The following is a 72089-nucleotide window of genomic DNA, read 5'->3' on the forward strand; positions in this document are numbered from 1 at the left end:
CTTGTCTCCATATTTGCTTAGTTCTTTTTCTGGAGTTTTGTCCTCTCCTTTTATTTGGGACATGATTCTTTGTCTCTTCATTTTGGCTACCTCCCTGCGTTTATTTCTATGCATTAGGTAGAACTGCTAGTCTCCCGTCTTAATAGAGTGGCCCTATGTAATAGGTTTTCTACGTTTCCTGTGGGGCCCAGTGGTGCAGTTTCCCTAATCACATGAGCCAGATGCTTCATGTATATCCCTTGTGTGGGATGTATGTGCCGTCCTGTCGTAGTTGAGAGATTGCTGTTGGCATGGCAATGGGAAGATTGACCCTCAGACTGACTGGCGGTGAGAACTGGCTGCAGTGGAGAAACTGTTGTGTAGGGACTGACTCTGCAGAGCAGGATTTGCTTTAATGGAGCTCTAGTACCTGCCACGTCTGCCTTCTGAACGTACTGATTGTGGAGATGGTTGAGTGGTACTAGTGTGGTCGGAAGCTGGCCACCAGGTATATTGGTTTTGGGGAGGTAGAGGCCCAGGTCAGAAACTGCCTGTGTCCTGCTATGAACTACAAAGTGATCTCTAGAGGACTGCCACTTGTGCTGGGTTTGCAGATGCTGGGAGAGAACTGAGACTCGCTACCTTTAGTGCCAGGCCTGGGGCTGCTTACGAAAGGTACAGGGCACACCAAGGCCAGATGCTGCTTGTTTGGGGTTTGTGAACCTTTGAGTGGTTTTAGGAAAGTTCCCAGTAAGAGCCAAGACAGGCTATTTGTATGGAAAAGCCACTGGAATGTGCTTGAGTGGGCCCAAAAGTTAGGTGGCCGTGGTGGACAGTATTAGCCAGGTTGATGGAGACTCAGGTATGGCACCTGCCTGCTGGCTCTGTGAAAGGGGCACTGAGCAAAGGAGCAATGGCCTCTGCCAGCACTTCCTGCCCTGATGCCAGACTCCACAGTTTCTTCCTGTATGTTCTTTTGTGCTGCTGTCTGTGTTGGAGCTCAGAACGAGTGAATCCCAATGAGTGTGTGTGTGTGTGGGGGGGCTTTTAAGAATGTCTGGGGCTCCAGCATCCCTCTGTCCCACTCAGCCACAATTCCTACTGGCTTTCACAGCCAGGAGTTATGGGGACCTCTCTTCCCAGCATGGGAACCTGGGCTGGGGGGAGGAGGGGAGGCGCATGGTATGGGGTTGGGACCCGTTGCCACTCAGCAGGGACCTATGCAGCTGAGATATTCTGTTTCCTGTGGGGCCCAGGGGTGCAGTTTTCCTAGTGACCTGAGCCAGGTGCTCCAGGTATGTTTCTTGTGTGGGATGTATGTGCCCAATTTTTACTGGCCACATGTGGGTGTGAGACCAGCCCATCATGCGTCTCTGGCCCTCCTACCAGCCTAGAAATGGCTTATGTATATCCTTAGTTATACATAATCTGTCCATCTAGATGTCAGATGGTTTTCAATGTTGGTTGTTCTATACTTTAGTTGTAATTTTGATATCGCCGTGGGGTGGGAGAAGGTGAGTATAGTTTTCTTCTTGACCAGAATCCCAGACTGTTTAAAATGACAATTTCAAGTGATTTAGTGTTCATAAAAATTTTAATAAAATACCAATTTCATCTCCTTATGTACCTCTTTGCAAATGTAAGACAAAGCAGAGTGTTATAATCTTTTAATAATTTGTGGACAAATTATTGGTGTATTTCAGAGGTGGAATTCTTTTAAATTATAAAGGATTTTGAGTGCTTGAAATCCTATGAAAAGAAAGAAAAACCAAGTTTAAGTATACAGTATTAATTTCTATTTAAAGAAATATACAAATCTTATGAGTATCTGAATCTTACAGGTTCAAACCAGCACGTATTGAATTAAACCTACTTTATGGGAAATTAAATAATTAAATACTAGGAGACGCTGTCTTTGAAACTGTTCCTAAGGCAATAGGAGTGGGAATAAGAGCAGGGTAACTCTTATTTCTGAAGGGTGTGCTACAGCATCAGGTGGGTAAAGATCAGGGGTACTGCAAAGCATTACCCAATGCACAGGGCAACTTCTTTCCCCCCCCCTCCCCCCAAAAAAAAAAAAAAAACAAAACAAAAAAACAGAATTATGTGAAATTATAAGAATTCATTATATATGAATTATAACACCCGGCTGGTGTGGCTCAGGGGTTGAGCCTCAACCTATGAACCAGGAGGTCAAGGTTCATTTCCTCATCAGGGCACATGTCTGGGTTGCAGGCTCGATCCCCAGTGTGGGATATTCAGAAGGCAGCCAATCAATGATTCTCTCTCATCACTGATGTTTCTATTTCTCCCTCTCCCTTCCTCTCTGAAATCAATAAAAATAAATAAATAATTAAAAAAAAAAACTTTGATGGGAAAAACTCTATAGAGCAGTGTATGGGTGTTCAACATTAGTGTCCAGCAGGATCACCCAAGTGTTTAAAATACTGATCCCATGCCCCAGCCCAAGCTCCAGTGAGAGGAAATTGAAGAGAATCCCTGCCATAGAGTGCTAAGGAGTGCAGAGAACCAGTGCGCTATTTCTCAAGAAAGGGCTTAAGCTCCTAAAAGCATTGGAAACCTTCCACCCCCCACACCCACACACACACTGTGTTCTTGAAAAATAACATAGAGTTGAATATACATCCAGAGAGCTACGAAATCTGAGCAATGGATTTACTGCTTTACGTGGTGTTTTTTAACGCAAAAGTGCACCAGGGTCCAAATGTCTAAATCGTGTTCCCTTAGCCATCTCCCTTAATTGCATCTTTTCAGGGATTTCCAAGATTTCAGCAATAGCAGAGGATGTTCTACATTCTTAAAATCTCTCAGTGCTTTTATTAACTAAAAGAGTGTCCTGGGACCACAGATGTTCGGAAGGAAGTGAGCTGCTGGGCCAAGCTGACAAAGTCGAGGTGCCTGGTTCCCAGCTCTGCCACTATGATCCTCTGAGGACTTGTGTCTTCATTTCCTCATCTATCAAATGAAGTGGATAATAGCAGCCCCAAGGCTGACTAGTAATAGAAAACACCACAAGAAAAAATAACGGTTTGGTAAAGCCACCTCGCTCTGCAAATGCCCGGCAACTGGATCATGCCACCGCAGACAGGGATGGAAGCTCCCATTTACTCAGCTTCTTCGAAAGGCCAGTGGTAGACACTAGTACAAAATATATTAAAAGTGAAAATGCACCCAGCGTGGCCCAGTGGTTGAGCCTCAACCTATGAACCAAGAGGTCGTGGTTCAATTCCCAGTCAGGGCACCTGCCTGGGTTGCGAGCTTGATACCCAATGTGGGATGGGGGTGGAGGGTTTGCAGGAGGCAGATGATCAATGATTCTCTCTCATGACTGATGTTTCTATATCTGTGTCCCTCTCCATTCCTTTATGAAATCAATAAAAATATATGGAAGGAAGGAAGGAAGGAAGGAAGGAAGGAAGGAAGGAAGGAAGGAAGGAAGGAAGGGAAGAAAGGAAGAAAGGTAAGAACCCATCACTTCCATACAGTTACTTCCTTCCCTTGCCTTATTGCCTAAACACATCCATTCTATAAATATGCTTTAACAATACTCACATTTTGACCCACTGGAGTGGCTTTGGATGCAGAGTTACTCTTCCTGTTTGTGGAATATAAAAGACATTTAGTGCATGATCACTTCCAAGTCTGGAACACATACCCTCATTCGGTCAATGTTACCTCCATACATTTTCTCAACAGGAAGGCAAACATTTGTAGCCAGGTACAAGAAAAAGCCAGAAATCCCAACTAAAGTCCTTTATTTATAGGCAGCATCCACAGAGAAAGCCATGCAACACAATATTAGTGTGTGTGTGTGTGTGTGTGTGTGTGTGTGTGTGTGAGAGAGAGAGAGAGAGAGAAGAGAGAGAGAGAGAGAGAGAGAGAGAGAGAGAGAGAGAGAGAGAGAGAGAGAGAGAAGCCCTAAGGATTTTTGTGGAAAATGCAAAACAGAGACTTGCAAACATTTAACATTTTGAAAGCTTGAGATTACAATCTCAAATTTCATTTTTCCCATGGAAAGGAAGTTTTATGCAGTGACTATGGTTATGGGGTGACTTGTGTGTGTGTCATCATCCCCCAACTTCCCCCTCCCCCCTCCCCCCATTTAATTTGCGGCTGAAATTTTATCTGTCACCACAAGTCCCTAGGACAATGTTGGGCACAGAATCCGTATTTAATTAAATGTAAACATGATGGTTGAATAAAATTTTACTTGGAAAATTTCTATTTAGCAAATTACTGCAAATCTATTTTGTTTATAGTAGTACTATGGAAATGCCTATGCAGTCAAATTAACAAATGTATTTCGTCTCTAGGTAGTCAAACATTATTGACAAGTAGGCATGTGGTGGGATATATTTCTTGATGAACTTGAGTCACAGTCACTTCCCATAGAACTAACAGCCTTCACCGATTAACTCCCCACATTTGGCTTTGAGCAGATGATTAACAGAAAATTAGTTGGTATGAAAGGAAAGCATGCATTTTAAGAAAGTATACTTACTGGAAGGTTTCCTCTACAAAAGAATAAGTATATATCGTTAGTACAAGAGTTAGAATGGCACGGTATAGATCCATATAAACATTAAGTTTAAGCTTCATTTCTTTTTCTGTCTTGATTCTCATTTGCTGACATTGGTACCTTCTAAATCAAGAGTTGGCAGACTTTTTCTGTAAAGGGCCACATGCAAATATTTTTGACTTTGTGGGCCAAGAGGTGAAATTGAGGATATCACATAGGTCATTATAGAGCAAGAAAAAAACAAACTTCCATAAACTTTTATTGGTTAAACTTTTAAATATAATAATAAATTCTTGTGTTAACAGAATAATGAAAATTCTCCTTTGGGGGAGCTAACATTCATCTTAATTAAGGTTCAAGGTTAGTGTTCCCTATTTTCAAATAGATTGCCAGTGTTCATCTGTAAAAACCATTCTTAGCTCATGGTCCAAAAAAAACCAAAGAAACATGTGGCAGGCCAAAACCGGTTTGGCTCAGTGGATAGAACATCAGCCTGCAGATTGAAAGGTCCCAGGTTTGATTCCGGTCAAGGGCATGTACCTTGGTTGTGGGCACATCCCCAGTGGGGGGTGTGCAGGAGGCAGCTGATCAATGTTTCTCTCTTATCAATGTTTCTGACTCTCTATCCCTCTCCCTTCCTCTCTTTAAAAAAATCAATAAAATGTATTAAAAAAACAAAACAAAAAAATCACAACAAGTTTGTCCACACTGTGTAGTTTGCCCAAGCCTGTCTGAAATGCAAGTTCAAGAAAATGGTTCTCTTAGATTTTCTGCCAGATGAAAATGGAGTAACACTCTTAGCTAATGAACTGCCAACACCCAAATCAATTCTTTTATTCATTATTTTAAGAAAAAAATGTTTACCAAATTTTCAAAAGATAAATATTCTTTGCAAGTAGAAATAAAGATGACAAGAATTTTGAGCAATCTTTTATCTGTTCTTTCACTGGTGGCCAGCAGGGGGACTCAGCCGATTCCATTCATAAAGTTATACAGGACAGGACTAGTTTGTAGTACCATGCAAAAGAACAAGTATTATTCATTCACAGAACAGTTCTTAACTATAAAGAATTTCCTTGAAACCATGTTCATGGAAACATTTTATTACAATATCTACTTAAAGGTATTATTATCTAAACCCCTTTTAAATTTAAGTTTTATTTTTGTATAGAATACTTTTTACACCTAAACTCCAAAATTAATGTTCACTGTGAGACAGTGGGTCTAAACTAGTTTGTGCTTAAATTTATGTATTATTCCATTAAAAATTCTACTTTGTACACTATTCCCAATGGACTTGGTGGTGGTGGTGGGGAGGGGGGTTCCTACAGCTTTTGAGCTCTCAGGTAATTTTAAAGATTAAGGAAAAAGGAAATGCATTAAGAGAATAAAACAGATTAGTTTTAAATCTCACACATTTACATCAAACCTATTACCAAATTTGGATTTAGCATCACCAGAGGTCTAAACATGAAGAACGAAAAACCTTGTTCAGAAGCAACCGTAGTGTCATAGGTTTCTAGTTTTTTTTCTGTGTGTGTTTTTATTTTTATTTATTTTATTATTATTATTATTATTGTTTTAATTTCTTTATTGGCGATGGTATCACATAATTGTCCTCATCCCCATAAGGTTTCTAGATTTTGCTGAATAATTCTTTTCTAAATACAGTTGTGCTAAATTTGACATTCCACATTCCACTGTTATCCATTGATAAAAACAGTTGACAGATTTCAATGAAATAGCTCATCATAAAACTAGAAATCAATTTACCACTTGAGATACACAGATCCTAACTGAAAAGGATCTTCCGTGCATGTGCATGTATGGTAAACACCATCCACGTTGACTATCTCTTGGTATCGCTGCACCAGGCCAGCCAGGGAGCCTCCGGCGTATCCAGTGGTGCCTCCCGGGACGCTGGGCTGAGGCAGCTCTGCCTTTGCTCCCTATATTTGCCAAGGTGCTTCATGACCCACCTGCAGGTCATCTTCGATATCCTCTACTACAGAAAAAGCAAGGAAAAATAGTCTCCAGAAAGATGTTCTCACTTCTTAAGAGAAACGGTGTCGCATAAGAACGCTCTCTATCCACAGGAATTTGTCTAGCAAAGGATGAGATCACTTACTTGAAAAGTAGCCTTTCCTCTGAGCATAGCACACACCAAGGCCACAAATGGAAATCACTAAGGCCACTACCACCACGGCCGCGATGATGCCACTCACGTTGAGATCATCTGGAACGCAAAATGAACCAGGAATGAATTCATGTCCAATAGGACAGATGCAGTCCTTCTGTTTGCAGCTGTACCATAGATATGGGTAGTTTCATGCTTTTGAAGTCCGAACAAATAACTCATTTTCAGGACATGGTTCAAAAGATAATTTGCTGATTACCTATACTTTCTATATTTCAAAAAGAACTTCTTTAGAACGGTTCACAGGTTCTGCTTTTGGTTATGTTATTAATGATAATTTAAAAAGAAAACTGAACATGAGATTTCAGGAATTCTTGAGTATTTTGAATTATATAAATTCCAAACCAAGGGCGTGAAATGCCTAGAAACAATGGATGAGCATTAAATAAACTAATTTTAACTTTTAAATTAACTTATGCCAGAAAGAGTAGATATGTGGAAATCATATCTAACTTAAAGCGGTACTACTAACAAAACACAAACTATTAAAATACTATCTGTTATGTATTTTACCTATTATGTATCTGCTAGAAAAATGTAACTAGAATGCAAAAACCATAATATCACAGATATTAATTCTTAAGAGGTGGGTAAATTATGCATTAAAATTAAACATGACCATTTAAAGAAAAAATAAATAGTAATAATGTAGGTGGTACAGATTACAATAAAAACCATGAGGATAGTATATGAATGAATTAAGTTAGGAAAACACTACATCGTGTTAATTTTTATAACAGACTAGAGGCTCAGTGCACGAAATTCATGCACTTGGGGGCTGGGGGTCCCTCAGCCTGGCCTGCACCCTCTCGAAGTCCAGGAGCCCTCAGGGGATGTCCAACTGACAGCTTAGGCCTGATCCCCATGAGCCTAAGATTATATTTTCCTTAAAAAATAGTGATGCATTTAACTGTACTCAGACAATACACATTACTGCACACATATCTGCACACTCCTCAGCACATTGGAAAAATAAATTTCTGACCCCAAAATGCTGAGGATAAGCTCCTGAACTGAGAGAAACCTCCGTCTTCTGCTTCAGGTTGCAGCCCTCCTGAGTGACCTTTAACCCCTTGGGGTACCATCTCAGTGCTCTATTACACTCCATTTTCAAAACACACATTTTTCACACAGAAAAAATTAAACCAAATTATTAAAAATAAAATGAAAAAATAATATGCTTGTTCTGAAACTCTTAAAATCTGAAAAGATTATTGAGCCCTAATTTTATTGGATTTTAAGGAGCTTCATTTTATGTAACATAATATACAACCTAGATCCATAATTATCTTTTTTGAGAACCTACTTTGCAGTAAGTCTAACAGTATTTCCCAAGATCAACCAAATTAACAATAATAACCTGATAACAAGTCAACAGACAACACTTATATGGTGTTCACAATATGCCAGTGCCACTCTTAACACTTTCAAATATCATTTCCATCTTCATATCAACCCTGTGAGGATAGCATATTATTACTTCCATTTAGGGGAGACTGAGGCACAGAGGTCAAATAATTCACCTCAGAGTATATAGCTAGTACATGGCAGAGCCAGAATTGGATGCAAAGACAAAGATGCTACTTTTAATCTATCTCCCAAACAAGCCAAGAATACTTAGCATTTTATGTGGATTAAAAACAGCATCTTTGCTCCTTACATCAAGCTAGCTTTTTATTTTATTTTTAAAATATATTTTATTGATTTTTACAGAGAGGAAGGGAGAGGTAGAGAGCTAGAAACATCGATGAGAGAGAATCATCGATCAGCCGCCTCTTGCACACCCCCTCCCGGGGGTTTTCCCCCAACCAAGGTATGTGCCCTTGACCAGAATCGAACCTGGGACCTTTCAGTCCCCAAGCCGACGCTCTATCCATTGAGCCAAACCGGTTTCGGCTCAAGCTAGCTTTTTAAAAAAATATATATTTTATTGGTTGTTGCTTTTTTTTTTTTTTTAAATCAAACTCCTTTTTAAAAATATATATATATATATTTTTTTATTGATTTTGTACAGAGAGGAAGGGAAAGAGATAGAGAGTTAGAAACATCGATGAGAGAGAGTCATCGATCAGCTGCCTCTTGCACACCCCCAACTGGGGATATGCCCGCAACCAAGGTACATGCCCTTGACCGGAATCGAACCCGGGACCCTTCAGTCCCCAAGCCAACGCTCTATCCATTGAGCCAAACCGGTCTCGGCTGGTTGTTGCTTTTTTTATATAGAGAGGAAGGGAGAGGGCTAGAGAGTTAGAAACATCGATCAGCTGCCTCCTGCACACTCCCTACTGGGTATGTGGCTGCAACCAAGATACATGCCCTTGACTGGAATTGAACCCGAGACCCTTGAGTTTGCAGGCCTACGCTCTATCCACTGAGCCAAACCTGTTAGGGCATATCATGCTAGTTTTAAACATTCCCTCCAGATTATCCTCCCAACCACTTAGCACTTTTCTACCCCTTGCTCCTTCTACCCCCACTCCTTACACCTCCTAGCTGCAAACCATCTGTTCCCCCAAGTGGTTCATGCTTACCTACTTGCATTTTTTTCCCACGGCACCTGCGAGATCCAACGGAATTACGGGCTTCGCAGTAATACTCTCCGCTGTCCAGTTTTGAAACGGTGTTAAATTGCTGGAATTTTGTGGAAGGAAGAAAAATAAATGTGTTTTTTTAAGCAATAAGCCTGTGAGTAGGCTCCAGGTCCCTTGAACTTTCGCGGTGGTAAGTTGGTTTTTCTTTTTCAATGACTTTAAGACTGTATTTTTACTATGAATTCAAAAATCTTCCACAGCTTCAAGGCAAAGATAGCTAGGCCTCCTGTTTAATTGGACAGAGAAAGGTTTATGGAGAAGTATCTTTTTGTGTGTGATACTGGGAAAGTAGGACAGTTATGAAAGCAATGGGCATGTTTTAAAGTTCATAGTACATTGTATTCTAGAAATATTCTAGGTACTTCATTTTTAAAAAAAATATATTTTATTGATTTTTACAGAGAAACATCCATCAGCTGCCTCCTGCACACCTCCCACTGGGGATGTGCCCGCAACCAAGGTACATACCCTTGACCGGAATCGAACCTGAGACCCTTGAGTCCGCAGGCCGACGCTCTATCCACTGAGCCAAACCGGTTTTGGCTCTAGGTACTTCTAATTCTCCTAGTTAAATATTATTTGCAAGGGAAGGCCTTCTTGGCCTGTAAGGGCTGGTACACTCTTTGAAGCCACATTGAATTCAATACAGGGGCACATGCTAACCCTTCTAAAGAGCCAGTGCTACCACCGGGAGGCAATATGGAGCTTAGGAAAATCATAATCGATGTGGTTCATAGGATTACAAATTCTATCAGGTGTAGAATATTTGAAAAATTCTAAAAACATGAAGTCCAACCCTTGCTCCTTCCACTCCCTGCTAAAGTAACTGAGAGGTAAGACTCTGATTTAGGTTTCATACTTGCTATTAGTAGTTTTATCCCCTTGGGAAATTTTACCTAGGGAAGGGGGAAGGAAGGGGGGAGATAGGAAGATTTCAAGTACGGGCCAAGGACCGACAGATAAGAAGGAAAACGGAGGGAAGGCAGGAGGCTGGAAGGAGAGTGGGAGGAAGGAAAGAAGGAAGGGAGGGAAGGAGGGAGGGGGGGGGAGGAAGGAAGGAATGGAGGAGGGAGGAAAGGAGGGAGAGAGGGAAGGAACAAGGATAAAGGGAGGGAGGGGGAGAGGAAAGAGAAAGGAAGGAAGGAAGGAAGGAAGGGGGGGGGGGAGGAAAGAAAGGAGTTGGGAGTGAATGCAGAGTTGCCTGGACTCAGTACAGAGGGGAAGAGGGTGCTCAGAATCATTCCTTCACACCTCCTGTCACCTCAGTATGGCAGGAGCCACTCTTAGCCATGAGAGCCAAGAACCTCTAAGGAGCATCCCCTCATGGTCTTTGCTCTTCATGCCACGTATGTCCCTAAAACTAGCCAAGATCTTATTAACTCCCTTTCCTCTCACTTTTCTTTACTCACTCCCCACCCACTTTCCCTCTCTGTAGATTTCAGCGAAGTGGGGTTAAAGCTTTTCCTCGTTTATTTTAACTCTACGGAAACATCTCTCACTCCCCCTAAAAGTCAGAGTACTTCAACAATATTCACCATGAGCTCCAGGCCCAGCGTGTGTACCAACCATCCGTTAGACTAAAACAATGATCTCCCAACACATTATAACTGGTGATTAAAAGGAAGTCACGCCAAAACCGATTTGGCTCAGTGGACAGAGCATCAGCCTGCGGACTGAAAGGTCCCAGGTTCAATTCCGGTCAAGGGCATGTACCTTGGTTGCGGATACATCCCCAGTAGAGGGTGTGCAAGAGGCAGCTGATCAATGATTCTCTCTCATCGATGTTTCTAACTCTCTATCCCTCTCTTTTCCACTCTGTGAAAGATCAATATATATATAAAGGAAGTCACCATCACCCGTACAGTGGTGTTTTGGTTGCTGCCCATTTCTCAAAAACCAAGCTGGTTCTGCCCTTGACATCACAAGATATTTCAAGGGTAACGGAGGAAAGTGAATGTTATCCTTTCAGACTTGCCTCGGGGCTTTTAGCACCTGCTCTGGGGAAAAATAAATTGGAAAAGCAAATATAGCAAAGTGTGATGATAGCAAGTGCTCGGCCCAGATTCCCTGGGCCTGCTGACTCACCTGCTGCCGCCCAGAGGGCCAGGGCGAGGCCTTCCTCAGGGAGTAGCCACACCCATGGAGATGCCCATTACTTAGCCAGTTTATCCATGTGCGTTTTTGTTTACCAGAGGAACTAGTTTGTAAATGTTATAATGCACTTGTGGGTTGAAGGCAGAAAAGGAAACATTATGCCCTCCTTTTAAAATTCATCAAAATGAGCCGGGACCGGTTTGGCTCAGTGGATAGAGCGTCGGCCTGCGGACTGAAAGGTCCCGGGTTCGATTCCGGGCAAGGGCATGTACCTTGGTTGCGGGCACATCCCCGGTGGAGGGTGTGCAACAGGCAGCTGATCGATGAGTCTCTCTCATCGATGTTTCTAACTCTCTATCACTCTCTCTTTTTCTCTGTGAAAAATCAATAAAATATATTTTTAAAAAATAAAATAAAATAAAATAAAATTCATCGAAATGATTATTGCCGGGTCTTTAAGACTTTTTGATAATGCTTGTGGTAGTAATTCTGCAGGAAGGGAAAGTAGATATTTTAAAACTGACATGTTACATTTTTGGAATGAAAAAGAAAGCTTCAAGCTCAATGATCTTGACTTTGACTTCCATCTCTACCTTACAAGAGAGAAAGAGGCAAATGTATACTTTAATTTTTAAATGTCATGAACTTTAAAAGTTTATTTCATAGATTGCCATCGGTGTTCCTAGAAAGGTGATATTTTCAGTGAGAAAATCTAAAGTCATAGGTTCTTCAATCACCGAGTCAATGGTTGATGATCTGGTAATGGGAGAGTTTCATGACACAGACATCCGATCAGAGGTTGGCAATACTATTCTTACATGACTGGCACTGGGGTAAGGTGCCCCCTCCCAATGCCAGAGTTTCTGTGCATCTCCCTGACATTGTAAACGCTACCTTTCCAGGCCAGGAAGGCAGCCAGCATGAACCACCTGACCCGTCATCACGGTTCAACCTGCTCTGTCCCGGGTCACTGTGTGCTCAGCTCTCCGGTCGTCTATTGTCTTCCCACCTCCGGTCCCAGCCCTTTCCCTCCCTTCTCTGGGCATGGACTCCCATCTTCCCATCCGCCCTCTCCTCTCTCCACTTAACCAGCAATGACATCAGCCCTCTATTCTACATCATTTTACGTTCCAATTATTTCTTTCCCCTCCAAACGCAGAACAGTTATGGGGCCAAGGCCTGCAATGCCCTCACCAGAGTTCCAGATTTCGTGTTCATTGTGTAGGAGCTGTTGGTCACGTGGGCGTCGAGTCTGGGGTTCCCCAGCAGGCGGGTGCCATCCTTAAACCACGTGTATGTAGGCGCTGGATTCCCTTCTTTGTCTTGACATCGCAGCTCCACCACGGTACCGCTCAGGACAGAACTGGGGATGGTACATGTGGGAACTCCTGGAGCCACTGGAGGATGGGAGTCGAATGGTATTGGTTATTTACAAGGCAGATCTGGGAGATGCGGGTAAGGTTCAAAAGCCGCTGTTTCTGTCAGGGGCTGACCTAATCAGTCACTCTTTTAAACGGGGTTTTCTCTGGCTCAGCACAAAAGGGAAAAAGAAAGATTCAAAGCACAAGAACAATTAGCCATTCTTCTGTGAAGGTTTCCGCCTTGTAAAACCCTGGGCAGAAAGCCTGTCGGTCACGCTGGACTTCTGATCTGCAGAACCGTGAGCTAATTAGTGGGTGGGGTTTCATGCTGCTAAATTTGGGATCACTTGTTATGTAACAATAGAAGGCCAATACTCCATCTGATTCTCCTACAAGGTTTTCTGAATTTCTTCTATACTAGTATGTCACTAGTATTGTAGGAAGATCCCGGATTATATAGAAAAAAGAAGTGGTTTTATTTTATTGATTTCAGAGAGGAAGGAAGAGGGAGAGAGAGATGGAAACATCAATGATGAGTGAGAATCATTGATTGGCTGCCTCCTGCATGCCCCATACTGGGGATCAAGTCTGTAACCTAGCCATGTGGCCTGACTGGGAATTGAACCATGACCTCCTGGTTCATAGGTCGACGATCAACCACTGAACTACACTGGCTGGGCGAAAAGAAGTGATTCTATTCCTCTTGTTTGGTATTTTATACTAACATCTATGAAGGAGCAAATATCATGTTCCTCTATCAACAGTAATCACAAGCTGTTAATATCCATCAGTGATTTTCACAGTAATTAACCATAAGGCCTTTGGGGTTAGCTCCAAATCCTGACCCTACCAGCTGTGTGGGCTCGGGAAAACCATTTAACTTCTATTTCCTCATCTATGAAGCTCAGGCTGTCAGTGATGATAAAGTAAAATTACATATTAGAAAAGGCCTGATGCATAGTAGCTGCACAATAAATGCTAATTTCTTTTCTTTACCAAATAATATCTAATACTTCTCCTGGACTACCCTTTAGTTTTACTGCCTTTTTTTTTTTTTTTTTTTTTTTTTTTTTTTTTAATCATCTCGTGGAATACTCTCCTATGTGGTAGGAGAAATACTGCATATGCTGAAAGGTATTGCAGGAAAATGCTCCTATGGACAGTGGAGGGCCATTCAGATCTACATCCCTCTTGAATGAAGAGAAGTTTTGTGATCACGCATTAGTAACGGTCACAGTTCACTAGCCAATGAGGTGAAGTGAGAAATGGTCGCGACACTGCAGGGAAGATGGTGCTGGTGGTCTCTGTGACTCTGCTGCCTGGGCCCTGAGCGGCCCCATTGTCCCCAGGGCAGGGTGATGGGGAGGAGGGCAGGGCGCAGTCATCACACAAGGTACAAGTACGTCACCTAGTACTTCTAGCGTGACCGTGTTCTCTTCCAGCCTCTGGCCTTCGTTAGTTGGGGTGCTCACTTCACAACGATATTTCCCGGCATCATTTCTTGTAACATTTTTGATCCTGATACTGAAATCCATCATCTGAGCTCGATCTTTAAAGTCACCTGTTAGAAAAAGAAGACAACGGTGTTGATGATAATACAAGTCACTGTCTCTATACTACCTTCCTCAGATCACTTCATTCAGTACCCAAAGCAGTTATTTTTCAACCAATAAACGTAACTTAAAAATTGCATATGAGTGCTGCTATTTCAAACTTCTTTTCTTTCATCACCCACCTTAGAGCAATCGATGCATGGCCTGTCAGTGGTTGGCAAACTCATTAGTCAACAGAGCCAAATATCAACAGTGCAACGATTGAAATTTCTTTTGAGAGCCAGATCTTTTTAAACTTAAACTTCTTCTAACTTCACTTCTTCAAAACAGACTCACCCAGGCCGTGGTATTTTGTGGAAGAGGCACACTCAAGGGGCCAAAGAGCTGCATGTGGCTCTAGAGCCACAGTTTGCTGACCATGGGCCTGTCTTACTGTATCTGTACTTGAACCTCTGAGTTATTGTGCAACAAATCCAAGACATCCTAGCATTTCTTCCATCCATCTACACTTTAAATCAAAAGCTCATTACAAAGTCAATAGGAAGTATAGGGAGTGAAATGTAAGACAAATCAAAAATAAGAAAGTACTGGGTTAAGGTAGTTGCATTCACCCTCCTCTAAGTCTTACTTTCTAAGCTTTGCAGTGATGGAGATACTGAAACGCGATGAAGTTACTATAACTGAGCTGCATCCCAATCTGCAGCATCTTGTCTTTCTTTCTCTCGAGAGGAAGAACAATTGTATTCTACACCCTGGAGGTCTGAGCTGAGCAAGGAAGGGTGCAGGGCCTCAGTGGAGTTCGCCTACGTCTGTGCTGTGTTCTCTGTTCCGGGGGCTGTGTTCTAGGTCTTCGTCACTCACTGCTGGTTTCATCTCCCACTTGCAAACACACATTTTCATTAGCCGGCTATGTCCTGTCTCATTTGTAAATGAACAGATAGCAGCTGCGCTTGGTGGTTGTTCTCTGGCTCTCACCTCGAGTCCACAGCTTCTTACCTCTGAGATCCTGGCCATAGTAGACAAAGGAGACACTCGGCCCCAGTTTCTTCCACTCTAACCTGGAGGCCGGGGTCTTCCTGGGGAATTTGCAGGTTAAAATAACCTCTAGAAACAACAACAGAAGTACTTATTTGATAAATTGCCCCTCTGAAATTATATTTCATTTAATTATGCAATGAATTTTTAACATCCTTAAGTTATTCCTTTGTATTTCTATTCATTCATTCATTCCATCCATCCATTTCATCAATCCATCCATCCATTCACTCACAAATTACCTCAACATGTACCACATGGCTCAACCCAAAGGTAAACTGAAAGCATTGTAGCTCTCCCGCATAATAATTGTGTGATATTGTACTTTGTTACTTTCCCTAGTTCTTAGACATTAGTTACTCTCAATAAAATAAGATAATATCTCAAATTCTTGTGAGTCTTTAAATATAATAATATATGCACAGTATGTACTTTAAAATGGCAGCAATGATTAATTACCTTATTCTTTCCAGCCTCAGACTTTGAGGATTTTATAGTCTGGAACAAAAGGCAAATCAGACAATGCCATTTCGTTTCAATGTGCTGAACGCCAGGGTGGAGGTAAGCCTAGGAGAGGCACTAAGTCCAGCCCAGGCTATGCTGTGCACACCCACAAATATCCCCTCCACAGGCTACATTCCCACTAAGATCCCTTCTTTGGTTATTCTCTCTCAGAATATTTTAATACAAAGCTAAGATTGTCTTCTAACAAGTTGTTGAATCCTACCCCTTACCACAATCCAGATAAATTATGGTAAAATTCTTTCATGTGTCTGATTTTGATGGTAAACAGATTTAATACCATTAAATAAATTAAAAAAAACAACAACAACTCAGGATATTACATAATAAGGTAGATTAGAGAGTAATGCTTATCATACTATTCTGGTTGTATTAAAAATATACACATAGGTATGAACGAAAAGCCTGTATAAATGTATATGAAAATATTAACCAGTGATGATTTCTGTGTGATAGAATCATTATTTTTCTTTTTGTTTTATGTAGTTGCTAAGTTTTTTTTTTTTTTAGTTCCACGTGTATTGATAGAACAAGACGTAATGGAAAATAGAAAGTAGGTAAAAGAAAGGTAAGGGGGAAAAAAACCCAAAGTTGTTTTCAAAGATGCCTAAAGAAGTAGAAGCAGGTTCTACATTACAGAGAGACACCATTTCACAGACATGTTTACAATTACACTGAGAGACAAACGTGTGCCGAGGCACCGGTCTGAGGAAGCACAGCTCCCTTCTGTTGATTAAGGAGATGGGTGGGGACTTCCCGGGGTTTGGAGTTTTAGATAGGTTTCCTTCCCGTATTTTGTTGAGTTTCCAACAATTAAACACACACCCACACTCATTTTTAGCCCATATTCCTAGTTCTTAGGAATACACTTACTTTCAATTGTTTCACATATTTAACTAGACACACGCACACCCCCCCTTGGGGAATTCTTCCTGATTTCTGTCCTCGCTGCTCTGTGGGGAACCTTTGGAGAAATGATTTTTGAAAACATAACCAAGGATTTCCCTAAAGGCAGTGGACTCCGCTCCAGCCTCATTCGCACTGAGCACGTGACCTGTGGAGAAATGGTCTATGCAACTTGTCTAAAATACACTGAGCGTATTTTATTGTTCTGGAGCTCTGTCAAGGAGCAACACAAAGACCTCTGTCCTTTTGGATCTTACAATTTGCAAGAGGTCAGGAAAGCATGAAGTAAATTATATAGTATATCAGGTTGAGTGTTACAGAAATAGAGTAGATCAGAGTACAGGAGGCATGGGAATTCTGGGGGACACAGGTACAATTTTAAAAAAATAACGTAGTTGGGAAAGAGATCAACCAAAGGACTTGTGTGCATGCATATGAGCCTAATCAGTGGTCACGGACAACAGAGGGGTAGGGGCATGCGTGGGGAGGGATTTGGGATTGGAACGGGGGGATGAGAACAAATATGTGATACCTTAATCAATAAAATAATTAAAAAGAAATAATAACGTAGTCAGAATTCACCTCATTTCGAAGGTGACATCTGAACAAACACGTAAAAGATGGAATTAGATCCCAGCTGAATGACACAGTGGTTAAGCATGGACCTATGAACCAGGAGGTCAGGGTTTGATCCCTGATCAGGGCACATGCCAGGGTTACGGTCTTGATCCCCAGTAGGGGGCATGCAGGGGCAGCCAATTGATGTTTCTCACATCAGTGTTTCTCTCCCTTCCTCTTTAAAGCCAATAATAATAATAATAATAATAATAATAATAATAATAGCCAAAACCGGTTTGGCTCGGTGGATAGAGCGTCAGCCTGCAGACTGAATGGTCCCAGGTTCGATTCTGGTCGGGGGCATGTGTCTTGGTTGCGGGAGTAGGGGGTGTGCAGGAGGCAGCTGGTCGATGATTCTCTCTCATCGATGTTTCTAGCTCTCTATCTCTCTCCCTTCCTCTCTGTAAAAAATCAATAAAATATATTAAAATAATAATAATAATAATAATAATAATAATAAAAGACAGAATTAGAATTCTAACTTGAATGCCCTAAAATTCCAATTTAGAATTTGCCATGTGGTTCTTGGGGAGTGCTCTAAGCAAGGGATGAGCCAGGGCCCAGATCCTGTGAGGAACGGTAAATCGGGGTTCAACGTCTGAGTATAAAGAACCAAGTGAACTTAAAAGATAATTACCATGGACTCTCCTTTTCTTCTCAGCCAAAGGTCAACACTCCAGGCCTGCATAATTCTGCATCTAGCCCTCAGGGTAATTGTGTCATCATATAGTAGCTTAGCACAGGCTTTGAAGTTAGATATTTGCCAAATACCAGCTGTGTGATACTGTGCAAATTACCTAACTTGCACAACAGGTAAAGTTGTTGTAAGGTTTAAATGAGATGATGTATTTATGTACTTGGGGGCACATGGTACTCATGCGCCATAAATGGTAATTATTACTTTCACACAGGAGGAGCTTGTCTTAGTTGTAGTGGTAAGAGTGCATCAACATGACAGAAATCCACACTTTATTACCATTACAAATTTACCTAAAAAATCACTTAGATTTGAACTAAAATGTTACTTCTCAGACAGCAAAGAAAATAATATAGAGATAAATCATATTTTCTCAAAAGAAGGCATATTAAGACAGAAAAATGCACCAAGTTTTTCCATTAAGATGCTTATTTCATTTAGATTGAGAAAAGGCAATTTTTTTTTAAAGTTTAATGCCTGTTTGTTGTTTTTATTGCTTTTTTATTTTTATTTTTTTTAGAGAGGAAGGGTGAAGGAGAGACAGAGAAACATTGATGTGAGAGCAAAACATCAATTGGCTAGATCATTGATTCTCTCTCATCATTAGTGTTTCTATCTCTCTCCCTCTTCCTTTCTCTCTGAAATCAATAAAAATATATTTTTAAAAATATCAATTGGCTGCCTTCTGCATGCCCCCTACTGGGGATTGAGCCCACAGCATTGTGCCCTGACCAGGAATTGAACTAGCAACCTTTTGTTGTACTGGACAATACCCAATCAACTGAGCCACACCAACAACAAAGGCTAATTTTTGTTCTGATAAAGCATTAACACAGATATTTTGCTATGAATTTTAGTTTTTCTAGGATTCTGTACTGCTGACTATCTTCTGATTTTCTTCTCTGTGCTCAAGTTAAAAATCATCAAAATTTTATATATAATGCAAGAAGAGAATTGATCCTACTAAGTAATTGTGAAGAATTCAAATTACTTCTGAGGAGAAAAGTATCCTATAAAACCCTAATTTATAGCTCTCGGGGTTGGACACTCTACATAAGATTATTCATATAATTTATAAGCCTGACAGAGCTGTCTTTTTTTTTTTTTTCAGTCTTATTCTGTTTTTGGCTCCACTATCGGAAGTGATACAGAACAGCAGTACTGGAAAGAAGGAATTAATTCATGATTTATTGACATCAGAGTGATAGAGACAAAAAGCCAAATGAATTAGATGGACCATACATATACATAAATCATAAAATATTTTAGACTGCAAGTAAAATCAAATTACTGTATGCAATATCCTAAAACTAAAAAGTGGTAGAAATTTATTTTTGCTTTATGGAGAGCCAAGTTGGAATGATTGGGGCACATATGAAATGGAATCAAAATGTAATTCTTAATTAAAAGGAGCAGAGGTGAAACCAAAAGATAGAAAATACTTACTTGGGTCTAAGACTAACGTTTGATTGCAATAAATTATAGAAGAATTTTCTACAGTAAACGTAAAACACCCATTAAAAAGGAATGTAGCCCTGGCTGGTGTGGCTCAGTTGGTTGAGCATCATCTCATGCACCAAGAGGTCACCAGTTTGATTCACAGTCAGGACACATGGATTGTGGGCTTGATGCTCAGTAGGGAGGATGCAGGAGGCCGCTGATTGATGTTTCTCTCTCACATCAATAAATCTCTCTCTCTCTCTCTCTCTCTCTCTCTCTCTCTCTCTCTCTCTTTCTCTCCCCCCTCTCCTTCTCCCTCCATCTCCCTTCCTCTCTATCTAAAATCAATAAAAACATATTTTTTAAAAAGTAATGTCAATGGTACAGAGTTGTAGTATGGAGCGATGTTTTGAAACTAGATGGAGGTGATGGTTACACAACATTATGAATGCACGAATGCCACTAACTTGTTTACTTTAACACAGTGGATTTAATGTTATGTGAGTTTTGCCTGAATAAAATTTTTTAAAAATATATTTTATTGATTTTTTAGAGAGGTAGGGAGAGGGATAGAAAGCCAGAAACATCAATGAGAGAGAAACATCGACCAGCTACCCCCTGCACACCCCCCACCGGGGATGTGCCCACAACCAATGTACATGCCCTTGACCGGAATTGAACCTGGGACCCCTCAGTCTGCAGGCTGATGCTTTATCCACTGAGCCAAATCAGCTTCAGTGTGAATAAGTTTTTTATTTACTATCATTATTATTATTTAGTTAATCCTCACCTGAGGATATTTTTCCTATTGATGTTTAGAGAGACTGGAAGGGAGGGAGAAAAGAGAAAGAGAGAAACACTGATTTGAGAGAGACATATAGATTGGTTGCCTCCTGAGTGTGCCCAGACCAGGCCAGGGGAATCAGACCTGTGATCCCTCAGCGTGAGGGCTGATGCTCTAACCATTGAGCCACTGGCTAGAGCTCAGTTCGTTTTTTAAAAAGGAATGTAAGGCTAAAGAATATAACTGGCATTGTAATTCAGATATCGTGGCATAGGGCCAAGGGGGCAGGGATGGATGTATATCCATGGTATCCCGTTGCACTCAACAGTAAGAACCTCCAGGGAAAGTAAAAAATAAGAGAAACTAACTCCACTTCCTTATCCCTCATGAGCATCCTGACCCATCTTCCTCTCACTGTGCTCACTCGTTTGGCCTTGACAGTGTCTTTGGTACCTCTTCCAGGCCTGCTTATCCTTCCTCTACGTACGTTCCATAGTTCCAAATCACTTCCAGTCTTTAATTTCCTCTTCCCACCTCTGCCCATTTAAAACCAAGCCAGGATAAGAGTATTTTACTAGCTTACTCATATAAAATATTAGAACTTTTAAATGCTTAATTTGTTATTAAGTGATGTTATTTTTGAATGATAGACTGACTCTTACTATAACATATTTTTACTAAATAATCACATATAACAAATGTGCCAAGTACTATTGCAAGTACTAATTCATTTAATTCCTCCACACCCCACTCTTCACCTATAATCTTTTTTAAAATTTTTAAAATATATATATATTTTATTGACGAAACCAGTTTGGCTCAGTGGTAGAGCATCGGTCTGTGGACTGAAAGGTCCCGGGTTCGATTCCGGTCAAGGGCACGTACATTGGTTGTGGGCACATCCCCAGTAGGGGATGTGCAAGAGGCAGCTGATTGATGATTCTCTCTCATTGATGTTTCTAACTCTCTATTCCTCTCTCTTCCTCTCTGTAAAAAAATCAATAAAATATATCAAATAAATAAATAAATAAATAAAATATATATATTTTATTGATTTTTTTTTACAGAGAGGAATTGAGAGAGATAGAGAGTTAGAAACATCGATGAGAGAGAAACATCGATCAGCTGCCTCCTGCACACCTCCCACTGGGGATGTGCCCACAACCAAGGTCCGTGCCCTTGACCGGAATCGAACCTGGGACCTTTCAGTCCGCAGACCGACGCTCTACCACTGAGCCAAACCGGTTTCGGCCTCACCTATAATCTTTGCTCTCCTTTAACCCATCTCTCTCCACCTCCAGGAACCTAAGACATGCCTGAAGAAAAGGGATCAGACATCAGGACTTGTTTCTTAAATGCTTACCATCTCTGCCTCAGCAAGTATGACATTTAAGAGACAGACAGTCTTCTCTTTTCCTAGGATTATTGTGTTCCAGGTAAAAGAGACTTCAGAAAAGTAGTGGGTAGTCAATATTTGAGGTAAACTCACAAAAGCCTTATAAATTGTTGGCTATTAGAACAATTAACTTTTTAAAATTGTGGTAAAATACACATACTTTAAACTTAACATCTCAATTTTCTAATGTATATATATAAATTTTTTTTTACAGAGAGGAAGAGAGAGGGATAGAGAGTTAGAAACAACGATGAGAGAGAATCATCAATCAGCTGCCTCTTGCACACCCCTTACTGGGGATGTGCCCGCAACCAAGGTATATGCCCTTGACCGGAATCAAACCTGGGACCTTTCAGTCTGCAGGCCGAGGCTCTATCCATTGAGCCAAACTGGTTTTGGCAAAAATATATTTTTATTAATTTCAGAGAAGAAGGGAGAGGGAGAGGGAGAGTGAGAGAAACATCAATGATGAGAGAGAATCATTGATCTGCTGCCTCCAGTATGCCCCCCTCTGGGGATCGAGCCCCCAACCTCAACATGTACCCTTGACCAGAATCGAACCAGGGACCCTTTGGTCCACAGGCCAACGTTCTAGCCATTGAGCCAAAAGAGCTAGGGCAACATTTTTTTTTTAAAATATATTTTATTGATTTTTTACAGAGAGAAAGGGAGAGAGATAGAGAGCTAGAAACATCGATGAGAGAGAAACATCGACCAGTTGCCTCTTACACACCCCCTACAGGGGATGTGCCTGCAACCAAGGTACATGTAGGGCAACATCTTGATTTTTAACTGTATAGTTCAGTCATGGTAAGTATATTCACATTGTTGAGCAACAAACCTCCAGAACTTTTTAATTTTGTAAAACCAAACTTAAATATTTTGAAGAAACTAAAATAAACAGCAAAATGGCACCTCAAAATAGGCTATGTTCATGCCATTTGAAATACATCAAATAGCATGAGGTTTGCGGTGTTAACTTCCATTTACCACATCTACCTGACTGGAAATTTTTAAGATCTCCATCTCCCCAGTTTCACAAATTAGATTTGCTTTGTTCCGGATAATTTACGTAATAAGAGACCTTTCTTGTAATCAGGTCTTTCACCGCATGTCCAAAATTTCCATTGAGGAGGTGAAGAAAGAGTTCCCAAGGCAGAAAGGGCATTTTAGGCAGAATGAGTGTGAGGGGAGGCAGAGGGTCTGGACAAACAGAAAAATTGCTTCACATGTGCCATACTCTTGGGTCATTTAAACAAAACAGTCTGTGAAAAGTAGCAATGTACTCTACCTTGATACTCGATTGCTGTGATTACTTGATGATCCTTTGGGTCAGACAATCCAAAGGTCTTAGGACCTGGAAGATTAAAACAGAGAGGATAATTAAAATAGTATAAGAGGTTTTTCTAAAAATGTTTGAATAAGATGCAAGGGTGGCAATATGAAAGAAAACAGGCCTCAAGTCTGGTGACAAGTCTCATATAATTCGTAGCACGTTATGTTTTTATTTTATACCTTTTTAAATATATATATATATTGATTTCAGAGAGGAAGGGAGAGGGAGAGAGATGGAAACATCAATGATGAGAGAGAATCATTGACTGGCTGCCTCCTGCACTCCCCTACTGGGGATTGAGCCCGCAACCCAGGCATATGGCCTTACTGAAATTGAAGCTGGGACCTTTCAGTCCACAGGGCGATACACTATCCACTGAGCCAAACTGGCTAGGGCACATTATGTTTTAAAGTATTCAAATAAGAAAAACCAAGCCAAACCATTATGTCTCTTCCATGTTCTGTATGGTGGTTTTACCCTTTAAGCATTTCCCAAAGCAGAACCCATAAATCTATTAGGGCCCCCTAACAGACAACACATTTCCACAAGCCTGATTGTTAAACAAGAGTGTATGTCCTTAATTCACCAAATATATAATCCAGTATCAGAGGGCACTGTCCCCCCACTAAAACCTACTAATTTTTGGCACCTCATTCAAGGATATAAACTGCTTTGGGAACTTATCCCTGACTGTACCGTCCTCGTATGAAAATGGGTCATTATGGTGATTATGGTGGCGAACATGATCTGAGAGTTATACAGTGATGATGACGATGTGTATCATCATGCCCATTACCTTACACAAAATTTCACTTTACGAGTGTTCAAACATATTTTACTTTTATTCTATAACATGCAATATTCAGAGTGACCTGCTGTACTAGACATTACTTTCTCTTAAAGTTTTTAAAATTTATTTTTCAATTACAGTCGACATACAATATTCTATTAGCATCGGGTATCCAACATAGTTATTGACTTTCGTATACCTTATGACTAGGCATACTAAGACTGGAACAACCAAGTAGCAGTACCAGGAATTAAAACTTTCTAATTCAATCTTTGACATGTGTCATTTTGTGTTATGGATGCCATTCTACCATCAGTTTAATGACCATATTTAAAAATAATTTAAATCCATATATATATATATATATACACACACACACACACACACACACACACACACACACGTGTGTGTGTGTGTGTGTGTGTGTGTGTGTGTGTGTGTGAAATATAAATGCTACTGGGGAAAGATTTTTACCTGTTGTACCCTCTGATATAGCCCAAATACCTAGAATAGTGGCTAGCATAAAACAAGGCACAGAAAGTGGTTGTTGAATGCATAAATAATACCCATCTACCTTGTATACTATTGAGAGGAATCCAGTGAATGGGGTCAGATCAAACCAACACTAACAAAGGGTTCCTGAAGGCAAGCAATTCACTGGGGAAGGTGTCATAAGTATGCAATACTGGACTGGTATTAATTTCTTCAAAGTCAGAATACAAAGCATCCTTGCTGGTTAGCTTAAGTAAACAATTTAGGTAAAAGGAGCCAACTGCCGAGATTCATTATTCACCCCCAAATCATATATGAAATAACCTAAGACCAAATTAAACTAGTCATAAAAACATAAAGGTTATTTCTTGAATATGTTTCTACAATTTACTAGAAGTGCTGTTTTGCTGTTCATGCTTTCATCTGCCTCTGTCTTTGTAAGATCTACAACCCTGCTTTCACCAAGACAAAAACGATCTCATTGTTGCCATATCCAATGGACAATTTTCAGTGTTTATCTTACTTAATCTCTCTCTGACATCTGACTTTGTTGACTTCCTTGGATTGTGTGACATGACTAATCTTCATTCTGTATCCCTTGTGGGTTCTTCTCATCCATCCACCATCCATCCATCCATCCATCCATCCATCCACCCACAATCCATCCATCCATCCATCCATCCACCATCCATCCACCACCCATCTATCCACCATCTACCATCCATCCATCCATCCATCCATCCATCCATCCATCCATCTATCCATCCATCCAGAAATGGCTTTTCTGACTCAACTCCTTTATATATAATTTCTTATAGTCTCAGTCATTCAATAACCATTTATTTGCTAAAAAGTCCTAAATCTGTATACCCAGTTGTATGTTGTCTCCTAAGATTAAATCCATAAACTGCTCTTTCTATAGGATATCTATATCTCCATTTCCTATAAGAACCACAAACTCATAGGCAAAAATAGACTCAATGTTTACCCCTAAATGTTGTTTTCTTTCTACAAATCCTATCATAGTGAAAGACACCACAATCTACATGGTTACTCATGCCAGAAATTTAGGTGCTGCCCATGATGTAACATCATTCCATCTATTTACTCATCAGTTTCCATCTATGGACTGAGAATCGTGTGCTGTACAAGACAATGTTTTGGAATATTTTCCCTCCCCCACCTTATGCAGCCAAGTGTTCCTTACCTCAGGAGGAAATGTACGAAGCCAAAACCAGAGAGAAAAAAGCAAGTATTTCCAGACTTTCCACACCTGGAAAACTTGACTGTGAGGGAAACGGAAACGGAAATGGAAACGAATCATAGCTGATGCAGATCTTTAAGAAAAATTATACCTTGTTCCCAGCCCTATGGTAGAGAGGAGGAAGTGAGTTGGAGAACAGAATCTTAATGGGCTCTTAGGAAAGAACAATAGATCTGGCTGGTGTTGCTCAGTTGGTTGGAAAGTCCCTTACATTGAAAGGTCTAAGGTTCGATTCCCTGTCAGGGTACATACCTAGGTTTCGAGTTCAATCCCTGGGCAACCCATCTTGAAAGAAATTAAAGAAAGAAAGGAAGGAAGGAAGGAAGGAAGGAAGGAAGGAAGGAAGGAAGGAAGGAAGGAAGGAAGGAAGGAAGGGAGGGAGGGAGGAGAAAGGAAGAGAAAGAAAGAAAGAAAGAAAGAAAGAAAGAAAGAAAGAAAGAAAGAAAGAAAGAAAGAAAGAAAGAAAGAAAGAAGAGAGTAGATGACATTTATTTAGCACTTAGATGTTAGGCCACATTTCCAGAACTTAAATATTAAGTTATTTGACTCTTACAACAATTCTCTATGGTAGGGTACCATTAAAAAAAATTTTTTTTTATTGATTTCAGGGAGGAAGGAAGAGATAGAGACAGAAACATCAAGAATGAAAGAATCATTAATCAACTGCCTCCTGCACAGTCCACACTAGGAATTAACCCGGGCATGTGTCCTAACAGAGAATTGAACCTCCTGGTTCAGAGGCAGGGATATAAGCAATCTTTTTAAATATCCTTTTTTTCCTTCCCATATATTGCTGTCCCAAAGCAGAATATGTACCGTGTTCCTCTAACTCTCTTCTCTCATCCCCATCCTCTCCCCAGGATCACCCCCCCCACCCCCCAATCCCTGTGCCTTTCTTTTCCAGCTTCTCTTCTTCTTTCCCAACTTTGTTGTGTAGACCACAGTCTACAGGCTGGCTCAGATCTTCAGAGAGCAGAGGAAGGGAAGGACTAAGCTTGCCAAGCCAGATCGCTCCTAAGTGAGCTGGGGGAAGCCAGGGTCTCATGTATTCTTGTTGCATATAACCTACATCTAAATAATACGATTTTTTTTTGCCAGTGATTCTGATTCCAAACCATTATTCTGTGAAGCTTTCAAAGCACACTTTGAAAAAGTCTCTTTTCTCTTTTAGCAACACGTAAATTAGTACCCTCCAAGAAATTCCAATGAAGACTGGCGTTTGTCATTTTTAAAGGGTTTTTGGTACTTTTTAGACAAAACAACGAAGACTCATATTCCCTTGAAACAAGCTGAGGGAAAAGTCGGGGCCAAAGAGGAAAAGATCTTTGTTTCCTCCGCATCATCAGATCTTTGAACTTTTCCAACACCGCAGGGCCCGCTGAGCGTGTTTGTTTTCTTGAGGAGGCTCGGACCAGCTTTCAGTGGAGGTAAACATTCGCTCAGCCTGAGGTTGGAAGGTTAGGACTGGGTTAAATCATGTCCCTCCTTTTCCATTTTTCCACTTGCTTAACACTCCTCTGAGAAAAGTTTCTTCCATTTTCAAAAATTCACTTCAAAAGTTCTGTGGAAAAGAACAGCTGTTAACTTCGGATTTGAAGTCCCTCAGAATTTTTATATGTATATATTTGAACAGAAAAAAACAATGTGTCCCAGACACTAAAAAAGCGAGGGTTGGTTGAATTGGCAAAACTACAAAGATAAAAACAAAAATTAAAATGAGGATTGGTTTTAATGAATTAATAAATAGGTAGTTGAATATTAATTTATGTAATTTTTTAAGCATCTCCTCCTAGCTACCTTCCTTCTTCTAATTCTATTTACTTCAAGGTTTGCTTTTAATTAAGAATTAAAACACATGGTGACTTTGGTTGAGCTTACTAAAGACAATGTTCTAAGTCTTTATAAAACAATTTATGCGTTATAAGACTTCTATCCTGTTTCAGCCTTCCTACCCTTGGCTTTCAGTTTTAATTTTTTTTTTTTTTAAACTTGCACTCAATAGCTCTTCTTATAAAAACAAAACGTTGGATTTTGTATAAACATTTCGCTAACAGATGTTAGGGATAGTCTCTGTTGGCTGCTTTCTTGAAGTGATTTTTATTTTCCAGAACAAGTTAAGTAGGAAAACAAATAAAATTGTCTGCTGATTGAGGCGGGCGATTGTTTTAAAGTTAGGTTAGCTACAAAACATCTTTAATAGTTAGGGATGTGCGCCAGAGTCTCTGGCAGAAATTCATAAGATGAGGCTGAGATGATTACTTCCATAACCGCTAACAACTCCCAGCCAAGTCAAAAGAAACCCTGGTGTTTCTTCCCCTCCCTGACGGTAAGGATAAAAGTTCTTATATTGTTTATCACTTACCTAAAATAATCTGGTTTGACTAAAAAAGAAATACTCATTGACAGTATCACAATTTTAAAATTTTCTATAAAAGTGTTGTTTAAATGAATGCTTTTAACTAAAAACATACTTAGCAAAAATGGATATGTTGACCTAACTGGTTTGGCTCAGTGGATAGAGTGTGAGCCTGCAGACTGAAAGGTCCCGGGTCCGATTCCAGTCAAGGGCGTGTACCTGGGTTGCGGGCACATCCCCAGTAGGAGGTGTGCAGGAGGCAGCTGATCGATGTTTCTCTCTCATCGATGTTTTTGACTCTCTATCCCTCTCCCTTCCTCTCTGTAAAAAAACCAATAAAACACATTTTTTTAAAATTGATATGTTACAGAGATGACCATGCACACAAGCAAGGTATAAAAACTGGACATAAGTTATTTCATAAATCATCAAAAATATGTTAATAGCCTTGTGGTTTTGATAAGGATACGGAATTTTTGGACTGGAACCCAGATTCTTTGTCTGCTGGAGTCGAAGAATGAATCCAAGAACAGAAGGTAGTATAGCAAAGGTGGAGATTTATTGAAGAACAAGAGTCCCTCAGAATAGACACCCACATGGGGAGGGAAAAGGAGTCCCACCAACTTCCTGTTTCCATGGTTTATAAAGGCAGCAGTTTCTGTGTGCTGATATCCCCTCTGATTGGTCAGTATTCCCTTTCTAAAACTGGTTACTATAGTGACTCCTGAGGCCCTCCTCCCTTATTGTCCTCCTATTCCTTTTGGGCTTTTTTTTTCTGTCTTTTTTATTTTGTAAATATAGACCTTTTTTGGCTACTTCCAGTTCCCTTTCTTATGGAAATGTAACTGTACCTGGTTTCCTTGTATTATGGAAATGTACCTTCTCCCAATCTGTAGCCCTGTTTTGCCCATGGACCCCAATTCTAAAAATTCCTTCAACCTGCCTATCTATATACATAACACAGACATATGTTAATTAACTAGGACACCATAACGGATAGACCAGATAGGAGGAGGCTGCGTGCCCAGTGTGGGGTGGGGTGGCAGGGGCCTTTGCACACCTGGTCTAGGGGAGGGCCTGATCAGCAGCAGCTGTGGCTGCTTCAGGGGCCAGAGACAGAGGCGGGGCCGGACCGGTGACTTGAGGGTCAGTGCTGGGCGCCTAGTATTCCCCTAAAATTCCTGTTTCAGTAATCACTGATATACAATTACATTAACAACTATAAGAAAGATGCCCAGGGCCAGCAGTAGCAAAATAATACCACCCAGTATTCATTACGGATAATATTTATATGTCAAAATTTATAAATTGAGACAGGAATTAGGAATTAAATAATATATTCATCTATCTCATCATTTAAGTATAGTAGGTCTAAAGAGGGGTGGGGAGCCGAAACCGGTTTGGCTCAGTGGTAGAGCGTCGGTCTGTGGACTGAAAGGTCCCGGGTTCGATTCCCGTCAAGGGCATGTACCTTGGTTGCGGGCACATCCCCAGTAGGGGCTGTGCAAGAGCCAGCTGGTCGATGTTTCTAGCTCTCTATCTCTCTCCCTTCCTCTCTGTAAAAAATCAATAAAATATATTAAAAAAAAAAAAAAAAACAAACAAGAGGGGTGGGGATGGAGGAGAGGGAGACAGATATACAGACATGTCTTCTTTTAACCTCTCAAACTGGACATTCTGGACTTTTTTTAAAAAATGGGTATTTATTCATTCATTCATTCATTCATTCATTTATTTATTTATTTATTTATTTATTGTTTAAAGTATTACATATGTCTCCTTTCCCCCCCATTGGCCTCTCTCTGGCCACTCCCACCCCCCAGCACATGCCCTCACCCCCCTAGTGTCTGTGTCCATTGGTTATGCTTATATGCATGCATATAAGTCCTTTGGTTGATCTCTTAACTTACCCCCTCCTCCCCTGCCTTCCCTCTGAGGTTTGATGGTCTGTTCAATGCTTCTATGTCTCTGGATCTGTTTTTGTTCATCAGTTTATACTGTTGATTATATTTCACAAGTGAGTGAGATCATGTGTTATTTATCTCTCTCCGACGGGCTTATTTCGCTTAGCATAATGCTCTCCATGGCCACCCATGGCCCTTCCCCTTAATGAGACATTGATACCCTATTTTCAGAGAAAGTGAAACCACATCAAAGTGTAAAGAAAATGAAAAGATGTGTTTTAACTTTTAGAGCTGATGTCCTGGTGAGCTAATGACGTCCTGGTGAGTTAATGATAGCCTAAAGAACTTAAGGGTGATTTCACTATGAATAAATTTTCCTTTTGAGAACCTAACATCTAAGTAAAATGTGATTCCACTGTGTTAATATCCTCATTTGACAGATGTGAGGACTCAGAGAGAGGTTAAGTAGCTCTTGCTAAAGGTTACAATGCTATAAAGCAGGGAAGCCAAGACAGGCATCTATACCTAGCTCTACTGGCCCTACAGGGCACCCCCTTCCCCTGCCCAGCCATTCTCAAATTAGGGGCTTTGTGAGAAAGTACTAGGACCAAACACAATACTGCCAGATACTCTGCAGATGGCTTCTTTGTCTGCTGGAGTTGAAGAATGAATCCATGAACAGAAGGTGGTATAGCAAAGGTGGATTTTCAAGCCTGAGGGCTGCAAGGACATCATTTAGAGAGTATATAACCAATTGCCATTTTTAGCAGAGAAAGTGTTTGTGGGAGAATGTTTGTGGTGAATGAAGTAATCTGAATTAAACTTGTGTGTTTATTACATGCTGCACAAAAGTGTTATGTCTCTTCCCCTTTGCTGTTTTAAAAACCATTTGAGGACAGGAAAGACAATTTGTGTTTTAGAACTGAATATAAAGTTGTTTTCCTATAAGTTGCATGCATTAGTAAATTTAGAGAAATTTTCAGGGCATTCTGTTACTCAAACAACCATTCAATTAAAATTTTGGAGTAATATTAGACATGAAATAAATAAATTAGCTTCTTACAGTAAAACGATTTCTAAAAAATGTCAAAGAAAAGTCCTTCAGCACAACTTCACTTGTTTAACAGTGGTCAATAGCAATGGAAGGCCATCAATGGTTGAACTTCACCAGGTAGGTAGTCCCCAGTAGGAAATAAAAGAAGCTATTTAAATTTTCTGAGGACTTTCATTGATATTCTCCACGTGACAATCTCAGCCAAATACAATTATTTTACCAATGGCATGACTATTTATTTTATTTTACTTTTTAAATATTTTTAATTGAATTTTAGACAGAGAGGAAGGGAGAGAGAGAGAAAACATCCACGAGAGAGAAACATCTATTGGCTGCCTCCTACATGCCTCCTACCAGTGATCCAGCTGGAAACCTGGGCATGTGCCCTGACTAGGAATTGAACTGGCAACCTCCTGGTGCATGGGATAATGCCCAGCCAAGTGAACCACACCAGCCAGGACTGAACTCTAGATTTTAAATAGATGATAACAGTCAACTCAGATCCAGTAGACTCTCAAGGCAAAAATGAAGAAATGTCATTGTATAAATCTGATGCCAATAAGAATCACACACTCACTGGAAGGCATGCCAATCATTCTGTGTTCTGATTTCCCCTAAGACTAAGATACCAAGAAACAATGGCATGAGAACTTTATCAGTGTAAAATAAGAAGCTGTTATTAAAGATGTCAGATATAAAAATAGGCACATGATATAATGGCAAAGACCACTAAAATGGGAGAGGGTCCCTCTTCACTGTCTCCTGTGGTCTGAGCTATGTCTCAGGCACATCCTTAGAGTGGAGATGGGGCATCAGGCTTTGGGTGCTTGATGACATTTTTAAAAATATATATATTTTATTGATTTTTTTTTTACAGAGAGGAAGGGAGAGGGATAGAGAGTTAGAAACATCAATGAGAGGGAAACATCGATCAGCTGCCTCCTGCACACCCCCTAGTGGGGATGTGCCCGCAACCAAGGTACATGCCCTTGAACCTGGGACCCTTCAGTCCACAGGCTGATGCTCTATCCACTGAACCAAACCGGTTAGGGTGCTTGATGACATTTTAATTTAAGATCATGCTCTGCCCTTGGTTCTGAAACTTTCGTTACTAACTCAATATAGTTTTTCAAAACTTAAAGTCCAGCACCACCAGTATTTGATAGTTATAATTCTCAGCAGAAATGAACATATTAATATACTGTCACATTCTAGTAAATACTGTTTCAGAGCAGGCACTATAAATCATTTCTCCAGAATTGTGTGTGTGTGTGTGTGTGTGTGTGTGTGTGTGTGTATTTAATGAAGGGTATTTTTCCATTGATTTTTAGAGAGTTGCATAGCCAGGGAAAGACTCCCCAACCAGGGCCCGGGCTGGGGAAGAGCTTGCAACAGAGGTAGAGGTACAAGCCCTTGACCGGAATCGAACCTGGGACCCTTTGGTCCACAGACCAACGCTCTACCCACTGAAACAAACCAGCTAGGGCTCTCCAGAGTTTTGATCAGCTCTGGGCAAAGTGTTAAAACTGAGTTTCTGAATTCTGGGTTCTGAACTCTGGTTCTGAATCACCAGCATATGGGAATCTGGGAATCCCTGCACACACCGTCCTCTGACAACTGATACACAGGCTGCTCAGTGGCTGTTCAGCTCAAGGGAGGGTGAAATGGTTATTCCGCAGTCAGCTGATGTTTATAAATCCACTAAAGCAACAAAAGCGAAAAGACAGCACTCTACCATCTACCAAGCACTCTGCACCTCCTTCAGGACACACGTTTGTTTTAAACTTTCTTTATACCTCGATGTCTAACCTTATTAAGTGAATTTGGGGAATTACAACAATTTATTATTTTTTTAATTTTTATTTTTTTAAATCCAGCACCATTTTTAAATATATATATATATATATATATTTTATTGACTTTTTACAGAGAGGAAGAGAGAGGGATAGAGAGCTAGAAACATCGATGATAGAGAATCATCCATCAGCTGCCTCTTGCACACCCCCTACTGGGGATGTGCCCACAACCAAGAAGGTACATGCCCTTGACCAGAATCGAACACGGGACCTTTCAGTCTTCAGGCTGACGCTCTATCCACTGAGCCAAACCGGTTTCGGCACAACAATTTAATATATCAAAAGTTTTTACGTTTTGAAAGCATAAACATGCAGTTATGAATACAAATTGTGTATTACAAAGATTAGTATAAAAAGTATCCAGAAGATTCTCTAACATCACCAATTTGTTAAATTTTTAACTTGCAAATGAAGTTATCTTTGCATTTCTTTTTTAAAAATTGTTTTTTATATTAATTGTAAAGAGAGAGGATGGGAAGAGAAGAAGAAGAAGGATAAAATGGAAAAGAAGAAAAGAGAAGAAGGAGGAGGAGGAGGAGGAAAAGGAGGATGAGAATGAAAAGGAGAAGAAGGAGAAGAAGGAGAAGGAGAAGAAGAAGAAGGCGAGAAAGAGATACCAATGTACTGTTCCACTTATTTATACATTCATTGATTGATTCTTGTATGTGCCCTAATGAGGGACCAAACCCCCAATCTTGGTATATCGGGACAAAGTCTAACCAATTGAGCTACCAGACTAGAGTGATCTTTGCATTTCTTCAATGAAGATAGAGCATTGCTAATGTTTTCAATTTTTTTTCCCCTGAATTAAAAGTGTTACAGACATAATGAATATATAGACACACAAAGGCAGGCAGGCTGACCAGGAATTTACTGAGGAATTTAAGCTTTGGGGTTCTCACTTGCACCTCCTAAGGCCCTGTGGTGAGGTGGGGAGGGCCTAGCAATGTAAGCCCATTTTGTAAAATTTGAAAGAACAAAATTAAAAAAAAAAAATTCTTAGCGAGAGCTCCAATATTCCATCTCTGTACGACGTTATGGACTTCTCCTTATTAATGAGTTCCTTTAGCTTTCTAGATCTGACCACCCACAACAAAGGAAGCAGTCTGCAGAGTCCATTATCTGATAGTTCAACCTTTAAAATTCTAAAGATTTTATAGACCAACAACTTAGTGCTCCATACACCACCTCTCTCTCCAACTTCAATTCTTAAAATCTGAGAGTTGTATACGTGTTGCTTTTCTACTCTCCTGTTGGATGAAGATTCCTTAGAACTGTAGTTGTTACATTTCATACATGTACTATATTAATTAACTTTCATTAGCAGAAATGCTTCCAGAAGAGATGTAGAAACGAAGGGAAATCCTCCAGCTCATTGTTGCTTCGTGTTTCCTTTCATTAGTCTTCAGGAAGCCAAAGGAACAAGAAGCATTTATTTTGAAGTACAGACCGTAGAAACAATGGCTTGGCATGGCTCACCAGTTGTATTTCACAACTGTCAGGGAAGACTGCTCAGAACTAGTTATCCTGATTTACTGAGCGCTCAAAATCCAAGGACTATAATCGCCCCTTCTTTAAAATTCTTTATTGTTGAAATTTTTACATATGTCTCCTTTTTCCCCCATTGGTCTCTCCCTGGGCCATTCCATACCCCCCCCCCCCCCCAGCACAGACCCCCACCCCACCTCCCCTATTGTCTGTGTCCATTAGTCATGCTCATATGCATGGATACAAGTCCTTTGGTTGATCTCTTATCCCACCCCTAGCACTCCCCTGCTTTCCCTCTGAGATTTGATGGTCTTTTCGATGCTTTTGTCTCTGGATCTATTTTTGTTCATCAGTTTATATTGTTCATTATATTCCACAAATGAGTGAGATCATATGATATTTATCTTTCTCTGACTGGCCTATTTCACATAACATAATGCTCTCCAGGTCCACTAATGCTGTTGCAAATGGTAGGAGTTTCTTCCTTTTTTACAGCAGCATAGCATTTTACTGTGCAGATGTACCATAGTTTTTTAATCCACTCATCTGCTGATGGGCACTTAGGCTGATTCCAAATCTTAGCTATCATAAATTGTGATGCTACGAACATAATGGTAAATATATTCTTTCTGATTGGTGTTTCTGATTTCTTGGGATATAGTCCTAGGAGTGGGATCCCTGGGTCAAATGAAAGTTCCATTTTCAGTTTTTTGAGGAAACTCCATACTGTTCTCCACAGTGGCTGCACCAGTCCGCATTCCCACCAGCAGTGCACGAGGGTTCCTTTTCCTCCGCGTCTTTGCCAGCACTTGTTGTTGGTGGATTTGTTGATGATAGCCATTCTTGTTGTTGTGCTGATGGTTTCTTTTGTGGTGCAGAAGCTTTTTATTTTGATGTAGTCCCATGTGTCCATTTTGGTGGCTGACTTGTTGCTCTCCCATACTGCTGGCCGTACTGGAATAAACGCTCATATATGATTCCACTCTGTCTCTGCTGAATTGGCTCAAGAAGTGACAGGCAATCTGGACCCATTGGTTGTCCGGTTTCAGTACCATGGTGGGTTTTATTCACTCTTAAAATTGAAGAGATGTGAGCATTCTACAACCTGTGATCAGAGAGATAGTGATGAAAAGAAGTTGAAGATGAGAGAGGGGATAAAGGTTAGAAATCAGGAGCTCGGGTAAGAAATTAGCTTTCAACAGGAGAGATGCCTCTTCCTTAGATTCAGGAGGGAAATAGCTAAGAACCAAGATCGATGTGGACAAAGCTGTAATTCAGTCTCACTCGGACACAAGTCAGCTTCTTAAAGTACAATCTGATCATATTTAGCTTCCTTCAAACACTTCCCCTAGCATTCAGGGTGAAATCCAAATTCCTTCTAATGGCCTTTCAGAACTGGCTCCTGTCTTTCTAGCTTCCCCCTCAGTTCCTGTCCCCCCCTCCCCCCCCCCACACACAAAGCCTATGCTCAAGTCACCCATGATGTACCGGGCACCCATGTACTTTAGTCTGCAGGCCAATGCTCTATCCACTGAGCCATACCAGGTAGGGCGGTAATAAATTTTTGATGCCCCTTTCACTCTACTAAACCAAAATTGATAATGTATCAATGTATATATATATATAAAACCCTAATATGCAAATAGACTGAATAGCAGAACAACCAAACCACTAGTCACTATGACGTGCACTGACCACCAGGGGCCGTGCGTGGAACATGGTGGGTGTCAGCAGCAGGTGGCAGAACATGGAACATGATGGGCATTGGAGCAGGTAAGCATGGGTGCCAGCAGCAGGAGTGAGGGCTGCTGGCAGAGAGGAGACTGGATGTCACCGTGGGAGGGGTGTGCCTACCACAGCCTCGAAGCCCACTGTTCCTTTCAAGGTGTACAAATTATTGCACTGGGCCCCTATTATGTATATATGTGTGTATGTATATAAATAGGAAACTAGGAAAACTAAATATAATTCTCCCTTAATATTAAATAGAAATAAAAGGAATATGACTTATAGTGAAATAAGATATATTTCAATTTATAAGTGCTTAAACATGAGAGTACACTAGAAGACACAATGACAAAAATCAAATATTAGTCTATACAGATAACGTTAAAGAGATTTAAAAGACCAGGAGCCATTCCAAACAGTACAGGAAATAAAGAACAGAGCTACTGTAGCTATTAGATGAAAACTTGTGTATTTAGTTACAGGGGGGGGGAAAATTGTGTTTATAGGTAAAATAGTGTAGTTATAGGCTAAGATAGTTATAAAGTTTTCATTTTATATGAACGTGCAGTGGGACCTGGGAGGAGATGAAGGATGAGGGACACAGGGCAAGTCTTTATTTACAATGTCGTCTGGCACACAGATATTTATCAGCCCTGGCCCCTGCCTAGAAAATGAATAGCACCTACCAATCAGATCAATAAGTCCACCAGAACTCCACAGCGCCTTCTGGGTCAGTAACACCCCTCCTGCTGGGAGTTCCCTATTGAATTACTAGAACACGCTCTCAGCTAAACAGACAGGTGAAAGCTCTGTTTATAAACTTGAGAGCGGTCTCCACTTAGACAACCTTTGTAACATGAGCACAAAGGTAATTTTTGAAATGTTTTTATTTATTTATTTTTTTCTTGAGACAGAGGAAAGGAGAGAGAGAAAAAATCCATGAGAGAAAGGCATTGGTTGCTTCCTCCTGCAAGCTCTCTACTAGAAAATGAGCCCACAACCCAGGCATGTGCCCTGACTGGGAATTACACTGTGACCTCTTGGTTTATGGATCAATGCTCAACCACTGAGCCATGCTGGCCAGGTGCATAAAAGTAATTTTTTAAGAGTAAAACCTATGATGTACATTATAGTCCACTGGTGGTACTTGTTCTCAGAACTGTGGATGAAAAGGGGGCCACAAGCTATTTTTAAAAATATATATTTTATTGATATTTTTCCTGAGAGGAAGAGAGAGGGATAGAGAGTTAGAAACATCGATGAGAGAGAAACATCCATCAGCTGCCTCCTGCACATCCCCCACTGGAGATGTGCCCGCAACCAAGGTACATACCCTTGACCGGAATCAAACCCAGGACCTTTCAGTCTGCAGGCCAACGCTCTATCCACTGAGCCAAACCATTTTCAGCAGGGCCATAAGCTATTAAAACTGACAAGTTCTGGAGAGGCCAGCATGGCAGACCTGTCCACATAGGATGGTCTGAACATAAGAAGACATAAGGAAGCATCGATTCTATCTTGGCCTATAACTTCTTTGCCAAAGGTCAATCTTGTCCTTAAGTGTACCTGCCTGTTGTCTTTTTGCATCTAAGACAGCATACTCTTGAAATGCCAGAGTATTAGTAATCTCTTCTAAACCCCTTAGGGCACAATCTCCCACCACATCAGAGCAGAATTCCTTGTTCTTTTGTTGCCTGCATACATCCTATATGCTATAAATGTTCATTATCCTGTCCCTGCCGATGTAAAAAAATATGTCTCTGTTTTACTCTTTATCCAATCCAAGAGATTTCCTCCTTTGCTGCCTCTGCCCCTTTAATCTACTATCCATGATTTCAGGTAACCCCTTCCCGACCCCCTATGTCACCTCCTTTGATTCTAATGTGTAAAATAAGCTATAACCCTAGCGGGTTTGGCTCAGTGGATAGAGCGTCAGCCTGCAGATCAAAAGGTCCCGGGTTCAATTCCACTCAAGGGCACTTACCACGGATGCAGACTCCTCCCCAGGCAGGGTCTTGGTTGGGGTAGGTGAGTAGGCAAACAATTGATGTGTTTCTCTCACATTGATCTTTCTCTCTGTCTTTCCCTCTTTCACTCTCTCTAAAACTCAATGGAAAAATATCCTTGGGTGAGGATTAAAATAAACAAATAAATAAAACAAGCTGCAAAAGTGCCATTCTCAAGGGAGCATTTTTTTCAATCCACTGAGATCTTGCTCCATTGCAACTGACCTCGGTTAAGCTCAAATAAACTCATAAAAATTCCCTTCAGGTTTGGACATTTCTTATGTGGACACAACAAAATGACCTAAGAGGACACAGGATTTATTCAAGAACTGTTAGGGGCAATCAGGAAGGCAGCCAGGTGAGCAATTGGGAGCCAGCAGTCCTGGATTGTGAGAGGGATGTCCGACTGCCTGTTTAGACCTGATCCTGGATCGAGGGGTCCCAGATTGGAGAGGGTGCAGGATGGGCTGAGGGACACCCTCCCTCCCTACCCTGTGCACGAATTTTGTGCACCGGGCCATACATATATATAAATGAATACTTATAAATTCTATTAGGGGGTTTTAGTGCAATCTTTATTCCACTTGAAAACTGAAAGGTAATGGGATGGGAGGTGAAGTGAAACTCCTTCCTCTAGTGACATCACATCCCCTTGCTCATAAATTCAGAGTGTATTTGGGGGAAATGCAATCTGGCTTGGAAACAGCTTCTGACACGAATGACTGCACTGATGGTGGGCAGGAGCTACTGACACAGGCACTAGGCCGCTTCCAATGGGGCAGAGAACTGGCTCTAGTTCCCCCATTCTTCCCCAACAGCCAAAGTCTTCTCTAGAATCCTGACAGCCTTAAGGTCATCAGGCTTAGAGGGACTACGGGAAATTAAATCATATTAAAAACTCATTTGGGGCCCAGAGCAGCCGGGTCGGGTGCGGCCAGGCCCGGAGCAGCAGCTGCCAGGCTGGGAGAGGCCAGGCCCGGAGCAGCCGGGTCTGGTGCAGCCAGGCCCGGAGCAGCAGCTGCCAGGCTGGGAGCGGCCAGGCCCGGAGCGGCCGGGCCCGGAGCAGCCGGGTCGGGTGTGGCCAGGCCTGGAGCAGCAGCAGCCAAATCCAGAGCAACTAGGTCGGGAGCGGCAGTGGCCAGATCCGGAGCAGCTGGTTGTGGAACGAACCAGAGCAACAGAGGCCAGGCCCAGAGCAGCCAGGCCCGGAACAGCTCGCTCCTCGCCTGCCCCTGCCCCAAGGCTGCCTCTCAGACATGGCTGGAAACTTTTGCGGGAACTTGAGGGTCTGCTGAATCAAGTGATGAAGGCTTAGATCTGGATGTGTTGAGTTAGTATAGTGCTGGGGTGTTGATCTGTGAGTGCCTTGGGTGGGGCCTGGATGAGGCTGGTTGACCTATTTGGAAATGTCTTTTGTGTGAAGTGTATCATTGGGCATGTGGAGGTATTATTGATATGAGAAAATGCTAAGTAACTGATTTACTATCTGAAAAGGGATTTACTATTGGGGAAAGGGAGGGAGGAAGAGACTGAACATAAACTGTGCACCTATGGATGAGGACAATGGGGGATGGGGAGGGGGCGGAGGGTGGGGTGGGAACCTGGTGGAGTGGGGAAGAAATGAGGAACCTTTGTAATAATATGAACAATAAAGATTGATAAAATAAATAAATAAATAAATAAATACTCATTTGGAACTTGATAAGTTATTAATGACATGGATCAGAACACTAAATGAATAGTGTATAAAGCATGATTAATTTTGAAATGTGTTTGAGTTGATATGTCCAATGCTGGATACACTCTTCCCTGTAGGAAGTCTGCAAGTATTCTCTTTCGTTATTTACAAGAGCCAGAGCATTGACCAAAAGGGTTTGATAGAACCAGCTTCCATGAAATAAACACAGAGCAAAAATTTAATGGGACTTTAATCAACTCTCTTTTGCATTTACCTTTTCTTGCCATCAGTCCATGAATATAACATGCACTCACCTAATGGTTACTTTTACATTTCAGGAAATGAAATATTAAAGTCCCTTTCCAGTGAAATGAACTGAAAGGTCTACACCACATCATGAATAAAAATATAGCTGTTATACTAGCACAGTGGATTTACTAACAAACTCTGCTGTATAACCCGGTGTCTCGGAGTTCCAGTTAATGAATGGGTGTATGTTTGTTTAAGGCATTTTCTTTTTATACTAGTGGGAACTAGACTGTATAGATTAAAAAGAGGGCTGTTCAAATAAAATTTGTGTTTCTTATATTGATTACAGTGGTTAAAGTGAAGAGTTTAGGAAAACATATTTCAGATATTTTAAGAAGACTCACTTTGGTCTATTTATTTTTTCTTTAAACCAGTAGACTCTAAGGTGGGGCATATAAGAAAACCTAGAGTTGTGAAGAAAGGGAATATTAGAATTTATGTTCTATATTTACCATGCTTTTTGTTTTTGTTTTTGTTTTTGTTTTATGGGTTTAAAAAATTTTTTTATTATGAATAGTTTCAGGTATCCACCAAAGCAGAGAGAACAGAACAATAAAGGCCCATATTCTGTATTTATTATTGGAATTCAACAGTTATAAAGTTTCTGCCACATTTAATTCACATATTCTTTTTGTTGTTGAGGAATTTTAAAGTAAACACTATACATCAATTTTCTTTACTATTTTAGTAGGTATCAATTCAAGCTAAAGAAATCTACCAGAAGCTAATTTCATTCACAGATAAAGCTAATTTCATTCACAAATAAATTTGGTATTTATTTATGTATGTTTTGATAATTAATGTATTATATTGATACAGAAATACATGTCTATAATTTGTAACCAGAAACTTACGTTCTTTGTATAGAGGTAGGATATGGATAAAAAAAAGTTAGAAGACAGTGCTGCCAACAGTGATGATGGAAGATTCCAGCATCTTCAGAAAGCTTTTCTGGGGGAGTAGCTCAGTAAGCAGAGATTCTTGGGATAAACCTATGCTAAGTATTTGTCGAATGCTGAACACTGAGATGACAATCTTGGAACAAGATGATGAGCTGCCTGGATCCAGGGAGAATTTTTCAGGCTAATGACCAGATGTTAAGATCCCACAAGAAGCCGAAACCGGTTTGGCTCAGTGGATAGAGCATCGGCCTGAGGACTGAAGGGTCCCAGGTTCAATTCTGGTCAAGGGCATGTACCTTGGTTGCGGGCACATCCCCAGTGGGGGGTGTGCAAGAGGCAGCTGATCGATGATTCTCTCTCATCGATATTTCTAACTCTCTATCCCTCTCTCTTCCTCTCTGTAAAAAAACAATAAAAATAATAATAATTAAAAAAAAGATCCCACAAGAAGATGCTATGATGATTGGACAAGAACGCCTAGGAGAACCATCTTCGGTTTGAAAATAAAGATCACATTGTCAGGCCCTTTTCCTCTCATCTCTCTGTAAACTTTTTCCTGTTATAAGTCATGGACTGTTGTGACATCAACAAGTGTCAAAAAAGATGGGAAAGTCTGCAGTTCCCTGCTCCAGAGAGCACCTTTACAATTTTCCAACCTCGTATGCTGTGCTGTATCTCAGGTAACTAATGAGGAGGTGCTATTTTTAATCAATGCTTACTGACTCAAGGAAGCATCAGGCAATCAGAAAAATCCCTCAGCACTCTAAAACGCAGACCTTTCTCCATATTTCCTTGAAACTCTGTGAAGGCCACAGTTAATCAGGAAGGAGGGAGTTCTAAGAACACTAAAATTATGCATTCACTAGGGACTGTTAAATTTACAAGTGTCCTGGGATCCTTGTTATTAAAAAGTTATGGCCTGGCCAGTGTGACTCAGTGGTTCAACATTGACCTATGAACCAAGAGGTCATGATTTGATTCCCAGTCAGGGCAAATGCTTAGATAGCGGATTCATTCCCTAATGCGGGACATGCAGGAGGCAGCCAATTAATCATCCTCTCATCATTGATGTTTTTATTTCTCTCTCCCTCTCCCTTTCCCTCTGAAATCAGTAAAAATATATACATATTAAAAAAAAATAAGTTATGTAATTGTATGAAGCCAAGAAACAAATAAACCAACATTACATACCCAGTTGCTCACTTCTATCCATAATAATAAAAGCATAATATGCTAATTAGACTGGACAGCCAAACTACCTTCTGGACGTCCTTTTGGACAACCTTCCGGAGGAAGCCCGGGCTGTGAGGACAAGCCATCGTGGCTGTGAGGGCCGAGCTCCTTGCACAAATTTCGTGCATTGGGCCTCTAGTATAACTATAAAGAATCACTAAGTGCTAGGCACTACACTATGTGTTAGAGTGTAAGGTGTGCTGTCTATGCCCTCAACAAACTCAAAACACAGAGAGCTACACATGTAAAAAGTGCCACAAAGAACCAGGAACATACCCAAAGCACCAGGATCCAATAGGCAGGTGACTGGCTTTGAAGAACAAATGAGTTGGGAAGGCTTCGAAGAGGTAAGGGATTTTAGAGTTAGGCCTTCAGAGAGAAATTGCATTTGGCCAAATGGAGAACATTGCAACAATGACAACAATGTAGAGATGGTGGCGGTTGGAGAGGAGAAATATATCGTGGTAAATGGCATAGAGGTTCACTTCCCCCTCTCCCCACCACACATACACACACACACACACACACACACACACACACACACACGGAGCACAAAAGCACCTGACTGGTTCTGGGATCAAAGGCATTTATATGGAGCCAAAGCATTATGATCTCATGAGTCCAATGAGCTTATGTAGATTTTTTATCATATATTTTTTTTGACATGCTCACTGCATGTTTACCTTATTGTGTTAAATAACAGACTAATTCATTGAACATTGGATTAAGTAGATCACCGTCTATTTACATCTGAGTTCTTGTTTAGGCCATTGTGTCAGGTCTACTTCTGATTAGAATCCCATCCTATTTTAAAGTGTCTCGAGAGCATTTCTTAGAGCATTAGCACCATCCTCCCTTTTCAAATTTAGCACTTTCCGGTAGTTCACCATGTTCCGTTTTTATTTGTGGCCATCACTTCTCCCTTGGTCTTCTTTAAAAATAGCCCAGCCTGCACTTGTGTGTCGGTCTCAGCTGGTGCTGGCGCCTTGGTCCACCCTGGGCGTTGGTCCTTACCCCTTCTTTGGCCTTGTCCATTGGGTCTGGGTTGGGATTGTCCCTTCCCAGATTCGGTCACTGGTTTGGGAGTGTATTTCCCCCTGTTTTGTTATATCACTTTGTTTCATGACTTATTTTTGGTGGTTTTAATAGAAGGTAATCCTTACTCTGCATTTTGCCTTAGGGTTTTAAAGACCTCTAAGATGTCATCACCAGTCCTGGTGAGACCTCGTCTTGGGTTGCCGGTTTATTAGTAGGAAATGTTTGCAGGGAGGCGAAGAATACTACACATACTATGCCTTGACTTGTTGAAAGGTGAAGAACAGTAAACAGAGTACATTTTGATTTTAAATTTTAAAGAAACCGTGTCATATACACTGCAACTGTATTTCACCACCCCCTCTCCCTTCTATTTTTTTGGAACTACATTTAAGAAACCTAAGAGTGGGTTACTTGTGACAGAAGTTGGAGAGCTAGAAACTGTATTTTTCATTTTATATCCTTTCTGTGCAGTGCCAATTACCATGTACATATTTTTAAACACGTGAGTAAAGGCTCTTAACAATGGTCTATTTTTTGTCTTTGGCTATGTATGTCCATAATAAAGTAGTTACCACATTTTTACAGTGTGAGTGACGCTAAAATTAAAAACAGCAGGTGACTGTTGTGACTCAACGAGAACGAGGAAACAGAAAATGCCTCACACAGAGAAAGGCCCGCAGGCTCGTCTACTCTGAACAAATATAAAGACGAATCTGCCCCAAACCATCCCTCTGCTAAATCTGGAGAACTCAAACAAAATAAATAAAAACTTGAGAGAAAGGCAAGACTCTAGTTAGGAGCAAAAACTCCTGTCTGTTAAGCTCACAAGATACCCACTCAAGACTTTTTGGGCCAGGGCTGTGGAGGGCAAAGAGTGTAGGTCTTGAAACTTTCACAGGATGATATCCAGCAGAGTTTTCTGTGTATAAAATGTAAGAACAGCCCGGCCAGTGTGGCTCAGTGGTTGAGCATTGACCTATGCACCAGGAGGTCGCAGTTCGATTCCCGGTCAGGGCACTTGCAAGAATCAACCAATGAGTGTACAAATATGTGGAACAACAAATCAACTTTTTCCTCTCTCTCTCTCTCTCTCTCTCTCTCTCTCTCTCTCTCTTTCTCTCTCTCTCTCTCATCCTATATAATAAAAGCCTAATATGCAAATGGACTGAACAGCAAAATAACCTTTTGTTATGATGTGCACTGACCACCAGGGGGCAGATGGTCAATGCAGGAGCTTCCCCCAGCCCGCAGGCCCCAGGCTGGCCAAGGCAGGTGCCAGTGGGGGGCTCCAATCGCCCTGCCAGTTGCCCCACAGATCGGCCCTGATCGCTGGCCAGGCCTAGGGACCCTAGCCATGAATAAATTTTGTGCACCAGGCCTCTAGTCAATAAATAAAAAAATTAAAAAATAAAATAAAATGTAAGAACAATTTAAAACTAGAGAACAGTTCTGACCTGCTCACTGGCCTGAAGCCTGAAGGTGCTGAGAGTAGGGTTTTGTGGTTCTGACGGCAGAAATTCATTTGAGCACACTTTTCTCGCTCTCTCATGCATTCATACACTTAGTAACACAGATGGCCACTCTTCTCTCCATCAAAGCAAATCATATAACCCACCTAAGGGTGCACCAACACCAGGAAACACTTAATACCAAAGAAAGACAGGAGGATCCAAGATGGCTGCTCGGGTATACACCTAGCCGCAGCAGCTCACAACAATTTCAAAGGAATACAACTAAAATGTAGAGTGGACATTGCCCAGAGCTACAGGTAGTCGACTGACTGAAAACTCTACAATAGGAAGGAGGGAGAAAACCAGAAGGAAAATCAGAGGAGCTGAAAAAAAGCCTAAGGTACGGAGACATGCGGCGCGCTCGCACGCACGCGCGCGCGGAGAGGTCGCAGCCGGAGAGGAGGAGAGGGCTGGGTGCTGCCTGGCGTTCCCTAGCAGGAAGGAAATAGAACCCCCAGCCTGGGCTGAACCCCCGAACCGGCAGCGCTGAGCCCCAAGTTATGGGCCAGACCCTGGGGACCCAGGCTCCGGCAGGGGGAGACAATCCCGGGGGACGGCGAAATGCGGGGCCCCCGGAGTCGCCCGCACATGGCGCGCAGAGGACTGAATGTTGACTCTGATGCTGGATTACCCTAGCCGGAAGAAACAAAGCCTCCGGCGGCAGCTCTGAGCCTCAGTCCAGACCTCCCCGAACTCCAGGTCTGGGCCAGTCCCTGGGGACCCAGGCTCGGGCAGGGGGAGACGGGGCTGTGAGGTGGAGTCCTGGGAGCGCGGCGAAAGGCCGAGCCCCCGGAGTCGCGCACACTGTGCGCAGAGGACAGTCTGTTGACTCTGATCCTGGACTCCCCTAGTGGGAGGGAGAAAGAAAGCTCCAGACTGGAGGAACGCCACGAGGAGCAGGAGCCCCTGCCGGACACCGGCCAGCTGGGCGCCAGCAAGGAGCCGGGCGACGGGGCCCCCAGTGGGGGGGGTGCCCCTGAGCCTTCGACTGCTGAGCGCTGGCAACGGAGCCAAGGACGGGGGCTGCTTCCTGGGCGGCGCCGACCCCGGCAACAGGCTGGAGCAGCGCCGGAGCCCGCGGAGAACAAAGGGGTGCCACAGGCCAACCTGCTGAGCTCCCAGGACAAGGAGGAAGAAACCAAAGAAGTTCTCAATGTGAAGAAATCAAGTGAGAGCAAATGATAGTAAAATTACTTAAGAAAGAATACAAAGAAGATCTTGAAAAATCAAAGACTAAGTCAGAACTCAACGCACCAGCCAACATTGCAACATAAATGCGTTTTGTTGTTTTTTTTAAAAAAAGAAAAAGAAAAGAAGAGAAAAAAGGGACAGAATGTTGGAACAGCGGCGACCAGGCCTAGAGTGGCCAGGCACAAGGCAGTGGCAGCTGGGCCCGGAGCAGCAGTGGCCAGGCCCCAGAACAGCAGCAGCCAGAACAAGAGCATCAACGGCCAGCACTGGAGCAGCCAGACCTGGGGCAGTGGCAGCCAGGCCTGAGGCAGAGGCGGCCAAGCCCAGGGTGGCCAGTCCAGGAACACCCAGACACGGAGTGGCTGGGCCCGGAGAAGCCCGGCCCAGAGCAGCCGGGTTGGGAGCAGCCAGGCCCAGAACAGCAGTAGACAACCACGAAGAATCCAGGCTGGGAGCGGCCAGGCTCGGAGCAGCCGGGTCGGGTGCGGCCAGGCCCGGAGCAGCGGCGGCCAGGCTGGGAGCGGCCAGGCCCGGAGCAGCTGGGTCTGGTGTGGCCAGGCCTGGAGCAGCGGCTGCCAGGCTAGGAGCGGCCAGGCCCGGAGCAGCAGCTGCCAGGCTGGGAGTAGCCAGGTCCGGAGCAGCCGGGTCTGGTGTGGCCAGGCCCGGAGCAGCGGCTGCCAGGCTGGGAGCGGCCAGGCCCGGAGCAGCAGCTGCCAGGCTGGGAGCGGCCAGGCCCGGAGCAGCCGGGTCTGGTGCGGCCAGGCCCGGAGCAGCGGCTGCCAGGCTGGGAGCGGCCAGGCCCGGAGCAGCCGGGTCTGGTGCGGCCAGGCCCGGAGCAGCGGCTGCCAGGCTGGGAGCGGCCAGGCCCGGAGCAGCCGGGTCTGGTGCGGCCAGGCCCGGAGCAGCGGCTGCCAGGCTGGGAGCGGCCAGGCCCGGAGCAGCAGCTGCCAGGCTGGGAGCGTCCAGGCCCGGAGCAGCCGGGTCTGGTGCGGCCAGGCCAGGAGCAGCGGCTGCCAGGCTGGGAGCGGCCAGGCCCGGAGCAGCCGGGTCTGGTGCGGCCAGGCCAGGAGCAGCGGCTGCCAGGCTGGGAGCGGCCAGGCCCGGAGCAGCCGGGTCTGGTGCGGCCAGGCCCGGAGCAGTGGCTGCCAGGCTGGGAGTGGCCAGGCCTGGAGAAGCGGCTGCCAGGCTGGGAGCGGCCAGGCCCGGAGCAGCCGGGTCTGGTGCGGCCAGGCCCGGAGCAGCGGCGGCCAGGCTGGGAGCGGCCAGGCCCGGAGCAGCCGGGTCTGGTGCAGCCAGGCCTGGAGCAGCGGCTGCCAGGCTGGGAGCGGCCAGGCCCGGAGCAGCCGGGTCTGGTGCGGCCAGGCCAGGAGCAGCGGCTGCCAGGCTGGGAGCGGCCAGGCCCGGAGCAGCAGCTGCCAGGCTGGGAGCGTCCAGGCCCGGAGCAGCCGGGTCTGGTGCGGCCAGGCCCGGAGCAGCGACTGCCAGGCTGGGAGCGGCCAGGCCCGGAGCAGCCGGGTCTTGTGCGGCCAGGCCCGGAGCAGCAGCTGCCAGGCTGGGAGCGGCCAGGCCCGGAGCAGCTGGGTCTGGTGCGGCCAGGCCAGGAGCAGCGGCTGCCAGGCTGGGAGCGGCCAGGCCCGGAGCAGCCGGGTCTGGTGCGGCCAGGCCAGGAGCAGCGGCTGCCAGGCTGGGAGCGGCCAGGCCCGGAGCAGCCGGGTCTGGTGCGGCCAGGCCAGGAGCAGCGGCTGCCAGGCTGGGAGCGGCCAGGCCCGGAGCAGCCGGGTCTGGTGCGGCCAGGCCAGGAGCAATGGCTGCCAGGCTGGGAGCGGCCAGGCCCGGAGCAGCCGGGTCTTGTGCGGCCAGGCCAGGAGCAATGGCTGCCAGGCTGGGAGCAGCCAGGCCCGGAGCAGCGGCTGTCAGGCTGGGAGCGGCCAGGCCCGGAGCGGCCGGGACCGGAGCAACCGGTCCCAGAGCAGCCGGGTCGGGTGCGGCCAGGCCTGTAGCAGCAACAGCCAAGTCCAGAGCAACTAGGTCGGGAGCGGCAGTGACCAGACCCGGAGCAGCTGGTTGTGGAACGAACCAGAGCAACAGAGGCCAGGCCCGGAGCAGCCAGGCCCGAAACAGCTCGCTCCTCGCCTGTACCTGCCCACGGCTGCCTCTCAGACATGGCTGGAAACTTTTGCGGGAACTTGAGGGTCTGCTGAATCAAGTGATGAAGGCTTAGATCTGGATGTGTTGAGTTAGTATAGCGCTGGGGTGTTGATCTGTAAGTGCCTTGGGTGGGGCCTGGATGAGGCTGGTTGACCTATTTGGAAATGTCTTTTGTGTGAAGTGTATCATTGGGCATGTGGAGGTATTATTGATATGAGATAATGCTAAGTAACAGATTTACTATCTGAAAAGGGATTTACTATCGGGGAAAGGGAGGGAGGAAGAGACTGAACATAAACTGTGCACCTATGGATGAGGACAATGGGGGATGGGGAGGGGGCGGAGGGTGGGGTGGGAACCTGGTGGAGGGGGGAAGAAATGAGGAACCTTTGTAATAATATGAACAATAAAGATTGATTTAAAAAAATAAAAATAAAAAAAAAAATAAAAAATAAAAAATAAAATAAAAAAATAAAAATAAAAAAATAAAAATAAAAAATAAAAAAAGTAAAATTTAATCATTTAAAAAAAAAAAAAAAAAAAAAAAAAAAAAAAAAAAAAAAGAAAGACAAACCCAGGGGTGGGAAAGAGAACAAAACTGAGTGAAGATAAAAAGAGGTACTGTTTCATGTTTATATGTCGGGAACTGAAGAGAAAGTCAGAAACACAGCGACAAGATTTTAAAATTCCTCAAATTCCTGATTAATTTAATTCACTCCATTTCAAATATAAAACAGCTATGTGTGGGTCTATGTTTAATTGTATAGGTGTGTACATATATTTTAATGAGCTATATGAAGATGCTTATGAATTGCTGGATCACTCCAAAGGCATCTCTCCCCACCCACCCCATTCTGCCCATTCCCCATCTCCCATCCACTGGTGTTCTCCTTTTGAAATGCAAATCTGACTCATATTCAATGCTGAACTGCCTTCAATGGTTTCTCTTTGCCTTCACGATAAATGCAAAATCCTAACTGTGTCCCACAAGGCCCTCCAGCCCTGGGCGCTGTGCTTTGCCCTCCCATCCTCAGGCCTGGCAGCAGGAGCTTTCATTCCCTCACACTCTTCAGGCTTGCTCATGACCTTGGACGTCTGTGAGTGCTGTTGCCGCCAGCGGAACTGGCTCTTTACCTAGCTAGCATATTCTTTTCATAGATAGTCAGAGATATCAATGTAGATGGCATATTTAGTAATAACGCTTTAAAAAAAAACACATATTTTAAGCCCTCGCTGGTGTGCTCAGTGGTTACAGCATCAGCCTGCGCATTGAAGGGTCATGGGCTCAATTCCTAGTCAAGGACACATACCTGGGTTGTAGGTTTGACCCTGGTCCTGGTCAGGTCTCGTGTGGGAGGCAACTGATCAATGTGTCTTTCTCTCCCCCATCCTTTTCCAATCTCTCTAAAAATCAATGGAAAAATATCCTATGGTAAGGATTAACAAAACAAAACAAAATAAAACCACATTTTAAAATAAATTCTTAAAATGATAAAAGTAAATAAGCAACTTAAATACATATAATACTTATGAAACAACCCCATTATAGGTCTTTGGATATGACTCCGATAAATGGAAGAAATCCACTAAGTGAGAATGTGAAAATATTTTTAATAATTTGTTACTACAGTGATAAGAAACTAATTCAGTTGGGTTTTTTTTTTTTTTTCTGAGTTCTTCCCTGGTTAGCAGTAACACCTTCCAAGAAAACATTGCCTAGCTTTTAGTTGTTTAAAATTTATTTTTCCTGCTTTTGAGAAAAAAGCACTTGACGCCAATTCTGAGTCTCCCTTTCCATCCTCACCCTCATCTTCCTCAAAACAGCAATCTGGCAGTACAGCTATCCCGAAGTACCGGCTCATAATCATTGCCCTTATTTGCTGTGAGATGAGAAGAAATGATATTTTAAATGGTGGCCTTCACTGTTTTCTGTGAGGCTGTCTTCACAAGAAAAGGCTGCTTGCCAACAAGAGAAGCTGCCCCTTGCGTCTATGGCCCAAAACATCTTCTCCACCTAAAAGGCCCCCAGGAGAGAACCAAAGTGATGGCAACCATGGGTAGGGCAAGCCCGTGTAAATTCACATGGGCTTCTCTCACTAAACCACTACACCCAGCCGGGTGTAGCTCAGTGGTTGAGCATCGACCCAAGAACTAAGGCGTCATTGGTTCAATTCCTGGTCAGGGCACATGCCCAGGTTTCCAGCTCAATCCCCAGTGGGGGGCATGCAAGAGACAGCCAATCAATGATTTTCTCTCATCATTGATGTTTCTATCTCTCTCTCCTTCTCCCTTACTCTCTGAAATCCATAAAAATATATTTTAAAAAAATAACTACTCATGTAGAGGAATAATGAGTCTTCTCAGGCTTAGGAAACTCCAGGTTCTATTTATGCTGATGTTTTTTGTTTTGCCATTTAAAAAAACGTTTCTATTGATGTTAGAGAGAGAGGGAGAGAGAGAGAAACATTGATATGAAAGAGAACAGTGATTGGTTGCGTCCACACACACCCTGGCCAGGGATCAACCCGCAACCTGGGTATGTGCCCTGACCGGGAATGGAACTGCTGACCTTTCAGTGCACGGGATGGCATTCAAACCAACTGAGCCACACTGGCCAGGACTTGACTTGCTTAAAAGGTCATTTCTGTTGCAGCCTGGAAATGGTTATCGGGTCTACCAGCAGGCCCAATTTGACCTTTATGTTCATCAGATAAGGTGTCCGTGGCAGGATGGAACCAGTTCTCTCCAGCAAACTCACTATAAAGCTTTGTTCTTCACAATGTTTCCAGGGAGCGGAACTCTCCTAGTGGCTATTTTGGGTCTGTTCCACCACAGAGGAGGAACCTTGTAATTTTGCAGAAGAGCCAGACTCCCGCCCACCCTCACCCCACAGTCCTTATCGGCTTAGGAGAGATTACGGAGGAGTCAGGCCACGTTGACTGGCTTAGGGTCCAGTCCACTCGGACCAGCTGCTGCCAGTCATGCGGAATCAAGAACAGCCCACAGCTCTCATGCACATTCAACTCCTTGGCTTTGAAAGATACCAGGATGCATGGACATCTCCTCCCCCGTCCCCCTATCTCTCATACTAAACAGTCACTTCTTTTGTTTTTTGAAGTATCAGCTTAAATACCACCTTAGAGAAAACTGACACCCCACCTACTAGGGCCTCATGATTTAGAATATAATCGTTAATTTCCTCCCACTTCTTCCACCCACTCTAACTCATCCTCAAATCAACAGGCATATATTTATACCAGACACTCCTCTCAGCCCTGGACCTCCAGTGGTGAGCAAATAGCAAGAAGTTCTCTTCCTTATGCAGCTTCCATTTTAGTGAGAAATAAAAATGCCATTCAACTAAGCACACAAATAGATGTCCATATGTCAACAGATACACTGAAAGCATAGTTTAAATAACAGCAGCAAGAACAAAAATAATCTTCCAGATGACAGAGGAAGACAAACAGAAATAAAAAATGGAATAAGCATGGTATCATACACGATAAGATGGAGACAGAAGAGTGGTACAGTTATATTTGGGTGAATGTTAAAAATGTAAGTATGTATGTAATCAGAACATAAGAAAAAAGCCACTAGTTCCACTAAATCTACTCCCCTCTATTCTGGAATAAAGATGGCAAGAGGGTTAAGCACTCACATAGAAAGATAAGACGTCCAGTCATCCATAAAAAAAATTCTCAGGTCTCTAATTCCAGTTCTATCTCTTTCTAGCCTCAATAAGTGGGCTTAGACAAGCAAGCTAACTTTCCTAAGCTTTGTGTATAAATTATACGTTCCTTCTCATGAGTTTGTTCAGACCTTAGAAAGAGATATACAAGAAAGTCCTTAGAAAAGTGTCTGACATACATGGGAGCCTTCAACGCTCTATTTCTGGATCTGGACATGAGTGGGTAGGTCACGAACAGGATTGGGTAGGTCACAAACACAGCCCTGAAAAGCATCCCAGTTTTCCAATCACACCCTGCTAGCCATGAGCATGCCTCCTGCCCAGATTTCACTTTCTAATACCATTTGACAACGAAAGAAACCAAGGATTCTTTGGAGTGATGGCTGATTCTGGGACCCACGCAGAAAATACACAAGATCAGTGTGGAATACTTGTGATGAGAGAAAGAAAAGTGATGTGAAAAACATGTGTGTGTGTGTGTGTGTGTGTGTGTGTGTGTGTGGTGGGGGGAAGGGGCATAAGGAACCAACTGAAAAAACTCAACGGCCGAAGCTGAAATAACCTGAGCACTAAAATAAATAACTTGGTATTGGACTATAATCCAAAGTGTAAAATAAATGTTCATGAGTGCATAGTGATATAAAAATGAATGAGTAAATGAATGACTGAATGTGGGAGGCTTAGACACATCTCCCAAGGAGAAGTCCAATCATTTATGGCGATACTCCATTCTCAGGGATGCAGAGCATAACTCTTCTTCCTTAAAGTGTGATTTATACCTGATGAGTTCCCTTTAAAAAAAATACAGTGTGAAAGGGAAGAAAAGAGATAACTGTGGACAAACCTGATATATATTACCTCATCCAGGTAATGAAGGTTAACAATAACAACGATAAGTCATATTCATAGTGTAGGTTGTCCCCAAAAATATATACATACATTTGTTTGTTTTTTGATAGCTCAATTGATGTTTCTTTCTTTTCAGATTTAACCCATGGAATGAATAATTATTCAAAATGCATATACATTTTTTGAGGATTACTCTTAGGGTAATATGATGAAAATACCACTTTTGCCGAAACCAGTTTGGCTCAGTGGATAGGCTCAGTTGGCCTGCAGACTGAAAGGTCCCGAGTTCGATTCTGGTCAAGGGCCCATGTACCTTGGTTGCGGGCACATCCCCAGTAGGGGGTGTGCAAGAGGCAGCTGATCAATATTTCTAACTTTCTATCCCTCTCACTTCCTCTCTGTAAAAAATCAATAAAATATATTTTTTTAAAAAGAAAATACCACTTTACATCTTCCACCTTCCTCCAAAACAACACCACCAAAACCCCCCACAACCATTAAGTCTGGTTATAAGAAAAACAACAGAGAAATACCCATGGGGACATTCTACTACATACTTCCCATAAGAATCAAGGGAAGTCTGAGACTGTCACAGCTAAGAGGAGCCTAAGGGCACATGACTAGCACATGGAATGTGGTACCCTGGATGAAATCCTGGAACAGCAACAAGAAGACATTGGGTAAGAATATAGGAACGATAGGTGTGCACTTCAGCTAATAATAATATATTAATACTGGCTCATGAATGGTGACAAATGTATCATACTAATGTCAACTGCTAAAATAGGGGAAAGTAGGTGTCATATAATAGGAATTCTCTATACTATCTTAGCAATTTCTCTTTCAACCTAAATTGTTATAAACGTTAAAAGCCTATTTTTAAAAGACAAAGAAAAGAAGACATTCTTGCAATGCCAAGCCTTTGGGCATCCCAGGAACAAGATAGAAAAGACCCCCCCGCCCCCCAACCCCAGCCTCGTCTTCGACATCCCCTCCCCCCCTCCGTCTTTACTTCTATATTCATTCCCTATAGGAATCAGGGTTAAAGGAGCCAAAGTGTTAGATTTACCCAAAGCTTGAGGAGGAGGTTACCCTGCTCAACCATCCAAGCCTGTGTTGGTGGTTCCTTGGCTACAATTTCAAACTTGGGGTGTATCGTTTCTATTTCTGATGACTGAATAAGAATAGCACACTAAACCCGTTTTCTCTTATGAGAACGAGTGGCAGTTCTACACTGAAGTCACAGTCTGTTTTGTTTGACACGTAGGATTGTCCACGAACACACAACTTTCTCAGCAGTTCCGTTACAAGCCCTCCAGCCTGACTCTTGGTTGCCTTTCAGCATTCGTGCCTTTTGTTTCTCTGTGTGTTCAAAGCAATACCACTTGACATTGCAATATTATATACTGGTTTTATTGTGCAGCTCGGCTTCCCCGGGGTGATTTCCTATCCCCTAGGTCAGCATGGGCCCAGTTCCTGCCACCACCTGTGCCTTCTCCCTCACTAAGGGCCAAAGCTCCCATCACACTCAGCTGAGCAATTCTCACTGGGGCAGTAAGAGCCTGAGAAATAGTCATCGAATTACGGTATTAGGCGCTCATCTGGCAGGTTATTTTAAATAGTCTATTGCCAGAACTTGAATAACTTATTCTATTTTTTAAAAAAGAAGAAAAGGAGGGGCGAATGACCAAAAGCAAAAAGAAAGGAAGGAAGGAAGGAAGGAAGAGCGAAAGAAAGAAAGAAAGAAAGAAAGAAAGAAAGAAAGAAAGAAAGAAAGAAAGAAAGAAAGAAAGAAAGAAAGAAAGAAAAGAGCCGAAACCGGTTTGCTCAGTGGGTAGAGCTGACTGCGGACTGAAAGGTCCCAGGTTCGATTCTGGTCAAGGGCATGTACCTTGGTTGCGGGCACATCCCCAGTAGGGGGTGTGCAGGAGGCAGCTGATCGAGGTTTCTAACTATCCCTCTCTTCCTCTCTGTAAAAAAATCAATAAAATATATTTTATAAGAAAGAAAGAAAGAAAGAGAGAGAGAGAGAGAGAGAGAGAGAGCGAGCGAGCGAGCGAGCGAGAGAGAGAGAGAGAGAGAGAGAGAGAGAGAAAGGACTTCATTGCCTAAGTGCTTAAGATCTGGTGTCATTTCCTCCATTTTCCTAAAAAAGTTAACGAGAAGAAAACAAACTAGGAAACGTTCTCAGGATTTACAGTCGCATGAACCTGGAGTTTTTGAAAGTCTCGTTTAGAACCATCCTGGGAAAGTGGCGTCGGGACCCGTCCCTCCCTTCGACCCGCCACTCAGGCACCCAGCCCCGCGCGGCCTCTTTCTAACCACCGCGCCCTCGGCCGTCCCCCGCGGGGCAGAGCTGGCCGGAGCCCCCGGCCCGGACCTGCCCTGAACAGAGACGCGCAGGTGGAGGGGATGCAATGATCCGGGTTCAGCAGCCGGGGATGCCCCGGCCCCTCGCGGGCACCCCCGTTCCGGGCGGGGACCCTCGGAAGCCCCCCCGGGACACTGTCCCGCGGCCCCCTCCTCCCAGACGCAGGGTGGCCGGCGCCCGCCCTCAGAGGTGCCATCTGGGGACCTCAGCATCTCACAGCAGCCGGTGCGCTCTGCATGCCCATCAAGTCCCCGCAAACTCACCCCAACTTCGCCGGAGGAGAGAGAACCTGCTGGGGCGGACCCTCCGCGCTCTCTAACTGGGACCGACCACATCCGAGGCTCCGGACCGCAAGCCCAAGTCCTGGAGCCCCCGTGCCCGCCCGCACCCCGACCCCAGGCCCGCAGGGGGCCAAGCCCGACGCCCCCGGCGCCCCCTGCGCCCCGAGTCGGAGACGCCCCTGCACGGGCGCCGCGACCGGGACCGGCGCGATGGGGGACCGGGTCCCGGGCCGGCGCGATGGGGGACCGGGTCCCGGGCCGGCGCGATGGGGGACCGGGTCCCGGGCCGGCGCGTTGGGGGGACCGGGTCCCGGATCGGCGCGATGGGGGACCGGGTCCCGGGATGGCGCGATGGGGGACCGGGTCCCGGATCAGCGTCCCGGGCCGGCGCGTTGGGGGGACCGGGTCCCGGGCCGGCGCGTTGGGGGGACCGGGTCCCGGGCCGGCGCGATGGGGGGACCGGTCCCCCCGCGGCGGGAGGAGGGGGCACCGGGAACTCACAGCCCAGGGCGACGACCAGGCAGCGCAGCAGCAGCAGGAGGCAGCGGCGGCTCCTCCTCGCCATCTTCGCGGGCACCGAGCGGGGGCAGCTCCGGAGGCGGAGGGGCCCGGCGGCCGGAGCGCGGGAGGCCGAGCGGGGACCCCTGAACTTCTGGGCGGGAGCGGAGGAGCGGCGCCCGGGGCGGGGAGAGGGGAGGGGAGGGGAGAGGAGGGGAGGGGAGGGGAGGGGAGGGGAGGGGAGGGGAGGGGAGGGGAGGGGAGGGGAGGGGAGGGGAGGGGAGGGGGAGGGCGGGGCCAAGGCCGCAGCGACGTCAGCTTCTCCCAGCCCGGGGCGCCCTCGGTGCGGGCTGCCCGGGGCAGGGCTTCCCCAGCCCCGGGATGGAAGGATGGGGGCGGGGGGGAGGGGGGGGGCCTGGGCCTTTCTTTCTTGGGGGGCAGCGGGTGGGTGAGAGGGGACGGGCCGTGGGAGCCGGAGGAGGTGGGAGGTGGCGGTGTGTCCTGAGGAGGGAGGCGGGGGAGGCGAGGGAGGAAGGGAAGCCGCGGAGGGTCCCCCCCTCCCCGCGCGGCCCGGGGGATCGGCTTTGTGTCTGGTCCCCGCCGGCCGCCAGCTGTCCCCGCGGCGGGGGGCCCGGGGCGGCTTTTCTCTGTCTCCTCTCTTGCCCTCCTCCCTGGCGCAAAACTTTCTGAGGTTTGCAGCCCGGAGGTGGAGGAGATGTTTGGGGACATTTTTGGCGTGGAGAGGAGAGGAGCAGCCGGAGGGGCGCTCCGGGGAGATGGGGTCCGCCTGGGACGCGAGGGTGAAAAAAGCAATTGAGATGGGGGGCGAGGGGGGGGTAGCAATTAAGATAGGAGGGTAAAAAAAATAAATAAATCAGAATAGAAGGGTAAAAAAAAGCAGTCAGGATAGGAGGGTTAAAAAATAGCAGTCAGGATAGGAGGGTTAAAAAATAGCAGTCAGGATAGGAGGGTAAAGAAAGCAATCAGGAGTCGTGCTGGAGGGCAGGTCTCCGATTTGAGCCCTGGCTCTGGCCCCTGCTCCAAGGAGAGCTGAGGTGTGTGCTGTGTCCTCGCTGTGCACATGTCGGAGTTGGAAGTTCCTCTAACGGAAATATTTAGCGTGTTCCCTGTTGCATAACGGCCGCCCGAGGAGTTTTCCACGCGTTACCACTCCACAGCTGCCCTTTCTCAGCTTTATTTTGGGTCCCCGGTGCTTTTAAAAGAGACACCCATGGTGCACGCTCCGCTGCATGCTTTAAGGCGGACCCTCCCTCCACAGTGTCCGCACCACAGAGGCTGAGCAGGCCCTTTTCATATTTGTCCTAAGGGACCAGAAACGTCTCGTGCGGTTGGGATCCCGGACAGGTCTGGGGAAAAACCATTGCCAGGAATAAACTGGCAGACCCCTACTTTTGGGGGACCTGTTTTGTTAAAGGTAGAACAATGGGCAGAGCTCTGTGCAGACGGCGGCTGACTTAGCGGAGTGCACACAAAGCACTGAGCCAGCTCCGCGGACAAAGGCGGCCAGCGTGTGGCTGCGCAGAGCTGTGAGGGATGAAGCATCTCTGCTGTTTCCTTGGTGACAAGGACTGCAGCTTAGCGTCCAGAAAGGACAGTCGAAGTGGCCACAATGGCCCTGGCCAGTGTGGCTCAGTTGATTGGAGCGTGATCCCGTGCACCACCAAAAGGTGGCGGGTTCGATTCTGGTCAGGGTTCTGGTCAGGGCACATACCCAGGTTTTGGGTTCCATCCCAGGTCAGGCATGTGCTGGAGGCAACTGATCAATGTATCTCACACGTTGAGTGTTTTTTTTATTTTAATTGATTTCAGAGAGGAAGGAAGAAGGAGAGAGAGAGAGAAAGAGAGAGACATTAATGATGAGAGAGAATCATTGATTGGCTGCCTCATGCACGCACCTCACTGGGGATCAAGCCGACAACCAGGCATGTGCCCTTGACCAGAATGGAACCTGGGACCCTTCAGTTCACAGGCCGAAGCTCCACCCACCGAGCCAAACCGGCTAGGGCTGATTTTTTTTCTCTCTCTCCTTCCTGTCCTCTATAAGAAGAAGAAGAAGAAGAAGAAGAAGAAGAAGAAGAAGAAGAAGAAGAAGAAGAAGAAGAAGAAGAAAGGAAACCTAACAACTAAGTTTTTTTAAATGGCAAAAATGTTAGCATTCATACTTCAGTCAAGTAAGGAAAACTCACTCCAGTTTTACTCCAATTTTTCTGGCAATAACAAGAAATGTGGTAGGCAGCTAGACAGACATGAGCAGAGCAAGGACGATGGGCCAAGTGCAGAAGGCCACCAGGCTGGAAAGAAAGCCCTGGGTGACTAGCAAAGGGCACTTGTAGGGTGGGGCCTTGTCCCAAGTGTGACTGTAGAGGGCCACCTGAGAAGGCACATGGACATCCTTAAATTGTCAGCTGAGCCCGAGGCACTGGCAGAGTCTGTGTCCCCAAGAGGGCTGAGGGTGTATTCAGTTTCTGACTTACCTTTGTCCAGGTGTCAGCAGGGGCGGGTCTAGATATGTAAATCGAGAAATGCTAGAGCCTAGTTAAGAATGCAAATAAGCTCCTTTGACCCTATAACATAAACCTGCTGTGTGGCTCGGCTGCTCGCTGCCTCTCCATCACAGAGATGGCGCCCACCTAGCACCCAGCTTGATGAATCTATTTCTGCCTCCTGGTCTCATTCTTTCTTAATCCCCAGCTCCTCCACTCAGGAACCTGTCGTTTTCCGTGATGGACATAAAGAACAGAGAAACAGCCCCCGCAGGTGACCTTTTCTCCCCTAGCACATGGATGGTCATGCCGTTTGGACCCCCTGACTTTTCCTCCCTAGAGATAACATCCGGGCCTCAGTTGTATTTCAGCTCCAGATCCAGGAAAGCAGCAAAACCAGACAAGAGACTGCCCCCATGGCTGCCCTCAGGACCAGGTGCATTGACTAATGACCCCCTGCCTGGTGCCGACCAATCAATCAGTGGAGACCCAGACCCTGAAAGGACACACCTGGAAACCTGCTGAATATTCTATGGAGATCTTCCCCTGGGACCTCCCCTAAAGGCTCCATGCTTAAAACCTTTAGGATGGAGGACCCAGTGCCCCTAAAATTCTGGGGGTGCCTTACCATGACCTTCCTCACTCCCAAGCTCCAAGGGCCCTTTCTTTACCTCTATCACTTGTTCCCTAAGCCCATGCCTTCTACAAATCACTTTTTCTGTCCCTGTGATTGTCCAAATAAATGTTCTCTTGTAGTCTGAGTCTTGGTTCTGAATTCTTTCCTAGCCAGAACTCAAGTATGGAGGTGGCTGAACCCAGGTTCTGCCCAACCCCAACCTTCTAACACCTGGTGCCCTTCCACCATCCACAACAGAAAGATGCCATATTTCATAAGAAAAGTTGTTGGCATCCTCTTTTCTTTCTTTTTTTAAAAAAAATATATTTTATTGATTTTACAGAGTGGGAGAGGGATAGCTAGTTAAACATTGATATGAGAGAAACATCGACCAGCTGCCTCCTGCACACTCCCTACTAGGGATGTGCCTGCAACCAAGATAAATGCCCTTGACCTGAATAAAACCTGGGATCCTTCAGTCCACAGGCGATGCTCTACCCACTGAGCCAAACCAATTAGTGCCTCTTTTCTTATTCTTGCCACAACTCTGTGTCTCTGTTGTTCCTCCCTAGAGACACATACACACAGAAAAGACACATTTTAAAATATTCTGTGATGAACTATGTGAATAACTGATTCCCTTGGTTATGTATTCGTCACCCAGTCAAGGCATTTGTCAAATGGCTACCAGGTGCCGGATGCTTGTGGACAATGATGAATAAGACCGTGTCTTAGCTGCTAACAAGCTCATAGTCTAGAGGAGAGAGAGAGAGCCCCATCTGGGAAGACATCTATTACCACGTGGTAAGTGCTATGGGAGGGCAGAAAAGAGTGACAGCTATTTTTTATTGAGTGCCTTCTCAATGGTGGAGTCAGAATAGTGCAATACATAATCCCCAACAACTCAGAAAGAGAGAAAATGTTATTATTTTCACTGTATAGATGAGAAAACTAGGCTGAGAGATGCTAAATTTGTAACTGCATAGAAACCTTATTTTCTTTAATCTGGCCTTTTATTTTGATTTTTTCCCCTTTGACTCAAACTGGCCTCACCCAGCTCCCTCCCTGACTCACCCAGATCCCTCTTCCTTGCTTAATCATTTAGCCTTCAGGACAGTGAGGTTTTGGTCAGCCTCCAGTAGTCTTAGAAACAAAGACCTGGGTCTATTGACTACAGAGACAGACTTTCAGTCAAACTAGAGACAACATCTTGGCCTCCTCTGGACCCCGGAAAGCAGAATGATTCCACAGAATAAATTCTTGTGAAGTTGGACAGAGCAACTCCATGGCTGACACCAGGACCATATGCAATGATCAATTACTCCCTACCCTAGCACCAACCAACCAATAGAGACCACCACCCTCACTCCTTTAGTCACCATAATTAATTACTTTTTCCCTATGTAGTCCATCTCCTGGAAGCCCTGGGGAAGCCAGATCTTTGAGCATGAGCTATCTGTGACTGGGCTTGGTGCCATCCCTTAATAAATCCTTACTTTCTTGTCTGCAAATTCCTATTTATGTCTTATTGGGCTTTGATGCATGTAGCAAATGGACCCTTTTAGTCCCCTTTAATCCCATAACAATGGCTTGTTCAATGTCAAGGATAAAAGTGTGTCTCTATGTTGGGGCTTAGGAACCCCTTAGGAATGACTAAGAAATATCATCAGCATCTCCTAGAATAGTGTGATCACCAAGGTTTTCTGCTCTCAGAATCGCCTACAATCCTTAAATATGAATCCCTGCTTAAAATTCTGTTAAAATTCTGAGTGCCAGAAGTTTCCATCTTGGGGTCACCTATGAAGTTGTATTTCCAATAAACACCCTGACTGATTCTGATGCTGCTAGTCCATGGACCGGTATTTGAGGACTTTTCTAGAAGCCTGAAGAGTGAATAAATGAGAGCAATCCAGATAAAAGTAAATATTTAGTGATAAATCTAAGAAAATAAATGCAGTAAGAGGTAGAAAAAATACCTGGGGTCTTTTTTAGACACAGCACTTAAACACTTCACAAAACTGAACTCAACATGGATCACAGACCCAAAACTATAAAAATCCTAGAAGATAACACAGGAGAAAAGTCTAGACCTTGAGTTTGTTGATAACTTTATTTTTAAAATTATTTATTTATTTTTAAATCTTCACCTGAGGATGTTTTTATTGATTTTTAGAAGAGAGAGAGAGAGAGAGAGAGAGAGAGAGAGAGAGAGAGAGAGAGAGAGAGAATGGGATGAGCCCCACAACTGATCCATACCAGGCAGGACTACAAAGAACTCTTAAAACTCTACAACAAGGCAACAAACAACCTGATTAAATAATGGGTCAAAGATCTTAACAGACAGCTTACCAAAGAATATGGCAAATAAGCACATGACAGGACGCTCCATATGTCATCAGGAAAATGCAAATTAAAACAACATTGAGCCCTGGCCCATGTGGCTCCATTGGTTGAGCATGGTTCCCTGCACCAAGAGGTCTCCAGTTTGATTATTGGTCAGGGCACATGTGGAGGCAGAGAGAATATGGGAAATCTTTGTATTTTCTGCTTAAATTTGCTGTGAATCTAAGACTGCTCTAACAAAGTCTGATAACATGATTGAAACAAATAAAAAAAGAAGGCCTACAGAAAGAGCAGTTTAAAAAGTACGAGAGGAACTGGGAGAGAAGCAGGAACCAAATAGGTAGGTGTTTATAGTATTAAATGCTAAAAGAAAAAAAAAGGGGGGTTGGGAATTATCTTCTGTGTTTAATAATTGTGAGGGCATTGACCACTCAGTCAATGGAGAAAGCAAGCCTTAAATCAACTTGCAGAAAGAATTCACAGACTTGTGTTGTACAGTTAATAAAGTATAAAACTAGTGCAGAAGATAAAAACAATGAAATGATTACAAACAGCAGCAGGATGGTGAGGAGAACAGCAAGAGTTGATTCTGCTTCATGAATGAGTGGATGGAAGTTGGTTTCATTACTGTTCTGCCTGGGAGAATCCGTAGCATGGGAGCATGGGATAAGTCTATCCTAGTCTCCATGATGATGCTGGCCATCCCCCACCTGCCCGTGTCATAATCGATTTCCTCTGACATTGAAAGTGGTTTTGTCATGTGGACATAAACAGGGACTTGGTGCTTTAGAATAGTGGTTGGCAAACTCATTAGTCAACAGAGCCAAATATCAACAGTATGACGATTGAAATTTCTTTTTTGAGAGCCAAATTTTTTAAACTTAAAAAATAGACTTCTTCAAAATAGACTTGCCCAGGGCGTGGTATTTTGTGGAAGAGCCATACTCAAGGGCCCAAAGAGCCGCATGTGGCTCGCGAACCGCAATTTGCTGACCATGGCTTTAGGACATATTATCATTTTTTATTCTTTCCACCCATTCTAATTCTGAATTTGAAGTAATGTTCCAGGCACCTTGCCTCAAAGAAGCAGCACAGAGAAGAGTGGGTTTAAATTAAGGGACTCCTCACAGGATTTTAGATTTGGTATTTCTGGGTTGGATGGGTTATTTTTTTCTCATGGGTGTGGAGAAAAAGTGTGCCTACACGCTGCAATTTAGAGACAAGAGAAAAAAAAAATCTTCCATTTTCCAAACCACACAATTCCCAAGTGTCTCTCTTGTAAACTTGTAACTCCTATGGATAGAACTTAAAGTCTTTAACTAAAGGGATCCTCATTACTCACTTATCCCTCATCATTAGTTCCTCCGATCATTTTCTGGAATAAGCCTGATTTCTACCTTCCATTCTGATGTGTCCAAAGCACATTCCTGCTTGTGCTCAAACTACAGTTCTTTCCAGATAAGTGAACCTATTCTGAGAAGCTCACGGTGTCCCCAGCCTGTAGCCTTTGCTACTTTTCCAAAGGGACATCTTTCTTCAAGTTCAGTATAACAATTCTGTGCTCAAAACTTTCTTCCCAGAAGAAGAAAAGATAATTAGCTTTGCCCGGCCGTGGCTCAGTGGTTGAGTGTTGACCTATGAACCAGTAGGTCATGGTTCAATTCCCAGTCAGGGCACATGAATGGATTCCGGCTCATCCCCAGTGGGAGGTGTGCAGGAGGCAGCCAATCAATGATTCTCTCTCATCACTGATGTTTCTATCTCTCTCCCTCTCCCTTCTTCTCTGAAATCAATAAAATTGAAAAAAAAAAAAGAAAAGAAAAGGAAAGAAAATTTGCCTCACCTGTTTCTAATTTCTACAAACGGGAACTTGCCTTCTTTTACGTTCTCTTTGCGGCAAACTCATTAGTCAACAGAGCCAAATATCAACAGTACGACGATTGAAATTTCTTTTGAGAGCCAAATTTTTTTAAACTTAAACTTCTTCTAACACCACTTCTTCAAAATAGACTCGCCCAGGCCGTGGTATTTTGTGGAAGAGCCACACTCAAGGGGCCAAAGAGCTGCATGTGGCTTTGCAAGCCACCCTTTGCCGACCATGGGTCTAGATAACTCAATATCACTAAGGTGATTCTACCTGCCAATTATGTGACATTCACCAGTGATCAATAAATTAATGTTAATGTTTTATTTTTTTAAAGGGCAGTTACTATTGACTTAATAGTGGTTCTTTTTATTGAATGACACTTAGAAATTTCATAGGGATTTAGATAATTTGAAAATTATTTTTAAAATAGAGTTTACTTGGGCGAGGAGCTTGCACTTAACAAACATTTGCCAGGGGCAAACCAAGGATGGACAGGCACCAATTAGTCTACCAGCACAGAATCATAACACGGGAAGTGTGGAGAGAACTGAGAGGCTATCTCTAACTCCATCCCCTTCTTTTTTTTTTTTTTTTTTAATATATTTTATTGATTTTATACAGAGAGGAACGGAGAGAGATAGAGAGTTAGAAACATCGATGAGAGAGAGTCATCGATCAGCTGCCTCTTGCACACCCCCTACTGGGGATATGCCCTCAACCAAGGTACATGCCCTTGACCGGAATCGAACCCAGGACCTTTCAGTCCCCAAGCCGACGCTCTATCCATTGAGCCAAACCGGTTTCGGCTCCATCCCCTTCTTACATAACCCCTTCCCTCATTACACAGTTAAGGATGATAGTGCCCAAAATGGTGGAATGACTTCCTCGAGATACCCCCGCAAGTTAAGAAGAGAGCAGGCCTGGAATGAACACTAGCTATGTCTTTCCTGTGCAGTCCCCAGGGTAGCTATTCTCTACATTGTCTCGGAATGGATTTGCCATCTCATATAGAACTTGACCCGAGTTATAACTGATCCCCCCTGTCTCCCCAGAGATCCCTTGCCAAGGACAACTACACTTAACAAATGCCCTCAAGGCTGGAGGGAGTGAGGAGAGTAAGAACGCTCTGTTGGGTTGCAGGGTGTTCTAACTCAACATCTTGGATCCTGGGTGCTAGAGACTGGATGAAAGGATGCTGAAAGATGAGGGGTTCTGTGATTCTTCCAGTGGGTCCGTGCTCTTCAGAACACCTAAAGTCAGTGACGATATTAAACATTAACATGTATGAAGTATCATATACCTGGCACTGTGCACACCACTTCCAGGCATTATCTGAAAACAACTTTGGGAGGGGGTGCTATTGATGATCTTACAGATGATAACAAAGGCTTGGAGAAATTGAGTCCCTGGCCCAGGACTAGGCATCTACAAAATAACTGAGCCAGATTTAAACCCAGGTTTGTCCAATTTCCAAGTCTCACTGAGGTATCAGAGAAGATGGACTCCCATAAAATGTCTCCTTCCTTGCTAGGAAGAAGAAAAAGCCATCCTGAATGCTGGTAGTTGATCTCTCTAATGGCAATGTCATACTCATTTGTTTGACCCTTAATGTTTTCTTTTCTTTTCTTTAAAAAAATTATTGATTTTTTTACAGAGAGGAAGGAAGAGGGATAGGATAGAGAGTTAGAAACATCGATGAGAGTGAATCACCGACCAGCTGCCTCCTGCACAACCCCCACCGGGGATGTGCCCGCAACCAATGTACATGCCCTTGACCGGAATTGAACCTGGGACCTTTCAGTCTGCAGACCGACGCTCTATCCACTGAGCCAAACCGGTTTTGGCGACACTTGATGTTTTGAAAAGCTCTTCACATGCCTTTTCCCTTTGGATCTCTGCAACAACCCAGCAAGGAAGCCTGGGAAAGGTGAGAGGATGCGTGTTTTAATAATCCTACCGATGCCTGACAGATATCACAAGCAAGGGCACATGCTCAGGTTGTGGGCTTGATCCCCGGGGGCGGGGGTGTTTAGGAAGCAGCAGATCCATGATTCTCTCTCATGATAAACTCCAGATGCCAAATCAGTAGAAGAATCTCATTTCTGCATGATCAATAGTCAGTTGTTCTGAGTGGCCAGCTGGGTATAAGATACCTGGGGATACAGGAAGCATATTTTGGGAGTTTGGCTGGCTGCCAAAGGTTCACATGTCTCTGTCGGGGTTTAAAGGTTGCTCAGACTTGGTAACCTGCCCACATTGACACAGTTAGTGATCCCAAACCACCGGGAATCATACCATGACCTCCGGTTCATAGGTCAATGCTCAACCACTGAGCAACCTCAGCCTGGTGTGAGCTGCCTTTTTTTAAACTTCAAATTGTTTTCCCTGTTTTTTTAAACTTTTTTTTTAATTGATTTTTTACAGAGAGAAAGAGAGAGGGATAGAGAGTTAGAAACATCTCTGAGAGAGAAACATCGATCAGCTCCCTCTTGCACACTCCCTACTGGGGATGTGCCCGCAACCAAGGTACATGCCCTTGACCGGAATCGAACTTGGGCCTTTTCAGTCCGCAGGTCGATGCTCTATCCACTGGGCCAAACCGGTTTTGGCTGTTTTTTCTGTTTTTAGAACATTTGTTCGTAGATGCAGCACTCAAAATCAATGAAAACTGAGTTAAAAATTTTTTAAATTAAAATAAAGTCTAAATTGAACTGATATCATCATCTCTCCACACCTCACTTTCTCCCCCCTACCCCCCCTTCTCTTCCACCCTTTCTGTCTTCCATGATCCAATATGAAATAAGCACCTACTATTGACCAGCCACTGTGCTAACGGCTGGAGACAAAATTGTGTGCAGTCATAGACAAAGTCTCAACCCGGGGAGATGTAGGCGGGGGAGACAGACATCAATCAGACAAAGTGAGCATATGTACCAAGGGAGGTATTCACAAGGTGCTTACCTAGTTGAGACCAGAGAAGGCTTCTCTCAGGGAGTGACACTTAAGCTGAAATATGAAGGAACTAGGAGACTTAGCTGGTTTTGTTCAGTGGGTAGAGCGTCTTCCTGTAGACTGAGGGGTCCCGGGTTTGATTCCTATCAAGGACACATGCTCAGGTTGTGGGCTGGATCTCCAGTGGAGGCGGGGGGGGGGGGCGGTGTTCAGGAAGCAGCAGATCCATGATTCTCTCTCATCATTGATGTTTCTATGTCTCTCCCTCTCCCTTCCTCTCTCAAGGTTAATGAGAATGAAGGCTTGGAGAAGTTGAGTCCCTGGCCCAGGACTAGGCATCAAGAATTTCATCAGCATTAACCTTTGGGATCACTAACTGTGTCAATGTGGGGAGGTTACCAAGTCTAAGCAACCTTTATAAAAATGTTTAAAAAATAAATAAGGGAACGAGGAGGACAAAGGTGGAAAGAACAGTCTATGAAAAGGGAACGTCATGTGAAAGGCCAGTTGACAAGTACTAGAGAACTGGAGTAGGCAAGTGGGGCTGTAGCACAGAGGTGGGGAGGGAGAGTGATGGGGATTTTTGAGGGCCACTGCTTACAACCTTCAACGGCTGCCAGCAGCCTTTGGAATAAAAACCGAATATACAGTGGTTTCCACAATCCCGCCCCCCCCCCCCCCATATTGTCAGCTACCCTCAGTCCACCGTGGCCTAAAATTGTAAACGGAAAATCCCAGAAATAAACAACTCGTGTGTTTTAGATTGTGTGCTGTTCTGAGTAATGTGGCGAAATCCCTCCATTCCCCTCAGGATGTGAATCAGCCCCTTGTCCAGAGGATCCAGGCTATATACACAACCCACCTGTTGGCTAGCCACTTCATAGCCACCTGGGGTATCAGATCAACTGTCTCAGGGTGGAAGTGCTCGTGTTCAAACAACTCTTATCCTACTTAATAGTGGCCCCAAAGTGCAAGAGTAGTGATGCTAGCGATTCAGATCTGTCAAAGAGAAGCCATAAAGTGCTCCCTTTAAGTGAGAAGGTATATAGCCGAAACCAGTTTGGCTCAGTGGATAGAGCGTCAGTCTGCGGACTGAAAGGTCCCGGGTTCGATTCCTGTTAAGGGCATGTACCTTGGTTGCAGGCACATTCCCAGTAGGGGGTGTGCGGGAGGCAGTTGATCGATGATTCTCTCTCATCGATGTTTCTAACTCTCTATCCCTCTCTCTTCCTCTCTGTAAAAAAAATCAATAAAAAATATTTAAAAAGAGAGAAATATATATATATATATATATATATATATATATATATATATATATATATATATATAGAGAGAGAGAGAGAGAGAGAGAGAGAGAGAGAGTGCATACACAATTTTGGGGGTCCTTGAATATATACTATACTTTTCCATATATAACAGCTCAATTTTGAAAAGGAAATGTGGTTTAGTAACACTGCCTTTCTAGTTATTCAAAGTGTGTGTATACATTTTTGGGAAATACATACATGTAAATATTCTTACATCAGGGCTTCATTTATTATTATTATTATTATTATTATTATTATTACACTCCAATGGGGCCTTTGCATACACTGTCCCCTCTTTGCACTTGGATTTCTATTCTTTTTCCTCCCCTTAAGTGCTATCTAGCATTTATTGAATATTTGCTGTATGTCAGGTACTACACTAAGCACGTCTCATATTATCTCATTCAGCCCTCATACCAATCATATTAAATAAGGACATGTATTATTTCCACTTTACAGGTGAAGTTGCTGGGACAGAGGGATCGCGTGACAGGCCTAGGATCACAGGAGCTTGTGAGTGGCAGAATGCAGTTTGGAAGGGCACTTGGCTGACTCCAGACTCCATGTGCTTAGCTGTGCATGGTACCTCTTTCACCCCCATCTCATCTGGTCAGGGCTGACTTACCTTCGTCTTTGCTCAGCTGCCATTTCTTTAGGAAATGTCCCTGCTCTTCTGAATGGATCAAATCCTGCTTTTGCCAGTTTTCACTACCCGCTTCCTCTCTGGCATCATCACTGGGATTTTACCCTCAATTAATCACAATCAGTAGCCAGTTGTAGTCTGTAGACTCCAGGAAGTCAGGGCTCACCTAATTTTTGGCTCATTATTATATTTCTCTTTGCCTAATAAAGTGCTTGTCAGTTAGTAAATGCTCAAAAATTATTTAGCTACTAATGAATATATAGATCTGTATATCTTTGACAAGATTCTGTACCTCTGCTGCCTCCTGCATGCACATCTTTATGTATGTACTCTTGTCTGATTATTGTCTCAGTGTAGTTGGTGAGTAAAAAGGTCAGGCAGTTTTTAAAAATATATATTTGACTGATTTTTTACAGAAAGGAAGGGAGAAGGATATGGAGCTAGAAACATCTATGAGAGAGAAACATCGATCCGATGCCTCCTGCACACCCCCCACCGGGGACGTGCCAGCAACCAATGTACATGCCCCTGACTGGAATCGAACCTGGGACCCTTCAGTCCGCAGACCGATGCTCTATCCACTGAGCCAAACTGGTTTGGGCTGGTCAGACAGTTTTTGAAGTTTCTGATTCATATGGCCAAAATGGCAACAAGAAACCTTGAGTTTTAATAGTGTATTCTATTCCCTGACCATTGGCGAAGAGAGTTATTTTTGTCATTGTGCCAAAAAAGAAAAACATGACTTAAAAATATATTTTGCACTTCAGTTCATTTGTCTTGGAGTTCAGAAAAAAAGATTGAATTCACTCTACCCTGTTTATTTATTTATTTTTCTCTTTATCTTTTCTTTTCACTGTAGCCCTTTTTGTTCAGGCCTAGACCTCAGGCATTCTTTTGAAGTACAGAATTTAGCATGTACTCCCACGCAAGACAAATAAATGGGAGAACATGTAGCAAACACAGACTACTTATCATTCACTTGGTGTTTACTATGAATCCTGAACACATTTTTCTCTGATGTGTCCGCATAAATCTTTAATTTTCATGCATACTCAAATTCTTAATGCTGATGAAATTCTATACTTAGCATAACTTTTTTTTACTGGCATCTCAACTGTGTTCTTTCATCTTTAAGATTTTTGGGAAGGTTAACCCATGGACACAAACAATAGAGTGGTGAAGGCTTGGGAGGTATGTGTACAGGGTGAAGGGGGATCAATGAGAACAAACAAACAAACAAACAAACAAACAAACAAACAAACGGGACATCTATAATACTTTCAACAATAAAGATTAATTAAAAATAAAGCCCCAGCCAGTTTGGCTCAGTGGATAGAGCATCCGCCTGCAGACCAAAGGATCCCGGGTTCAATTCAGGTCAAGGGCAAATACCTCGGTTGTAGGGCCCTTCCCGGCTCAGGCCTTGGACAGGGTGTGTGCTAGAGGCAACCGATCAATGTGTTTCTCTCACAACAATATTTCTCTTTGTATTTCCCTCTCTCTTCTACTCTCTCTAAAAATCAATGGAAAATACCAGTACAATAAATAAAGCAGCTATACATATTTTTTTTTTAAAAAAAAGATCACCTTTTCTCCCAATTAAAAAAAAAAATAAATTTGGGCAAGAAAAAAGAAATAAAATAAATAAACTTAAGAAACCCAAGCAAGAAAAAAAGACCTTTGGGAAGGGCTTAGAGAACAGGAATAAACTTGATCTACCTTGTTAGGGCAAAATTTGGATGGGATGGACAAGGAACAGGATGATGTCATTTAACTCCCAAAGATTTCGGAATCCCACTGTGTTCTTGGATCTGTCCCCTTTAAACCAGGTGGATAGTTTTAGCCTTGCTAGAATGTTCTTTTTGGCCCTGATGAAAAGTAGCTGCCTGGAAGAGCAGCAGCAGATTAACAATTAGTTCACTGCTGTTAACACTGTGACAACATTCTGTCCACCACACAGGCCAAGATAGATGTTTTTCTGGAGAAGTTATATATATATATATATATATATATATATATATATATATATATATATATATATATATATATTGTGTTTTTCTTTCATATGATCACCTTTAAAGCTCTCTCAATGTTTCACTGAATCTTAAGGCTTGTGTAGTGCCTTATAGATGTGAGTGCTCCTAGGAATTGGAGCAGTTGTCAAAAATATTATGCTTTTCTCTGAAGTGCTGGGAACGGTCACAGGGACAGAGGTTTGAAAGCATGTCTGCTGGCTTGCAGCCAGTGAACACAATGGTGGAGAATAGTGAGACTTTTGGAACACCCCATGAGGTCAAGGCAGAAATGGCCAACCTAGCCATTCCTTCCTGGAATAGGGACTAAACTTCCTGGAGTAGTAAGAATCAAAGTGCAGATAGACTGGTCTGTCCAGAAAGAGCATTGGTCCTCCCGGAGACACTGTCAGACGGCCACTCTGGAACTTTGGTTCGTCACATACAGGAGCTGGGACTGAGGATGTGGATTAAAGGCATTGGCGACTATAAAATACTCTACTCTTACATTTGAGTCTTCAAATTCAGAAGCGAAAAATAAGTCTTCTGATGACAATATTGGGTCATACTGCTGCTGGAAACCTGCACTCAACTACTGCAGATTTTTTCGTTTCTCTTCTTGTCCCGTCTCCCCCCAGCCACTGAAAACACACACACTGTCTCTCTCTTACAAGTTGTTTAAGACATACTTAATATTGCCCAGCTGGTGTGGCTCAGTTGGTTGAGTGTAGTCCCATGAACCAGGAGTTCACGTTTCAATTCCCAGTCTATAGCACATGCCTGTGTTACAGGATTGATCCCCGGTGAGGGGCATGCAGGAGACAGCTGATTGATGTTTCTCTCATCAATGTTTTTATCTCTTTCTCTCCTCTCTCTGAAATCAATAAAACCATTTTTTTTTAAAAAGACATAGTTAACTATTAATTTTGTCCTAGTACATCAAATATGTTAGACTAGAAAGGAATTAGGAATCTAGAAGAAAGAGCTGCCTTGATTATACCATTTGAGTTGGAGTTTATAAGACCACCCACTTCTTCTCTTCTCTCTTCTGATCTTCCTCTGATTACCACTTTTCTCTTTTCTACTCTCCCTTCCCTCTATCTGCATTCAAAAACTTCAATATGTTGACTTAGATTCTTATTTTAAAAAAATGTTTTAATTGACTTCAAAGAGAGGAAGGGAGAGGAAAAGAGAGATAGAAACATCCTATCTAATAAAGAGGGAATATGCTAATGACTGCCATGCCCTCAAAGATGGTGGCACCCACAGCCAGTCCCTTCAGACCCCCAAGCTGTCCAGGGCTGGCCTGAGGTGCAGCAAGCCTCGAATGGTGGCTGCCCGGCTTCCCAGGGCTGCCCAAGGCTCAGGTAACTAGGGCCAGCTGAGGCTTGCACTGCCAGCAGTGGCAGCAGCAAAGGGGGCGTTGCCTTCCCCTGATCGCCTTCCACCCATGAGGGCTCCCAGACTGTGGAAGGGGGCAGGCCAGGCTGAGGGACCCTCCCTCCAGTGCATGAATTTTCATTCAATGATGAGAGAGAACCTTTGATTGGCTGCATTCTACACTGGGGATTGAACCTGCAACTCTGCATGTGCCTTGACCTGGAATTGAACCATGACCTCCTGGTTCATAGGCCCACACTCAACCGCTGAGCCTCAGTGGCTGGCTGACTGAGATTCTTAAGTAAGAAAAGGCCAATGATGGGAGCGGCCAGGCCCGGAGCAGCGGCTGCCAGGCTGGGAGCGGCCAGGCCCGGAGCAGCCGGGTCTAGCGCGGCCAGGCCCGGAGCAGCGGCTGCCAGGCTGGGAGCGGCCAGGCCCGGAGCAGCCGGGTCTGGTGCGGCCAGGCCCGGAGCAGCGGCTGCCAGGCTGGGAGCGGCCAGGCCCGGAGCAGCCGGGTCTGGTGCGGCCAGGCCAGGAGCAGCGGCTGCCAGGCTGGGAGCGGCCAGGCCCGAAGCAGCAGCTTCCAGGCTGGGAGCGGCCAGGCCCGGAGCAGCCGGGTCTGGTGCGGCCAGGCCCGGAGCAGTGGCTGCCAGGCTGGGAGCGGCCAGGCCCGGAGCAGCAGCTGCCGGGCTGGGAGCGGCCAGGCCCGGAGCAGCCGGGTCGGGTGCGGCCAGGCCCGGAGCAGCGGCTGCCAGGCTGGGAGAGGCCAGGCCCGGAG

At 43.8% G+C, this 72089-nt stretch overlaps 1 protein-coding gene across 6 annotated transcripts; it reads right to left on the minus strand.

Annotated features, from left to right (window-relative positions):
* Window positions 1-1554: 1554 nt before the first annotated feature.
* Window positions 1555-56064, minus strand: JAM2 (junctional adhesion molecule 2). Of its 6 annotated transcripts, none has more exons than XR_014793870.1 (10): window positions 55691-55893; window positions 23005-23070; window positions 15312-15419; window positions 14171-14323; window positions 12596-12798; window positions 9248-9347; window positions 6648-6755; window positions 4502-4668; window positions 3553-3595; window positions 1555-1728 (listed from the first exon to the last, which is right to left on the minus strand). XR_014793870.1 is itself a non-coding variant. In XM_084871420.1 (10 exons), exons 1-10 carry the CDS (start codon window positions 55752-55754, stop codon window positions 1696-1698), a joined length of 891 nt encoding a protein of 296 aa, XP_084727546.1. In that variant the 5' UTR covers window positions 55755-55779; the 3' UTR covers window positions 1555-1695. The 6 variants fall into 6 exon arrangements, 4 of the variants coding, with proteins under 4 accessions (XP_084727546.1, XP_084727543.1, XP_084727544.1 ...); XR_014793871.1 differs by having other exon boundaries at window positions 4502-6524; XM_084871420.1 differs by having other exon boundaries at window positions 4502-4514; window positions 55691-55779.
* Window positions 56065-72089: the final 16025 nt, after the last annotated feature.

Source organism: Pipistrellus hanaki, assembly GCF_964339955.1.
Source record: "Pipistrellus hanaki genome assembly, chromosome: 2".
NCBI classification, from domain to species: domain Eukaryota; kingdom Metazoa; phylum Chordata; class Mammalia; order Chiroptera; family Vespertilionidae; genus Pipistrellus; species Pipistrellus hanaki.

Coding starts and splice junctions, on each gene's coding strand:
- JAM2 (XM_084871420.1), bottom strand. CDS start 55,754: ATGGCGAGGAGGAGCCGCCGCTGCCTCCTGCTGCTGCTGCGCTGCCTG. Junction 14,324..15,311: donor CTATGGCCAGGATCTCAGAG/GTAAGAAGCTGT, acceptor TTTTTCTAACAG/GTGACTTTAAAGATCGAGCT. Junction 9,348..12,595: donor ACACGAAATCTGGAACTCTG/GTGAGGGCATTG, acceptor ACAAAATTCCAG/CAATTTAACACCGTTTCAAA.